At 41.4% G+C, this 64,568-nt stretch overlaps 1 protein-coding gene across 1 annotated transcript; it reads right to left on the bottom strand.

Moving 5' to 3' along the window:
* Window positions 1–9,292: 9,292 nt before the first annotated feature.
* rnaseh2b (ribonuclease H2, subunit B) lies at window positions 9,293–54,504 on the bottom strand. Its single transcript, XM_052014952.1, has 11 exons — window positions 54,376–54,504; window positions 48,306–48,377; window positions 37,649–37,756; window positions 35,353–35,429; window positions 34,561–34,678; window positions 33,454–33,518; window positions 31,588–31,693; window positions 24,658–24,739; window positions 21,158–21,206; window positions 19,018–19,095; window positions 9,293–15,161 (listed from the first exon to the last, which is right to left on the bottom strand). Exons 1-11 carry the CDS (start codon window positions 54,431–54,433, stop codon window positions 15,048–15,050), a joined length of 927 nt encoding a protein of 308 aa, XP_051870912.1. The 5' UTR covers window positions 54,434–54,504; the 3' UTR covers window positions 9,293–15,047.
* Window positions 54,505–64,568: the final 10,064 nt, after the last annotated feature.

Here is a 64,568-nt window from a genome sequence, read left to right as displayed (position 1 = left end):
ACAATGCTAAGTGTTAGGGAGCGGTGGTCACTGTCCCCCAAATGCTCACCCACCGAGAGATCTGTCACCTGACCCGGTTCATTACCTAATACTAGATCTAATATGGCATTCTCTCTAGTCGGCCTGTCAACATACTGTGACAGGAATCCGTTCTGGACACACTTAAACTCTGCCCCGTCTAAACTTTTGGTACTAAGCAGGTGCCAATCAATATTTGGAAAGTTGAAGTCTCCCATGATAACAACCTTGTTATTTTTGCACCTTTCCAAAATCTGCCTCCCGATCTGCTCCTCAGTATCCTTGCTGCTACCAGGGGGCCTATAGAATACTCCCAGTAGAGTAACTGCTCCTTTCTTGTTCCTAACTTCCACCCATACTGACTTGAGAGGATCCTTCTACATTATCCACCCTTTCTGCAGCTGTAATAGTATCCCCGACCAGTAATGCCACCCCTCCTCCTCTTCCCCCCCCCCCCTTCCCTATCCTTTTTAAAACACTGAAATCCGGGAATATTCAGTATCCATTCCTGCCCTTGTGACAGCCAAGTCTCTGCAAGAGCCACAATATCATAGTTCCATGTATTTATCCAAGCTCTCAGTTCATCACCCTTATTCCTGATACTTCTTGCATTTAAGTAAATGCACTTTAGCCCATCCACCTTACTACTTTTATACCCTATACTCTGCTTCTCCTTCCTCAAAGCCTCTATATGTTAGATCTGGCTTTACTCCATGCACTTCTTCCACTGACCTATCCCTCCGGTTCCCATCATCCTTGCAAACTAGTTTAAACCCTCCCAAACCACACTAGCAAACCTGCCTGCAAGGATATTGATCCCCCTCGAGTTCAGGTGTAACCCACTCAATCTGTACAGGTCCCACCTTCCCCAGAAGAGATCCTAATGATCCAAAAATCTAAAACCTTGCCCTCTGCACCTGAGATTGCTACCCTTGAAGCCTGTTCTTTAGTCTTCTACCTAGCTCCCTAAACTCACTTTTCAGGACCTCATCCCTCTTTGTAACTATGTCGTTGGTACCAACATGTACCACGACTTCTGGCTGCTTTCCCTCCCGCACAAGAATACTGTGGACCTGATCAGAGACATCCTGGACCCTGGCACCTGGGAGGCAACATACCATCTGGGATTCTCGCTCTTGTCCACAGAACCTCCTGTCTGTTCCCCTGAGTATTGAGTCCCCTATCACTATTGTCGTCCTCTCCTCCTCCCTTCCCTTCTGAGCAGCAGGACCAGTCCCAGTGCCAGAGACCTGGCTACTGCTGCTTGATCCCTGCAGGTCATCCCCTTCAACAGCATCCAAAGCGGAAAACCTGTTTTTGAGGGGAACAGCCTCCGGGGTCCTCTGCTCTGTCTGCCTGTTCCCTTTCTCTTTCTTTCCCCTGACAGTCACCCATCTTGTGGACCCTAGAAGTACCTGTTCTAAGGGGGGGGGATGACTGCCTCCCGATGCACAGCATCTACATAACCCTCTCCCTCGCTGATGCTTCACAGTGTTTGAAGCTGCGACTCCAGCTCATCAATTCTGAACCGAGGTTCCTCCAGCCTCAAGCACTTACTGCAGATGTGGTCACCGTGCACCACAGCAAGGTCCACTAGCTCCCACATCATGCAGCTGCAGCACATCGTCTTGCCCTCCATCTGAACTATTTTTTTCTTACCTACCTGTAGTCTACTTAAAAGTTATAACAATAACAGTAAACCTTACCTTTACTTACCAGCTACTCACCAGTGTTGTTGCAGGTGGCCTCCGCCTCTTGATGCCGAAGCCTGTTGTGCCAAAGCCACTCACTCTGACTCTGTCCGCTCCGCTCAAAATGGCCGCTCCGCTTGACACGACCTCCTTTTTATTGGGCCTTCTAAATTAGCCTGGACCTGTGAAGGACCTGCTGCTCCTTGATCTATCAGCTCCTGATTCACTCCTAAGTAAAAGGCCCGCAAAAACACGAACTTTTAAACACATCGTCTTGCCCTCCATCTGAACTATTTTTTTCTTACCTACCTGTAGTCTACTTAAAAGTTATAACAATAACAGTAAACCTTACCTTTACTTACCAGCTACTCACCAGTGTTGTTGCAGGTGGCCTCCGCCTCTTGATGCCGAAGCCTGTTGTGCCAAAGCCACTCACTCTGACTCTGTCCGCTCCGCTCAAAATGGCCGCTCCGCTTGACACGACCTCCTTTTTATTGGGCCTTCTAAATTAGCCTGGACCTGTGAGGGACCTGCTGCTCCTTGATCTCTCAGCTCCTGATTCACTCCTAAGTAAAAGGCCCGCAAAAACACGAACTTTTAAAAAGGTTTTAGACCCGACCTGTGAGGGACCCGCTGCTCCTTGGTCTCTCAGCTCCTGATTCACTCTGAAGTGGATCTTCAAAATGGATAGAGTAATTCAGTCGTACAGGACAGAAACAGGCACCGTTGTCCACTGACCCATTTCTACTCTAGGCCCATATTATTCCCTCCACATTCTCCTACACACCAGGGACAATATACAGTGGCCAATCAACCTACTAACCTGCACATCTTAGGGACGGTGGGAGGAAACCAGAGCTCCATGAAGAAACTCACACAGTCACAGGGAGAACGTGGAAATTTCACATAAACAGCACTGGAGGTCAAGATTGAACCTGGGTTGCTGGAGCGGTGAGGCAGCAGTTCCACTGGCTGTGCCAATGTGCTGCCCTTAGTTGGACAGTTGTTTTTTTTAAACTTGTGCACAGGTTGTGGGCAACATATGAAGTTTGCTGATATTTCAGCAAGTGACAAAATGCCTTAAAAACAATCATTTTAAGCTGCAATTTTCATTTGGATTGGAATCATTTTTAAAATGTTCAGTTTAGATCGCCAGTACCTGTGCAGGACTCCACCAGTGGCAGCAGTACTTTCAGTTGCCTGTGGTTCAAGCTCTGGAATTGCCTCCCTAAACTACTCGACCTTCCTGCCTTCTTTAAGATTTGCATTAAAATTCATCTATTTGGCCACCTGCCCTAATATAGGTGGCAAGGTGTTAAATCTGTCTGATCTGTTGCTTGTGAGGCTGCTGGGGATGTTTCACTATATCAAAGGTGCCTACAAATGCAAGTTGTCATTGCTGTTTGAAATTTGATTAGTATTGTTCCTAAAGCTACCTTTCAGTGAACTTTTGGCTTATTGTTCTGCTCCCATTCTAAATTCAATTCTACTGCTCACTTGGCCAACTCAATCAAATAAAAAGCTTTCCCCTGCTTTACTTCCTTTCTATAAACAAAGATCTTTATTTAATTTATTCTAATAGACTAATATTATGCAGCTGATAATTTAATTTTGAGAATTAAGTGCTCAATGATGCATGATAACTATGATAACTGTAGAATTCTCTACCATGAAAGCAGTTGAGGCCAAATCAATAAATATATTCAAGAAGGAGTAAAATGGTTTTAAAGGCTAAAGAGATTAAGAGATTGGGGGGGGTGGGTGGAAGCTGGAACTGGGCACTGAATTTGGATGATCAGTCATGATCATGAAAAGCAGAGCAGACTCAAAGGGCCAAATGGCCTACTCCTGCACCTATTTTCTTTGAATAATTCAGCACATGTAACATGAGCATTCGACTTACATTTTGAGTTACAAGGTGAGTGTAATAATATTTTTATATTCATTATGAAGGTGGAGAAGTCAGCAGATCCAAGAGTAACAAGAGCCCAGAGAATACAGCAGTCTCTAGAGGTGAGGATGGAGCAATGTCAGGACTGGACCTGAATAATGAGGAGCACCTCAATATGGAAAATGCAAAGTCAGAGTTTTGTGTCATGTTGTAAACAGATTACAGCCTGAAGCCAACTGGGGCACCACTTCAGTTTTGTTTTCATCGTAATTTGTGTTGTAAGTATAAAAATCAGGTAGAGTATAACATTTTCTGGAGCACTGAAGCACAAGATTAAGTTTCACCCAGAAATATTTCTATTGTTTTTCACCATAAAGTTATAAATAAGGTATAAATTTCTACATTGTTATATCCTACAAGGCTTTTACTCCCTCAAGTGTTTTGTGGAAAAGCAAAAATAATAAATATATTATACTGTTACAACCAATAAAATGCTGGAGGAACTCAGCAAGTCATGCAGTATCTGTGGAGGGAAATCAGTGGATAGTCAATGTTTCGGGTCAAGACCCTTCATCTGGACTAAATTGCAGTTTGCATTCTGAATTTATCCTAACTTTGACGATAGTGTAGTCTGTTTCATGTCGTTAGTCAAAGGCAGTTGCACAATTAATTAAGTGGCCAGCTAGAACTAATTATTTCCTTTATCATAGGCGGTCCATCAATTTAGAAAATGATTTGCTCCTACTCTGGTTCTCTGGGTTTGGGGTGCCTGATGAGGCCAATGTGGGAACTGCAGACTCTTCAACAGATGAGGCAGGTTTTGGACTTTCAACCAGTATAAATACAGACAGGGGACACAAGAGACTGCAGATGTTGGAAATTGAGAGCAACACAAAAGGCGTTGGAGGAACTCAGCAGGTCAGGCAGCATCTATGGAGGGAAATGGACAGTTGATGTTTCAAGTCAAGACCCTTCATCTGGAACGGAAAGGAAGGCAGAGATCGCTAGTAGAAGAAGGTGGAGGGAAGGGGTGGAGCAAGAGCTAGCAGGTGGTAGGTGGATCTATGTGAGGGGGGTGCTATGCAGATGAAGGCTGGAATGATGTCAAAAGCTGAGATGTGATACATAAAAAGTATATTATAAAGTATAAAATATAAACCATCCAGTATAAATACAGGGTGGTTTTGCTAACTTTTGCAATACAGGCAGTCCCCAGACTATGACAGGGTTCCATTCATGAGAACAGTTCATAACCAAACTGTTCATATGTAGGAGATGAACAAAAACAGTGTGTGGAAGAGGACCACAGTTACAGCTGCGAAGGGAGAGCGAGCAAGCGTGGGAAGAGCGGCCGCCAGCCGGCCTCACTGACTCTGCTCCCAGCTCTGCTCAGCTCAACCCAGCCCCTGAAACGTTGCTGTTCAGGGAGGGAGGGTTGCAGGAGGGGAGAGAAGACATGCGGAAATGCCCCATTCCCACCTGGCAGAAGATGCCGGCAGCAGTCGGCAAATCCATCCCCATCCATCCTGCTAGTCTTTCAAATGCTTGTTTATATGTATGGGGTTTCCGTAAGTCAGGCGTTTGTAATCCAGCGAGAACCTGTAAGTAGCATCGCATCTACTCCATAAAATAATGCTTCTGCTGGGTATGAAACTCAGGATTTCAGTGCAGTGAGGAGAAAAGGTGCTGTTATGTTTTGTGTGTACTTCAGACTTGTGGAATACATACACTGTGCCATGTTTGAATCACTGGGTCCTGAACAACCACAAATGCAGGAAGTGTCATCATCTGGAGGAGCTCGAGCTCTGAGTTTTGGAGCTTGAGCAACAGCTGATGTCTGGATGTTTATGGGTAGCACATTTCAAGAGGCTGTCACTCCATGGCTCTAGAACGGGGCTGGAAGATTGCAGGAATACTAATGTTATACTGTTGACTAAAAAGGAAGAAATGCATAAATCAGGTAATTACAGACCAGTTGGTTTAACATTGGTGGCAGACAAATTATTGGAATTCTATAGGATGATATAAACCTTCATTTCGATGGGCGCAGATTAATCGGGGACAGTTGGCATGGACTCGCTAAGGGATGTTATGTGTGACTAACTTGATCGAAGTATTTGAGGAGATAATAAAGAGGGTCAAAGAGGGCTGTGTGTTTGATGTAATCTATATGGACATAAGCAAGGCTCTGACCAGGTCTCATACAGCAGGTTAGTCAAATAAGTAAAAGCCCATGGGATCCAAGGGAGAGTGGAAAATTGGATCCAAGACTGGCTCAGTCGCAGGAAGCAAAAAGTAATGGTTGATGGGTGGTTTTGTGACTGGAGGGCTGTTACTGAGAGGAGGGGGGTTCCACAGGGCTCAGTACTAGGTCCTTTGCTTTATATAATACACCTTAATGATTTGGACTTAAATTCAGACAATGACATTTGTAGATGATACAACATTTGCCCATGTGGTTGATGGTGAAGTGGAAAGCATTAGACTTCAGGAAAATACAAATGGTCTAGTCAACTGGATAGAAAAGTGGAAAATGGAATTGAATCCAGAGAAGTGTGGGGAAATACATTTGGGGAGGCACAACAAAGCAAGGGAATATTCAAAAATATGGCAGAATTTTGAATGGTGTGGGGGTATAAAGGGACTTTGGTGACATGCACACCTTATTGTAATTGGAGACAAGCGAGTCATTATTTTGAAATAGAACTGAGAACAAATAAACTTCAAACATCTCCCCCTAAGTACCAAGTAAATTCAATCCAGACTTTTTAGATCTGAACCTGGCCCCTGGACAGTAAAAAAATTCCAAAACTTCCTTAGAGACCCTTTTGTAATGGGCAATCAGTCCTCGCTTGTTCCAATATTGTGCAGTATCTTCCCAGGAGACTTGCTCTATTTTGTTTTCTTTTCCATTTATTAGCCCTGTCTTGCTTTGTGCTAATAATCACCAGTAAGATGGGGAGCACAGCATGCATAACTGTAAACACAATTTGTGCAGCCAGGTCTACAACTGTGTAACAGGCAGCTCAGACACAACCTTCATCCCTCTCATTCCCCTCCATCCCTGATATTTCTCCACATGGAAGTGTTCTGTAGAATAATTAGACTAGACTTTTACATACATTCTAGAGAAGCTATTGGATCTGTTCTTCCATTCAGTCAGATTATGGTTGATCTGCATCTCAATTTCATGCATTTCTCAACTGATAGACTTTGCCAAACATCATCAATCTCGGCTCTGAAAATTTCAGCAGCACCCTGAATGGAATAGGTATGTGTGTGTGGTAGAGGATAGAATTCAATGATAACCCCCACTCACCCACATCCCTCACCCCCATTATTGACTAGCTCAGAGTACCCATGACCTGAAATTCCGTGAGCAGGTGAGAGCTTGTAAAGCCTGCAGAATAGTTGTTCACAGACATCAACGCTGAGAAATTAATTTTCTTTGTGGTTCTGAATACTGAAGCTCATTAAATTTCTCTCTGTTTAGATTCTGTACTCCAAAACCTCAGTGTATGTCAAAATAGTTGCTGGAAATTGAACAAATTTATTTCCATGTCAATGTAGGTTTATGGTCATGCTTTATCTGAACTCATTGCACTGTCAGAAACTAAGGTTGCTCTGTGCTGGAAGACATCCAGCAAATGTATCCATCCAAGCTTATGACAATGCTGTAAGGACAGCACATTGATGATCATCCAAGGTCGATAGGGAGCTAAATCAATTAGTGCTGGTAACCACACATTGGGATCCTGATGTGTGATTAACTCACCCTGGTTTGATCTGGCGCAGGTCACACACGATTTCTCTGCTGCCCGCTCATTATCTTTATCTGCTGATGAGCACTAACTGAGTCTCGCAACACAATCTAACTTTGTTAGAGGTTAGCACTGGTTAAAGATAGCTAGCGCTGATAAGGCCTGCCTGCACTTCTTCTGGAGACCTCAGTTGAGGCTAGAAGCAGTGGGGGAAATTATTTCAGAGATCTTTGCAGCCTGCTGGCAGAGCACAGGTGAGAGCAATCACACAGGTTTTCAGGTGCAGTTTTGGACACCTTGGTCACTGAAGTGCAGATGAGGAGAGAGCTTTCAGCCAAATGCCAAGTAGCAGTGGAGAAATAGACATTGAGGTTAATGGAAGAAGTGTTCTGGACCCAGTACCACTAAATGTTCAATGACCTCATGTGTGTTGTCAAGGTCAGTGAATTCAGCTTTAGAGAGCATATCCCACCAAATGCATCATGCTCCATGCATCATACAATCTCTATCAATCAGGACCAGGACATAACTGTACAGCCTACCACACCCTCACACACTACTATTCCACAGAGCACAAATCTGTTCCCTTCTCTCAGGAAACCAGCATTCACCCTCCCGCCCCTGTCCCTCTGCCATTACCCTATTATTGTCAGCCAGCCAGGAGGTCAGCAGACATCAGCTCTATTTAGATGGTGCAGTCCATAGTCAGGCTTTTTAGGCCCAGGGCTGTCTGAGGTACACCAAGGGGATCTGTGGCCTCCACCACAGAAAGCCAGCACCCTTCCACCAATCATGCTACAGCCATTTAGGTAGCTGAGTACATTTATGGTAAAGATTTTTAAATTTTTAGATATTAAGGGAATGATGGGGTAAGGAGTTATGCAGGAAAGTGACCCTGAGGTAATAGATCAACCATCACCTTACTGAATAAGAGCTGGCACAAATGGCTGAACAGCCCACTCCTATTACCATTTCATGTTCGTTATTAATATCCTCCAGTAGTGTTTCGCAGTCCTCCTCAGTGTTGACTATCTCCAATTTCTAATCTCAGCTGCTTAAAAGCAGATTATCTCCATCCTTTTCACCTTTACACCATAGTTATGTCCTTTTTAATTGATGCTGTTAGTTGAGTGTTAAACTCCAAAATGGCAGTCAGGGTTATGAACTAATGAGCCACGATCTGCAAACTTTCAGTCTGCTTTCAATACTCTTCTGCTAACACCATACCAGTACTGTATCCTTCATGATGTGTCTTAAGAACATAAAAAATAGGTGCAGGAGGGAATTGAATTTATACTCAGAAAGCATTCTGAGTGTTCCGGGGGGGGGGGGGGGGGGGGGGGGGGTGGTGGTGGTGGTGGTGGAAACTAATTGGCTAACTCCTTCAAAGGTGAAATAAAAACAGAAAATGCAAGAAACACTCAGCAGGTCAGGAAGCATCTGTGGAAAAGCAAACAGAGTTAACCCTCCAGGTTGAAGCCCCTTCGTCAGATGTTTTAAAATTTTATCAACAATAATTTTCAAAGTATCAGCAGTTGCACCAAGGGGTAAGTACAAATGATTCGTCTTATGCAAGAGTCTCTTATTCAGAGCCTTAGTGAGGTTTCCCTTGCTGAGAATGATCAAATATACCAAAGGTGAGTGATTATTTTTTGGATGCTACGAAAACCCTTTGAGATTGTATGCACACATACATTTAGCACTGAATGTAAACTTCCAGAATTGTCTAGCCTCGAGAGTTGTGGAGGCTGAATTACTGAATATATTCAAAGCTGAGCTGGACAATGTGCCAAGCATCTATACGAGGCTCAGATAGATGTTTGGACATAGTGGCTTCAACTCTACATTTGTGACGGTTTCCATTTCAGTTAGTGTATTCCAGATTGTAACATCTCAGTGCATGAAAGTATTTCTCATTTCTCCCCTTGGAATAAAACCTCAACAGTTTTTATTAAAGCAAGCATACAACAGGATTTACAAAAGATATGTTCTCTTAAAAAGACAGAGGGCATTCAGCCCATCTAACACCAGTAACATTTCCAGTCCCATTCATCTGTCCTTACATTGTCATGAATAGATATACTTTCAAACATCACATCAGTTTCTTATTAAAAGCTCTTCTGAATTCTGCTTCCATCAGTATTTCCAAAAAAGTTTCAGGCACAATAATACATATTAAAATTGCTTCAGCCACATTAGCATTATCAGTAAAGAAGAAAACCTTGGAAACATTGAAAAAGCAATGTGGTGTAGCAATGAGGAGGAGTGGTTAGCTGGATGAATAAAGATGTACCAAATATTTTCCTCATTCTTAATTATCTTGTAATAAAGCCCATAATCACATGATCTGCACCTAAGGAAATGACCGCTGTTGTCAGTGGGTCTAAGGGAACTTTTAGAGTCATAATTGTATTAAAATATTAAGGAGAAATTGAAACATACATATGGCAAAGATAATGACTTACTAATTAAGGCTAACAAGTCCAACATTAATCATTGGTACATGTTGGAGTGTATTGTGAGAAAGTTGTTGCCTGAAGTGTGGATGGGATTGGGGGAGATTGTGGGTGTGGTGAAGGAAGCAAAGGAGTCAACATTAGTAATGCCATTGAATGTCAAGATGATTGGGTGCTATCTTGTCTAAGACTGTCATTACTTCCCACTTTTGTGGCACAAGTGTTACTTGCCATTTATCAACTCAAGCCTGAATGACGTCTGGGTCTTGCTGTGTTTGGGCATGGACTACTGCACTACTTAAGAAAAAGGAATGAGCACTCTGCAATCATCACCAAACAAGCTCATTTCTGACCTTATGATGGAGGGATGGTTAACGATGAAATAGTTGAAGATGGTTGGGCTGAAGGATACTGCCCTGAAGAACCTCTGCAATGATATTCTGTGCCTGAGATGATTGAACTCTAAAAATCACAACTAACTTTCCTTGTACCAGGTGTGAGTCCAACCAGACAAGAGATCCTCTCCCAATTTCCAATAATTTCAATGTTATTAATGGTCCTTGATGCCACAGTTGTCCAAATACTGCTTTAACATCAAGGACAGTTACGTACATCTGGTGCCTAGAATTCAGCTATTTTGCCATGTGTAGTGAGGCTCTAGTGAGGTTGCGAAGTGAGTAATCCTGGCAAAATCCAATCAAAGCATTTGTGTGCAGGTTATTGATAAAGAAACACTTAATGGTGCTGTTGAAGGCACCTTCCACCACTTTGCAGATGATTTGGAATAGGCAGATATTGCAGCATATGATCAGAATAATATTTTCTGTGAAGAGGATATTCCTGGGTAATTTTCCACATTGTTGAGCAGATGCCATTGTTGTGGTTGTACTTGAAAAGCCTGGCTGATATCATGGTTAGTTATTGAGCACAAGTCTTTACCACTACAGCTGGGGTGTTGGTCCGTCCTATAGACTTTGCTAATTTTAGTGCTTCTAACAGTTTCTTGATATCACATTGACGTAAATCAAATCGGTTGACTCCTGTGATGGTGGGGATCTCAAGAACCACAATGGAACAACACTTCTGGTTGAGGTTGGTTGCAAACATTTCAGCATTGTCTTTTGCACTCACATGCCGGACTCTGCCATTTTGAGCGCAGGAGCTGTATCTATTCATAATTTGTATAATTGTCCACCATCATTTCATTATAGGATGTAGCAGGAATGCAGAATTATAATCTGATCCATAGGTTGTAATATTGCTTAGCTCTGTCTGTGGCATGCTGCTGCTGTATGTAGTATTGTGCTTGTGACCCATCACCAGGTTGGGGCTTCAATTTCAGGCTTACCTAGTGGTGTTCCCATCATGCGCTTCTATACATCTCAACTGAATCAAGGTTGACCCCCCAGATTTTTGATTATGGCAGAGTGAAGGATAAAATGGGACACAAGGTTACAGATTGCTGTGGAATACAGTTCTTATGCGGCTGTTCAGTGTCACATGGATGTCTGGTTTTGAGCTTCTAGATCTTTTTTAAATCTATCCCATTTAGCACTGCGGAATTACCACATAAAATGATGGAAACTGCCTTCAGTATGAAGGTGACTTTTCTTTCCACAAGGACAGTGAAGTAATCACTTCTACCAGTGCTATCAATGGGCAGATGCATCTACAACCATAGGCAGGTGAGGAGGCAGACAATTTGTTCTCAGTAGCTGTCACGTGCTGTGTCTAGCATAGAGAGATACAGCATGGAAACAGGCCCTTCAGCCCGCTGTCTGCTCTGACCATCAAGCAACCTTTTTGAAACACTAATCCTGCCCTAGCCCATTTTATTCTTCCCACGCTACTACCAAGGACCACCCTCCCCCCCCACCCAGATTCTACCACTCACCTACATACAGGGGCAATCTGTAGTGATCAATTAACCAACCAACTTGCACATTTTTGGGTTGTGGGAGGAAGCTGGAGCACTTAGTGGGGACCCACGTGATCAGAGAGAGAATGTGCGAATTCCACACAGACAGCAGCAGAGGTCAGCCTTGAACTCAGTCACTAGAGCTGTGAGGCACTGTGCCTTCAGGATTCGGTCAGATGAGCAGTCTTGGTGACGGATGCTGAGGAGTACATCTAGTGCTTCTTCCAACTGGTGTTCAAACTGGAGTACAAGTTCATCAACTGAGTGAGGATAACACATTGCAATTAGCAGGTTCCCTTGCCCAAACTGCCCTCTGGAGTTAATGCCATGTGTCTTCATGGGATCCAGAGTTGCTTTGAGGACACCCAGGGCCAATGCTTTCAGGCTGATTCCTTTGGTGTTACCACTTCCAGTTGGCTTGTCCAGCTCTTGGAACATAAAAGTTGTCATTGGTGCAATCCGGGATATTGGCTTTTAATTACAATGTGATGAATGTGGCTATGAGTGTGCGGGAGCTCTCTCTGTTTTCATGTGGCAACAGATGTAGGCGAGGTTGACTTTATGAAGATAGTTGGGCAAAGGGAATGCACAGATCAGCTAGATCTACTACAAGTGGGAGATATTTGAAGTAAATGGTTAAGGTAATAGTCAAAGTTCATACTCTCATTCATTTTGTCAATTAAGCAGGCTTTTTGGTAGTAAAACTGGGGAATTGACATTGGTTGGGAGATGTGTGCTCTGTATTTGGAGATATGGACTCATACATTCCTAGATAATTAGGGGATTACAGAGCCCTTTGAATGTGTGTCAGTGTTTGAAAAGAATAATTGTTGTTCTGTATTACCAAAGATAGTAATTTTCCATACTGCTGACATCACCCAAGGTCTCATTCGAAAGGTCAGAAAATGAAGTAGCTTCAGGAGTATAGCAACCAGAACGCAGCAGCCCACAGCCAAGGCTCGTAATGGCGAAGAAAATTAATTAAAGAGAAATGCAGAAATAAATCTGACAGCAGTTAGACCAAATTCCACACCTTCACTCACTGAATCGATACTTCAGGTCACCTTTGCACACTCGTTTTCTTTCGAGAGCGTTGCTGGACTGCTACCTGGAGGGTGACAGGTAACAAATTGGACAGAGATTACCAGGTGATCACTTACTTACTTTTATTTAACCAGTCAGAGAAATGACTCTGCCATGAAATTTTTATAGCAACCTTAAAAGTATGGGAACAATCCACATTGTGTTCAACATTGTAAAATGTTGCATGGTGCTTCACATGAGTGATTAATTACAAAGGCTCCCTTTTGCTTTCTGAATAAATGCCTTCATGAATTGGTGCAGTCCATGTGGTTATGGCACTGTCAAAAAGTAGTTAGGCAGAGAGTTCCTGATTTGACAGTTATGAAGGAATGCAGATACATCTCCAGTTGGGAAGGTAGGTTTCTTGGGAAACTTGGAGAAAATACTGTCTCAATTGTCTTACCAGCTTGCAGTACTTCCAAAGTACACTTCCAGATTACCAACTCTAGTCTTCCTAGGCTCACTGTCCTAAACTCAATGACCCTTAACATAAATGCTTCCAGGCATGTCTTCAGCTTGCATTTTACCACCCTGAGCTGATGCCACCTTAGCCAGCAGCCCTGGCCTATCAAGTAGTATGAATTCAAGTATATTTGCTCAATTGTTTTCACCACTTCCAATGCAGCAAATTTCACATTTGCTCAGTTGTGTTTCAAGGGAGAAAAGTCCATTTTCTCTTAATGCAACACATTCTTGGAGCAGCACCACTGTGGTGTACACTGGCACTGCCCCATTGTGTACAACCTCAGACAAGCTGCTGAGCTAGTGGAGGGCCTAGCAACACTACATTTCAATAACTGTTGAGTACACAATGGTGTTCAATCAATAATAGAGTGGATTCAAGTCCCACTTGAAAGACAAGCTTGAAATTATACCTGATGCACTGGTGCTGCACTGCTAGAAGCATTTGCCCACAAATAGGAATAAGCAATCACAAAACATCATTTGAAGGGCAGAGTTTTCTCTGGTGTGCAGGGCAAAAACTAACTCACCCAACATAGCTAACCAAAAAGTCCAGTATTAACACATTACTACATATGGAAGTTTGCTGTGAAAACTGGATTTTGTATTTCTTACAAGACCATGTACGTTGACTGCAAAGTGCACTGGTCATCTGGAGGTTATGAAAATTGATTTGTACACATGAAACCCTGTCTATCAGAATCCTTTTATGGGCACTAGGAACCTTGTTTGGTTCCTCTGGCTCAGTTAAAGTTCTGGCCTTCCATTAAAATGTACATGATTGCTTGAATACTTCTCAGAAACTTGTGCTCCTTCAACCAGAGCAACTCAAAAGGTAAACAAAAAATGGACTTGGAGCAAAAGGAAATTCCTGAGCCTTCCAATACTGTCAATGTTTTGTTTTTGCAGAAATGAGGAATTCTGAAAAGCATGCATTCTCTTTCCCACAAACAACCCAACCACGATATCTCCATGTTTATCTTAGCGGCACTTTTCTGTATAATCTTTGAACTGGATTGCAGGGCGGGAATAGGAAGGATGCCTGCACTTTGCATCCAAGGTAGCAGTGTACTATGCTTTTGTGAAGAACAGATTCATCAATCTGAAACATTAACTCCATTTTTCTTTCTACAAATGCTGTCTGACCTTCTGAGTATTTCTAACATTTTCTGTTTTCATGTAATTTTGAAGCCAAATTTACAAAGAATCCTTTTTAAAAAAAAAAGGAAGTTGCACATGGTAAATATCATTCTTACAGCAGAGCCTTACAAAATTCCCGATGATAAATATTTAACTAATGAAGCAAGAAACTGATGAGGTCAACAAAGATGCAAGAGCAAGAATTTTTCACTTAAAAGTTACTCAAGTGCATCCAGTGGATGGGAATGGGGAAGAAAAATGTCAGTGAGGGTTTTCTTGAAAATAGTAGTAAGAGCAATGACTGCTCCAGAAACTATGACTTGAAAGTTGAAACTGGATAAGCAAATACTGATAATAAGGCAACGACAGCTGACCGCAAAATGTTGGAGGTAGAGGCAAAGCCTGATTTATACACAAATGCTCTCAGACAACTTATAAAGAAACAAAATCATTTAATACTATTGAAACACGAACATCATGATTCTTGACCTATGACCTGCCTGTCAAGGAATACAATGAGATTTAGCAAAAGCAAATAAACCAGTTTTTTAATTTTAAACTGCAGTACTAATGAAACAGCAAAATATGCAACTCTGCATTTTTAAAAATAAAAAAATCCATCAAAAATTATGGAGTCTTGGTTGTTCCTTTGTTCTTTGATGTAAAAAAGGCAGATATATTTTTCATTCCACTTTTGTCAACTTTTGACAAGGATTTCTGTGCAGCTGTCATCTTGGTGGGCTAGAGAGAGAGAGAGAGAGAGAGAGAGAGAGAGAGAGAGCAGTGGTCAACATATATTTTTTCAGGCAAACTTGACTGGTTAAAGATTTCATAGCAACAGTTGTGTTTAATTGGCAATCAATTGATTTCATTAATGGACTGAATCAATTAAAGTGCTCTGAATAATGCAATTCTTGGAAATACCAGTCATTGAATTTACATTACAAAGCTGACTGTTTGCCATTCAACTTCATTTGCATTTTATATTCAAGCAATTAAACAACACTTCTCAATAACTACACTTTACCAACACTGTTTGCAAAAGGAAAATTCTTCTAGCTATTCCTGGTATCCACACCCCTTTGCTACTGTGTTACCAACCAATGGGGGAAACAAAATAACTACTTGGCTTCTTCCAATCTTTTATAAATCAGGTATAAAAAAACTGAGTTTTTTTGGAAGGATAAATCTATCCTTCCAAAACACCCTATGATTGTGCAACTTTCCAATGAATTCATTTGAAACCTAATTTACAGTTTCAAATACCTCCCCACAACCAGGGTGACACTCAAAAAGGTCTGCAACTTGAAGATTTGTCCCTTTGAAAACAAAGGGTCACTTTTCAACCTGTATGACGTTAGCTAGTTTGAATGAGTTTTGAAAGATCAGTTTGGTGATTGGAACTTATGGCTCTGAAGTATTTTCATATATTACCATTGGCCGCGTGGATAAAGGACAAAATATAGAAATAAAGAATGATACAGCACATGAGAAGAATAAGTGACTGATAATATCAACAGAAGATCTTTGACAGGTCTGCCCAAATAGGACCATTCCCCTGACTCTTCGCCACTGATCTGCAGTTTATCCAATTCACCATTGATAGTTACTACCGAATCTGTTTCCATCACCCTTTTGGGCAGTGGATTCCAAAATACAACTCCACGTGTACAATCTTGCTTTCCACATTGTAACTCCTTATTTTTTTTTAAATCTTGTTTTCTGGTTGCAGATTTTATCACTGGAAAAAGTTTATTCTTACTTTATCAAAATAGTTCACGATTTCTCCAAGAAAACTGCCTTGATATTTCTGAATAACCCTCACTTTCAACCACTTTCATAAATCTCTTCTTTCATCCTCTCTTACAACAGTGTGGTGCCCAGAATTGAACACAATATCCCACTTGACACCAGACTTGAGCTTCAAGGTTTACCATAACTTTTGATTTTGTACTTAACACAAATATTAATAAAGCCAAGAATCCCATGTGTTTTTAACCAGCCTTTTTAATTGTCCTGTCACCCTCAGAGAATGGTTAATACAAGGAAAAGGAGCAGCAGCAGCAGATAGCCTCTCAAGCCTGTTCTGCCATTACTGATCTTGGCCTTATCTCCACTTTCCAGGGAGTTTCCCATAATGATCAATTCCTTATAGGAAAATTTATTTGGCATTTAACATATTCAATGACTCAGACTCCACATCTCTCCAACATGCAGAATTCCAAAAATTCACATGCTCTCAGAAAAAATTCTCAAGACTTCTCTTATTTTATACTCCATCTCTTTCACAATAAAGGTCAACATTCCACTTACCTTCCTAATTACTTATTTCACCTGCATGCTAACACTGTTTAATTTACAAGGACAGCCAGATCTGGCCCGTGAAAATTGGAGTCAAAGTTTGGCTGGCAAAACTGGAGGAGGATGATGGAAGATATTTAAGGTGTAGATGTTTCAGCTATAGTCTGTACTTTCCCATGTGGGAGAAGGGGAGGAAAATTAAAGTCAGAATTTCATGGATGACCAAGAGAGAGCAAAACTGAACTTTTAAAAAAAAGGTTAGACAGTAACAGATGTTAGGTTGCTAACACAAGGGAGAAACAAGCTAATTACAGAAAGTTCAGAGAGGAAGTGAAAAAGTAAATAGAAGTAAACATAGAACAATACAGCACAATACAGGCCCTTCGGCCCACCATGTTGTGCTGACCTTTAAACCACACCTAAGACTATCTAACCCCTTCCTCCCACATATCCCCCTATTTTAAATTCCTCCATATGCTTATCTAACAATCTCTTTAACTTGACCAACATACCTGCCTCCACCACTGCCCCAGGCAGCACATTCCATGCACCTACCACTCTCTGGGTTAAAAAACCTCCCTCTGATATCTCCCTTGAACTTCCCACCCATTACTTTAAAGCCATGCCCTCTTGTATTGAGCATTGGTGCCCTGGGAAAAAGGCACTGGCTGTCTACTCTATCTATTCCTCTTAATATTTTGTATACCTCTTATCATGTCTCCCCTTATCCTCCTCCTCTCCAAAGAGTAAAGCCCTAGCTCCCTTAGTCTCTCCTCAATCCATACTCTCCAAACCAGGCAGCATCCTGGTAAATCTCCTTTGCACCCTTTCCAACGCTTCCACATCCTTCCTCAAATGAGGCAACCAGAACATGACTGGAAACAGAGCATGAGAAATGACTGGTGGGCAACATAAAAAGGGAATCCAAAATACTCTATGAGCATATGAACAGGAAATGGATCATATGCGATGTGAGAGTGATTAGATGCCAATAAGGAACTCTATTCAAGGAGAAGATGGACTTGACTGAGGTACATAACGAGTACCATACAAAAAAAAAGGTCTTTACCAAGTAAGATGCTGCTGGAGTCTCAGCAAAAGAAAATGCAGTTGAGATTTTGGATGGCTAAAACTGAAAAAGTCAGCACTAGAAAGGCCAACTGCATTAAAAGTGGATAAATCAACTGGTCCAGAAGGGATGCTAAATGGGCTGCTGAGGGAAACAAGGGAGAGAATTGCAGGCGGACATGGCCATAATATTCCAAATGTCTACAGATTCAGGGTGGAAAACTGCAGATGTTCAGAAACAAAAGCATAGGAACCAGAGAGGGTTGGGAGGAGACAGAAAGCCAGAATAGATTTGTTACAGGCAAAATGCATCCACCTAACTTGATGGGATTTTTATGAAAGTTGATGAAAAAAAATGTAGTTGATATAGTATATAGACTTCCAAAAGGCATTTGATAAAGTGCCACATAATAGGCTTATCATCATGACTGAAGCCCTATGAATAAATGGGATTATTGCAGTATGGAGAGAAAATTGGTGTAGTAACATTAAACAGGTTTTTGAAATACACTGCCTGGAAAGCTTATGGTAGCAGATTTAACAGTAGCTTTCAAAATTGAATTGGATATATTAGAAATCTGTGGGGATAGGACAGAGGAGTGGTCCTATTTGTGCAGACTTGTCAAAGGTTCATCATTGGTATTGCCAGGCAATGATTCAAACCCTTTTTTAATTCACATGGAGTTCCCCAGGGGATGGTACTTGGACCACTGCTTTTCACACACATATATATATATATATATATATATATATATATATATATATATATATATATATATATATATATATATATATATACACACATACATACACACACACACTTATATAAAATTGATGTGGGCCTAGACTGCTGCGATTTTGGCTTCCATGCTGTAATTTAGCAACAGGAGCTAACAAAACTGCTGTATGAATTTTTCTAAGAGGTTCCACAAGATTTGAGGAGATTCAATGTTGAAACTGATCACTTGCCACAGTCTTCTTAACTCTGATGCACTGAAGCCAGCTGTATGTTGATTGAGATCAACTAGCTTGAGACTGAGATAGCTCAGCACAGATTTGGAAAGGAACCTGGGATCTTTCTACCTGTGCAGCTAAGTGCTGAACATCAAGTTCTCAAAGAATATGCAATACTTTCTGAATAAAGAGAATTTGGATCCTCTACAGATCCTAGTCTTAAATGGGTTTCTGGACAGTAACACCAGTGGGAAAGTTAAGTGAGAAGGCTTACCTTTTTCTCTTTTGAATCAGAGTTAAACTTGGTGTAATCCTCTTCAGCCTCCACTGGTTTATCAGACAATTTCCTTTTCTGTAATGGCAGTTTTGTTGAATAAAATTGTACGGTGTTGACAGGTTGTATGCTTTTTGCAGAAATTGAAAAAACCCTCTACAATGTGATGTACTGTTTCAATCAACTGCTGATTTGAAATAAGTTAAACATGCAACCAGTGTCATGCACACATTCATGCAAAGGTTTCACTGAGCATTCTTGTACACAGGGTCAGTAATAGATCATCATAATGCACCATCTTTTCATGCTGTGGAAATTACTTTTGCCCTCCAAACAACTCCTGTCTGTATTTTACACTTGAAGAAATTCTTCATTCCTGAATAATCAGTATAAAATTAGTATTTCATCCTATGTTCACCAAGACTTAAAGCAACATTTACATCAGAATCTAGATGAAAACAAAGTACTGCAGATGTTGGAAATCTAAAACAGGAAAAAAAAAGGTAATGCTGGAAATGCTCAGGTTGGGCAACATTGGTGGAAGACTAATATTTCTGATAGACAGTCATCAATGCAAAAAGTTAAATGGTTTTCTCTCAGCAGATGCTCCCTGATCTTTTGAGTAGTTCTAGTGTTTTCCAGGTTATTTCAGTATCCAGGGCCCCTATATTATTGCATGTGATTACAAGTACTATAATGAAGGATTTCTGGTGAAGTTTTTCAGTAATGTTTGTGAAAAGAGTAGGCACAGCAGAGGAACAATCCTACATATACTTGAAGTGAACAACAGGAAACAGATCTTGTAACAGGATTTTCACAAGCAAATCAGCTCCAATAATAAAACATACTACTTTATGGCTCTGTTCTACTAATCTGGCTTCATTTCAAAAAGCAAGATAGATTCAAAGGGATAACTGAGGGTTTACTGGCTCAGAAGTCGCAGTGGTAGCCAGAAAATAATGTGTGCAGCATGTGCTTACAGAGTTTGTTACGATCAGCCAGAACATCTCTAATGTTAGGTAATACCAGAAATTAAAAAGCCTTTACAGGTGGACTCAGACAGCAGACCTGCCTACAAAGGCTGCTGACTAAATCCATCTAGCTTTGCTGCCATCACTCAGAATGGGGAGGATAGGACAAACACCATCGCCATGGAACTTTGTATATCATCTTGGGACTCAAAGTGATTGGAACATTTCTCTTCTGGTGTGTGCAATGTTACCGATATACCATTTGATTATTCTTTGTTGCCCAACCACTTAGCCTGCAGAGTCTCCTTGTGCACATTTCCATCCCTGTACGACATCAACAGCCCGTTTGGGTTTGAGCACAGTCCAACAGCTCCATAGCAACTTGCCTGGTACGTCCGCAAATGAGCAGATTTTAATTAATTCAACTGCATGATTTGTACCAATGAGTGTAAGGGCATGCAAGAACATTCCATCTAACTCTTATAAAAGAGAAGATTGTGCATGGGACCTGTATACAAATTAAATTGTGCGCTTTGGTGACATTAGCCAAGGGAAAGTTAGCCACGACGCCAGATCAATACAGACTGGCTCCATGTTATCGAGTCAGAGGCACACAGCATATACAGGTCCTTTGGGTCCCACCGTGACTATGCTAACCATAAAGCACCTATCTATACTAATTCCATTTACCAGCACTCAGTCTGTATACCCTGGTGATTCTGGTGCTCATCCAGATATTTCCAAAACCTTCCATCCAGAAGACGACTATTTCATTAGTGCAACACTCTTTCAGTAATGGTCCTCCAAATGAACCCCACCCCAGCAAGACTGCACTCCCTCAATACTGCACTATAGGCATAGCTGAGATTAAATACCAAGATCTTGAAGTGGGGATAAATCCTGTGAAAATATGAAGCATTTACAATCATCCTGACTAGAATCTCAGATTTACTCAAATTATTAAGCACCTGCATTCTCCTTCTAGAATTTCTTTGCCACAAAGTTTAAGCAGATTGCAATATTCATCTTTTAAACAGAAAAATGTATTTGCTCCATTCAAACCTGTTATAAATTTTAGCTTAAAATAACTCAGTTAAATATTTCATGCCAAAACTTTTACTGGGCATCTATAATAGCACAAAACAAAAATGATCAATGCAGAAACAAACCTTAGATGGTGGTTCATTTAATGTTGCGTTGGTTGAAATAGCTGGTAACCTAACAAACAGAAATATAAATAATTCCGATTAGGGAGGTGGTTTTAAGATAATTGAATAATATTATTGAACAAGACTTCTCCCAGTACTGCACTGGAGTGTCAGCTTAAGTTCAGTCTGCTATAGGGCTTGAACCAAGGACCTTGATTCCCAGATACCAACTGGGCCATGGCTGACCTTGGAAGCATTCCCATTTCCATGGTTGACTGAGGTGCAAGATCACAATTCTCGTCCAAAATTATAAGAGAGATTATTGGGATATGCAAGGCATTCTACTGCAATCCAAGAAAATCCAATCAATGTGGCACTGCTCCAATGTTGGAGCAAGGGTCAGGAAAGGCCCCAATCTTACTCACTAAGTAGATCATACTCCAACAGGACACAAGGCACCTGTTTAAGTGAATCAATCGCCACTGGTTTTAATAAACTCCTTTTGTAACATCTTCAGCCTTTCATCTGACCGCTGTAGGACTAATGCCAGGTCTCAACCAAGACCACATGGTGGACTGTTGGGTGGAAGTACTGGGGTGGTTGAAAGTGTCCAGCATGACCACCCTTTCACTAGAGGGTGGGAAGGGTTAAATGGGGCCTAGGTTCTCCAAAGGTCTGCAGATGGGAAATGTGGAATATCAGAAGGATCAGATTCCTGTCCTGAAGAAAGGTGGGAGGGGTACAATAAGCATCAAGCTTGCACTGCTCTGCTAAAGTTCTGATTGGACTCTCGAACATGCCAAGTTTTAACATCCCAAAATGGCAATTTAAATTCTGATATGAATGGCAGGTTAGTACAGCCAAGTATGTACAAGTTTGGAACTGACAATTTGAGAAAGCTAAACTCCCTTTGTTTAGCACTTTTCAAATTTTCAATATCTCAAAGCTTTAGCATTGCATTTTATATCATTCTGAAGGAATATTTCAAAGACATTCAGAAAACTGAACAAAAAAACATAAAACAGTACAGGCCCTTTGACCCATGATGTTATGCCGACCTACATAAACCTTATCTACATTCAACCTATCCACCTCTCAGAACCCTTTATTTTTCTTTCATCCATGTGCCTATCCAAGAGTCTCTATCCAATGATCCTATCGTATCAACCCCTACCACCACCACCCCTGGCAGTGCATTCCAGGCACCCATCACTGTGTAAAAAAAAACCTACCTCTGACATCTCACCTGAACTTAAACAGGTGACTTCTAGTATTGGCCATTACTGACCTGGGGAAAAGGTGCTGGCTGTCCACTCTACCTATGCCTCTCATAATCTTATATACCTCTATCAAGTCACTTCTCATCTTGTTTCTCCACAGAGAAAAGCCCTAACTTGCTGAACCTCTCCTCATTAAGAGATGTTCTCCAATCCAAGCAGCATCCTTGTAAATCCCTTCTGTACCTTCTCCAAAGCTTCCACATCCTTCCTATAATGTGGTGACCAGAACTGAACACAATATTCCAAGTGTGGCCTAACCAGAGTCTTGTAGAGCAGCAAATTATCTCTCGGCTCTTGAACTCAATTGCCTGGCTAATGAAGGCCAGCACACCATAAGCCTTCTTAACCACCCTATCAACTTGTGTGGCAACTTTGAGGGATCTATGTACTTGGTCCCCAAGATCTCTCTGTTCCTCCATACTGCTAAGAATCCTGCCATTAACCATGTACTCTACCTTCAAGTTCGATCTTCCAAAGTGTATCACTTCATACTTCTCCAGATTGGACTCCATCTGCCACTTCTCTGCCCAGCTCTGCATCCTATCTATATCCCATTGCAACCTACAACAACCTTCTGCACTACCTACAATACCACCAACCTTCGTGTCATCTGCAAACTTACCAACCCACCCTTCCACTTCTTCATCCAAGTCATTTATAAAAATCACAGCAGGGGTCCCAGAACAGATCCCTGTGGAACACCACTAGTCACCGACCTCCAGGTCAAATACGCCCCTTCTGCAACCACCCTCTACCTTTTGTAGGCAAGCCAATTCCGAATCCACACAGCCAATTTTCCATGAATCCCATACCTCATGACTTTCTGGATGAGCCTACCATGGGGAACCTTGTCAAACGTCTTGCTAAAATTCATATATACCACATTCACCACACCACCTTCATCAACTTGTCTTGTCACTTCCTCGAAAAACCCTATTAGGCTTGTGAGACACAACCTGCCCTTCACAAAGCCATGTTGACTATCCCTAATAAGATGATGATTCTCCAAATGTTCATAAATCCTGTCCCTAAGAATCCTCTCCAATAATTTGCCCACCACTGACGCAAGACTCACTTGTCTATAATTCCCGGGATTATCCCTTTCACCTTTCTTGAACAATGTTTGCCATACTCCAGTACCACTCCTGTGGCCAGGGAGATGCAAAGATCATCGTTAATGTTCCAGCAATCTCTTCCCTCGCTTCCCATAGTAACCTAGGGTATATCCGATCCATCCCCAGGGACTCATCTATCCTAATGCTTTTTAGAAGCTCCAACACTGCTTCTTTCTTAACCTCGACATGCTCCAACACATTCGCCTGTTCTATGGTGACTTCACATTTGTCCAAGTCCTAAATGAAATTAGTTATTTCTGCAGTGCTATTTCACTTTGGGTGACATTCTCTTTACATTATCCCTTTGCACAAATTCACACCCAACTAACCTAGACCTTTATGTCCTGATCTGTTCATTCAAATTCCTATCAATACCATATTTAAAAAAAGTCACACTGACGACCTTCATAGATGTGATCATGGTAAACAATTCCTCCTTGACCCATCTACAACCTTTGGTCAACTACACCATCTTCCTCCAAACCCTCTCCATTATCCAGCTGGTGAATCAACACACATCTGACTTCATTCTTATTCATCCAGTTGTAGCCAGAAAGATGTCTGTGCCAAAATCCTCATCCTTACCTTTATTATCTCATGACTTGACCATTGTAATGCTTTTCTGGCAGATCTCTACATACGTTTGAGGGGTTCCAAAACATTGCTGCCTGCAAGCTGTCCTAGATTGGCCCCAAATTTTAAGAACATCACCTTATTTTTTTCAAAACCATCCCTAGTAACACCCCTCCCTCACTAATTTCCTCAGGACCTGTACCCTCACAAACCACTCCAGTTCTTCAACACTGGCCTTCTTTACAAGATTCGACAACTGACTGTGCTTTTTGTGTATCACCTTGGCAAGTTTTACTATGTTTAGGTCCTATATAAATGCAAACCATTGATAACACACTGAAGTTCACAAAATTGTTGGTGATCTTAATATGCAATTACGATCTGTAATTTACATTTCTATCAACAACCAATTGTCACCAAAGTGGATGGGACAGTACTTTATTATTACACTAACTGAACCAAAAGCTTCATTTTGTAAAGTGACAGAATATCACACAGGTAATTTACAATGAATACCATTTCTGCAATTAACTCTTTACACTCAGATACTCACTCCAAGAATTTGAAGAGTTCCACACTTAGACCCATGGGAATATAATCTGACAGCAAACCATGAGCATATCGTAGGTAATCCTCTGGAAAAAAACAATATTCACAAAGAAAAATCAAAATATTATACTTCATTGCAATAGTGAGAATAAATTATTTGGTTCATTGGTCAGTTAGTGCTAAGTTAGTGAAAGCATTTGGATTTTTGCTTGCAATTTAAGTATTGGTCAATATTCTGTTTGAATGATGGTTATTATTTTTTAACCCAAGTTTCAAGCTTTGCTCAGATAAACAGCCTCAAAATAAAATAAAATAAAAATGTAGGCAAATGTAGGCAGACAAGGCTCATTGCATATTCTGGGTGTAGGGCAACTCCAGAATATTCTGTATGGAAAAAATCATATATGCAGGATGTGCCAGCATCAAGTAGACAAGTCAGAGTTTCTGAGCTTCAGGGGAGATTAGAAGCACTATTATGTATTTGGAAGCTGAGAGTTTTGTGGATAACATGTTTTAGCAGGTTATCATCTTGAAGTTCCAGATGGAGAGGGAACCTAATCCTAATTTACAGACAGAACAGAGGAAACTGGGTATTCTGTGGGAAACTAAGCTGGACTACAGGGAAAGGGCAGTGAAATGGGACCTGGAGAGCTAGCATTGGCTTGAAGGGCTGAATGACCTTCTTTATACTGTTACCTTTCTACTGTTCTACATTTACTATTTTAAAATGAGGACAAACCAAGGCTATTGTGCAATGTAAAATAACTCTGGATAGTTAGAGCAAAATGTGAATTTTTTTAAAACTAGACTGGACAACCCCTTTCAAAGACAGACTGTGAAATAGGTAAACACAAAGTAGCACGTATTCTGAAAGTCCCACCATAAGCACCATGGGTCTCCTTTTGTTTCCACAAAAATAAAATTCTATGATCATAAAAATTTTTAACCTTCATTAGTAGATCACTTCGTCAATTTTTATATCAGCAATTTCTTTACCTGAACTTGGCTCATTTCTGAAAAAGATAGATTCACATTCAAAACTAATTCTTGTGAAACACCAGCCTGGAAGTTGCCCCCTAGTCCAAGAAACTTTCATTCAGCACAGATAAAGAAGTAGAGTGTGCACACCAGGGTAGGTGCAAGGTAGAGTAAAATCTGAGTAAGATTCAGGTCACAGAAGTGTTGTCTATATGAAGGTCTCCACCAAAAGTGCTGTTTAAACATCTCCCTCTCTCTTCTGATCTCAGTTTTAATCTTTTCTGTTTATTTCCTATACCACTCTTCCTGCCAAATTGGTTTAAACCCTCCCTAACGACACTACTTAACCTCTCAGCATGAACATCATTCCTGGGATGAGGGGAGTTACCACTAATATAACCAAGCTGTTTTTAGCACAGCAAGTCATTTGCTTCAGCAGTTGAGTGCTAAATTTCAAGTACCTCAGCAGAGTTTCATTTAATGCCACCAAATTTTTTCTGCAACATAGCTCAAACTAGAATCAAGTACAAAGGGACACTGCACCAGAAGTTTCTCAAAGGCAAAATCATTCTACAAGGGACATCTTCCAGTTCTCTTCAGCATTGTCCTCCCTGTGGTCAGGTGATGCTGAAAACTTTTACAATTTCTGAAAACACTGCCTGGGTCATCAGGTCCACAGGGATAGCTGCAGAGTTTAGAGATTGGCTGGCACCAGGTAGAAGATGAGTTGGCTCAATATCCATGATCTTACCCCATTACTGCCACAGGTGCTCTGACAGGTGTTTGCTAGAGGGATGACAGTCATAATGCAGCATTTTCATTATAACAACCAGTTACTGGCTTAGCTAGAATCCAGAATTAGATACATTCACATCTCCATAACGGGGAATGTAATTTCAAAATGATTTTCATGGCATGCCTCCCATGTGAGTTGTAACCTTTCTATGTATCTGTTGTAAAGTAAGAAGAAAAAAGGGAATTTCTAAGTGTTCTTTTGTTCCTCGAGTAAGTTTTACTTCTTTGGACAGTGGTACATGTTTCTTATAAAATATCTTTAGTACTTTCACCTGTACGTTGCTTTCAGGCAACAAAACATCTGCCATTGGCAAGCTTGTTCACACTTTATACCTGGCAGCAAGAAAGTACCAATTTTAACACTACTATTGGACCTCCTCAAAAGCCACCTGGACAATAGAAACTCATACACATGGCTCCAATAATCACATGGAACTTGTGGATCATCTGGCAAATAAAGCTGGCAATACACACACTGCATCTGTAACTGGAAAGTAACCACGAATTACACGCCACTATCTGCATTGATACTTTGCATTAACTCCAATCTTTGCAGATGCAAAGATTTCTTGGAGTGACAGTGTTGCCTCACTTAATTCCTCATTCTAAGCATTCTTCAGATTTCCTACCCAATGTGTTCTGTTTCTTCATTTACCTCAGCTTTCCAAAAAACAGATGGTCCTAGCCCTTTCAATTAGAGAGAGTGAAGAGCTGAACGTGTGTATCTGCAAGTAACATACAATCCTAAAGCAGCATGTCTACTACAACATCCTGGTGTGCTGGGATTCACCTACAGCAATATAGATGCTGTAGAGACGAATAATATTTATGGATAAGATCAGTAATTTTCTGCAACATTTTCTGAGTTCAGAGGTAAGAATAAAAAATTCCACTGTGCATATGCGATGTTCTAATGTCCATTCTGAAATTTAATATAATGTTCAGCAACCAAGTAAAATAAAATAGCTGCCCACACGGGTACTCTTCAAAACGACCAATATTTTCTTCAGTGTAGCACATAGGAAACGTTGGGGAGGATTTGACATTCTAATTATTTTCATTGAAAATCATTCTGAATATAAACCCAATATTTGGAGAAAGTCCAAGTGTTTACTTGACTTTTGCAGATACACTTGAGCAAGTCAGTATTATCAGAGGCTCTATTGAGGATTATTGTAAAATAAAAGGGGCAAGTTGCAGAATAACTAATTATCGTGATGCGTAAATATTAAGTGGATTCAAGTCTTCGTTTGAAAGCAGACATTACCACACAAATTTCAATTGGAAAAACAAATAGCTGGAAGACTCAAGTTATTCAGTTGCCTAGGCACTGATGACAGGAATGTAGAAATCAGGATTTTGTTGAGAGCCCAGAAAAGGGTGGTTTGGTATCTTTAGCAAGGAGTTAAAAATAAGCCTGAGAATGATTATGTTAAAATATATTTCAACATTTTCTCACAGATGTTTTTTTACTTCACCCTTTCCCATCAGAGTCTGAAGGTGAACTGTTCAAGCTGCACTCCAAACAGATCATCTTTCTAATACTGGTTAGTATCAAGTAACCCAGTCACATGAGGAGAAATGACAACTGGTTCAGTGAATAGTTTTCCCAGTGGTGTTGGGTTTGCACATACTGTAGATAGGTGCTGTCTGTGAACTGCAGCTCAGTGACCAAGGTTGAAGTGATCTAGGTTCCAAAAGCAATGGAGATTGAACAGTTTCCCAGTCGCTCTGTAGATTAGTTCCTCTCAAGCTGGAAGCCTGATGGATGGGAGGTGCAATAGTGCAATGAGAAAAATCGAGATGATGGTGCAGTCTTGCCAGGCCTCAGTCTGCACCATCATGGCTTGTGAGACATCATATGGCAGATGATAATCACGACCAATGATTCAATGGCAACTAAGGATGGGTAACAATCATTAGCCTTGTTGGGAAACCACAAAGTGCGAATAAATGAGGAAAAGCAGGCATTGGACATTGACCTAAAAAGCTGGATTGGTCTCAAGTTATCTGGAGCTCTGTGCATAATCAAAGAGGATACCACAATCAAAGTCTCAATACAAAATACAGTAATTTGCTATTTGGTCTTATTTCCAATAATAAGACCTCTAGACTAGGCAGATCCACATCAGTAAACATTTTAGTTTTGTTTCACATGTGTCCATAAATAGACAGCAAGCACTGGACTGGCTTGGGTACAGAAATGCTTTTACACTATAAATTAAATTTGACATATGAAAAAGGCAGACAAAATGCAAGAAAGGATCAGAAACAGATGTTTTTGTGTTCTTATTTTATCTACGCCCCTTTGAAAAGAATTTTAATTTCTACTGAGTCTTTTAGCACCTTGAGAGCATCCTTAAGCATTCAACAGTTAATGAATTACACAGCAGTTAAAACGTGGAAACAGCTGTTAGGCACATCAAGTCTATCGCCATGTTTACCCTCTGAATGAGCAAATGTTCTCATCATTTTTATCCTCCAGGTTCTTTTCCCACCATTTATCTAATTTAATCTTGATAACTGATGTACTATCTAAACCACTAATCTGGTTGTATGTTCCATCTAATAAGGCCTGAAATGCAACTTCTTGTGCCTCTGCTGATACCTTATCATCTTTTAGGAGTCCAGAATCTTATCAGGCTCTGTGGCTTCCTTCATCCAAACCAATGTAACTAAATTTTATTTTATTGCATCATGATATCACGAAGCATGTCACACCGAACCATATTCATCACTTTAGTGAAGATTAGCACAAGCCCTTGTTAAATGTCTCTGCTACTTCTTAATTGTCACTTAACTCTCCCTTTATTTATAACAATTAAATAGTGGTCATTATAGTCAGCCAATGTCTAAAGAGCGAGGTTCCAAGAGACAGTGATATCTAACCAGATAGTGTTTGAAATGATGCTCGTTAATTGTGGCCAGGATATTGGGGAAAATGTACTGATCTTTGCACAGTGGACTATTTTCCCACATTCTCCTGAGCAGGCAGATAATGCCTATGCAATAGAAGAGAGTGAGTGTACCTTTAAAGAACAGTGTTCACCATATTCACTCTTGGTACATTGTTATATCAACCACGTTGTTGAAAGCTGTCAGAATGTGGTCAGGCAGCATCCGTGGACAAAAGCAGATGTCAATGTTTCGGGTCAGGACCCTTCTTCAGGACTGAAGATAGGAAAAGGGGAAGCCCAATATATTGGGAGGAAAACAGAGCAGTGATAGGTGGACAAAAGAGGGGTGGTGGGGTGGGCACAAGGTGGTGATAGGTAGATGCAAGTAAGAGATAGTGATAGGCAGGTGTGGGCGAGGTGGGGAGAGCAGATCCAGCAGAGGATGGGTCAAAGGTATGGAGGCAGGCACCACATGGGGGCAGGGGAGGAGAGGAGAAAATAGGTGATGAGAAAAAAAAGAGATAGGCTAGGAAAGGGAAGAAAAGAAGAGGCATGGTGGGGGGTAGGGGAAAGGTTCGGTTTACTTCAAATGGGAGAATTCGATGTTCATGTCATTAGGCTGTAAGGTCCCAAGACATAAAATGAGATGCTGTTCCTCCAGTTTGCGTTTGGACTTCTCCTGGCAGTGGAGGAGGCTGAGGACTGACATATCAGCGATGGAGTGGGAGGGGGAGTTGAAGTGACTGGCAATGGGGAGATGCAGACCGTGGTTACGGACAGAGTGCAGGTGTTCTATGAAATGACCACCTAGTCAGCATTTGGTCTCGCCAATGTATAGGAGATCACTCTTGGAGCACCAAATGAAGTAGATGATGTTAGGGGAGATGCAGGTAAATCTGTCTCACCTGAAAGGACTGTTTGGGTCCCTGGATGGAGGTAATGTACGGGCAGGTGTTGCACCTCTGGTGGGGGCAGTGAAAAGTCCCCAGGGTGGGAACAGGATGAGTGAGGAGGGAGGAGTGAACTCAGGAGTCACAAAGAGAGTGGTCCCTGCAAAAGGCAGAAAGGGGTGGGGAGAGGAAGATATGCTTGGTGGTGGGGTCCCACTGGAGATGGCGGAAGTGGTAGAGAATGATGTGCTGGATACATAGGCTGGTGGGATAAAGTGTGAGGACAAGGGGGACCCCTATCCCTGTTGGGTCTGGGAGGGGTGGGGGTGAGAGCAGAGGTAAGGGAAATGGTAGAGATGTGAGTGTGAGCTCTCTCTGCCACAGTAGGGGGTAAGCCACGGTTACTAAAGAAGTTTCACATCTCAGATGTCCTGGAGTGGAAAGCCTCATCATGGGAGCAGATGCGGTGGAGGCAGAGAAATTGAGAGAAAGGGATAGCGTCCTTGCAAGAGACAGGATGAGAGGAGCTGTAATCAAGGTAGCTGTGGACATCAGTGGGTTTGTAGAAGATGTCAGTGCATTGATAGAATGGGTCTGAGACTGGGCTGAATGGCTTCCCATGATGTGATAATTTGAAACTTAGTCCAACAGAGATTACTAACTGGACACTTGCACTTGAGCCATATTCATTTAGGTTGGTAGAAAACCTAAATGAATGTGGCTAAAGCAATTCCTGTACATATTTACTTCAATATCCACCATCAGGTAGTCTCTTTCTTTTGTCAAAGTTCAGAATTTTAGCATATCTTTACCAGACAGCACAGTGCAGCAGCTGATGTTTCATTGTGCAGTTGGAGAGGGTACTTTGACTTCAGAACTGCTGTTGAGAACATCATTGATCTCCATCCAGACTTGCCCCGCTCTCCATACACAATGTGATTGGACACTGCTGGTCCTTTGCTCTACTGGAGCCTGTCATTCTTGGAATAGTTAATTGGCTAGGATGACCACAATGAAAGCTCCTCTCTTTATACAATAATGCTGACACTGCCATGGCCAAGTCCTATATTTCTACCCAAGTCGTGCATCATCTTAGCAGATAAAAGTAAAAACCAAGGAAGTAAATCACAACAATCAAAGAACACCAATACTCCACATTTTGTCTGACCAATTTATCAACAAATGCATAAGATTAACATTCACAAAAATACAAAGAGCAAGATCACATGCCCAATTATGTATTCACTTCTCAAAAAGATATTTACTGAGATCCGGATTCCAAATTTGCCAATGCACTTTTTCCTATCTCATTCCAACCCAAGAAAATAACCTGCAAAATAAAGGCCTAAATAGATTATGGAAATGAGTACTAACCTTCCGTTGCTTCTGTGACTTGTTTACTTCTGATCAACATACTGGACTGAATACCTGCACCGACAGAGAGACCAGTGCTCTTTAGTGCTTTAACAGTCTGTTCAACCTATTTAAAGCAGGAAACACAACCAATGACAAAAATATCTTGTTGATCCACAAAAAGTTATGCTACTTAGTACAAAATCCAAAAGATTGAAAACGCTTCAACAAGCTCTCCATTCCCAATGATTCAAACAATCTCAGCTATTCACAAAGAGCTTTAAAACCAACGATTTACTTTAAAAACATCAATTGGATAAGTCTAAACTTAAGGGAATACCTCAGGTCAAGAATGATTTGGTCTACTCCATTCCTGAGGACGGAAAGTTGTCTGTGCATGACTTCTTTTAACATTGCAAACCAGCTACCACATAGTCTTGACAGAACGAGGTCTTGGACCCAATGGCAAGGGGATCCAAGACAATGACAATGAGACTGGGGATAATGTACTAAGTGTAACAATCATGACATGGTCACCTGTAGCACAGCTCACTCACCACCGAGTCTGAAGGCTGAAATTTTGGTCCCGACCCAGAAACGAGCACTAAAGGGACACTGACCTGAAACGTTAACTCCGTTTCTTTCTCCACAGACACTGCCCAACCTGCTGAGCATCCCCAGCTCTTCAGCATCTGCAGCTTTTTGCTTTCCAAGCGCAAAACATGAGCTGGACATGGAAGTGCAGCACTGAGGAAGTGCCACAGCAAATAGAGGCCCTGTCAGATGTTTTAGCTGGATACAAAACATCCAAAACACTACTTTGAAAAACAAGAGGGAAATTATCCCCAACATCCTGGCTAATACTTAATCTCTCAATCAAATTACCAAACTGATCATCTGGTTATTATAACATTGCTATTTGTGGGATAATGCTGTCTGCAAACTGATTGCCAGGTTTTCTACATTACCACTGTGCCTACACTTCCAAAGTTCTTCATTAGCCGTAAAATGCTTTGGAACTTCCTGAGACATATTAAAAAAAATGTAAGACCATCTCTGTCTTTAATCTGTTCAGAGGAGTCCAGAAAGAGCAAGTAGTTAGATGGCCAGACAATACTAGCACCCAGGAGAACTATCTGGCACTAGTTCAGAATATAGGTTTGGGATCTTTTACGATCACCTAAGGAAGATGAGACCTTTACTCATTTGAGGTTGCACCTCCGACAGTGCAGTACTTCCTTACCACTGCACTAATGTGGAGTCCAGATTATGTACTCAAGTCTCTTGATTAAGACTTGAGCCATAATGTTCTGACGGATGCAAGAATGCTACTATTCAGCTGATATTTGTTTAATTAAAAGTCAGAATTATTGAAATTAAAAATCAGCACACTGAAATACTTATGAGTAATAAACTCAATGCATGTACTGTCAAAATGATTCACTTTCTGTATAACAGAATGTTAATGGAAACAAGTCAGAGCAGATTCAGTCCAACATGGGTAAAAAAAAACAAATTCATTCCTCAGTTCGTTCATTTAAGTCTTTATTCTTTGATGCAGAAGAGGACTAAAAAGTGATCAACTGCAAGGTTTGAGGGGTCACGGGGGGGGGGGGCAGGGGGCAAACTGGGAGTCCAATTGGACATCGAAATTAAAACAGAACTTTGCAAACAAATGAATTCCTAAAGTCAGGTGATTTTCAGAGTTGCCTGTGATTTCTGCAAGTGCTAACAAATAACCAGATTTCTCATTGCTGGTCACATACTCAGAGAATCACCACCAAAGTTTTGGGCATGGACTTTAGTTTTAACAGAGGATGTGTGGAGCATAGTCCTCCTGGAAGTCTACTCCTTTCATAGAAAATAAAATGTAATCAAATATATCACCTTCTTTTTTAGCCACACAAGGGTTTTCTCTCTGTTATACTTATAAAACTTTCGATCACCCATTTCTGAGGGGAAAAAAAGACAAAACAAGACTAAATTAAATTATGAGCCCATGTCAGGGATAACAGAAGAAACAAATATACAAAGGTATACTGGTAAACAAAGTCATTCGCACAGAGAGGTGATGTTTAAGGGTTCCTTCATTCACTCCAGCACGTAACTTTAGCATGTATCCATTTGTCTCCGGCACACACAGTATTGTTGGCACAGTGAGTAACTGGCCTTCAACAGGTAGTTCCTTCTAATATGTTGGCATTCAGATCTACCCCCCCCCCCCCCCCCCCCCACCTTTCAAAGTACCACAGATATTAACAGGAGGCTGGGCTGTCCCAATGTCCTTCATAGATTGGTTCCACATGGACTTGCTGCAAGGAATTTGTTTACAACATAATCCCACTCAAACAATGTGATCAAGTCCAGACAATCTTTCAAAATAATTTGGTGGGAGGAAATAAATATTGGCCACTCAAATAGGAAGAACTTCCATGTACTTCTTCAAAATAGTGTTGAGAGATATCCTGCAGGCTCCTGAAAGGGCAGATAGGGCCACATTTACTGTCTCACTGGGAAAACAGATCCTCTGACAGTATAGTAGTCTCTTAGTGTTGGACTACACCTTAAGTTACGTACTCAAGTCCCTGGTATGGGGCTTGAACCGACAACTTCTGATTCAGAGGCGAGAGCACTACTATTCAGTCAAGGCCGATACCATGCACGAGTTCCCATCACAGTCTCCCCACTAAAATCATCACACCAATCACAAAAATTAAACCCAAAGCCAGTCATGCTTTGTGAGGCTGCAATACCTTGACAATGTTGACCAGAAGACAGATCTTTAATTTATGCAGTCAAGAAATTTTCAATCTTTTCAAAACCAGGAACCAACAGTTACAATTACAGAAAATGACCAAGCCCAGAGACACATGGGGCTAAATGTGCACCATTGGAACCGGGAAAGAGCAATGAAGATAAATGAAGTTCTGACAGTGCAGTCAAAGGGGAGGGGTTTAAGAATTTACAGCGAGTTCTTGGTTTCCAGTGTTCTACCTTTCTCATCAGTGATATGATGGAGTGATTGCAAAGTTCTTGGACATTTCAGTACACTGGCACATCTAGGGAACTCTTCATCCTTTATTACTTGATCAGCTGGCTCAAATTTTCCTTGCTGGGGAAAAAATGAAGGCATTTTTTATTAATATGTTGGAGGATAAAAACTGCTAATTATATCAATAATTTTGGAAAGAAATTAATAATTGTTGGCTATGAATTTCTACCAAATGTGGAACAGTATAAACATTCTGCAAGCATTTGCTGAAATTAGAAATTTCACCATCACCATTTTAGATCCTCATGGTTCCTACCAAATTTTGGAATATTCACAGCGTTGAGAGTTTGAGCTGCATAGCCCCTCAGTTGGCCAACCTGACTAATTCTAGTTCAGAGACCCTATCTCTGGTAACATACATTCTCCCTCAGATCTACCAGTACTTCTAATGACAATTGTCAATTTGATCCACTCCATGTCTCAGTCGTTCTCGTTGCAACAGATTTTCAGGTGCTTCTAGGCAAATGCACCTAGTAAAAATTCCCAAGTGGTGTGATTTGATAACTCTGGACAAGTCTCTCCATGCCATAACTGGCTTTTTAAAATAACCTTGGTGTTGATGGTAACATTTTATTAATAAAATGGGCACCAGAGATAGATACAGTATCTAAAATTGGAGGCAACCTGATTGTAAGGAATTAATGCAATACTAAACCCAAGTTAATTTTCTTCATTTTAGTATTTCATAATCAAATGTCAGCAAAGTAGTCATCCAGTAGAGGAAAACAACTCACCTTTTCACTGGCATTAATAAGGTAGGGCAGTACCAGAAACAGTGGATCCAGAGGAGTAACAAACAGAAGCCTTCCATCTTGAAAGAAAAAGAATGGGAATTAAGGCAAGCTTACTCACCATTGCTCGTCATGCAATTACTCCAATCTGGAAACAGATGCACTTCTAACGAACATACAGAGCACTTGAGTTGATACTACATAGTTCCTTTGAGCCTAAGAGTTGGGGAGAGCAACAGCAACTGAGCCAAAGTTATACAACATGGAAGCAGGCCCTTCAGCCTAAATGGACCATGCCGACCAAGGTGCCCCATCCAGGCTAGTCCCATTTGCCAGCATTTGGCCCATAACCTTCTGAATCTTTCCAATCCATGTACCTGTCCAACTGTCTTTTAAAAGTTGTTATTATACTTACTTCAACCACTTCCTCTGACAGCTCATTCCACATGGATACCACCCTTTGTGTAAAAAAGTTGCTCCTCAAGTTCCTATTAAATCCTTCCCCTCTCACCTTAAACCTTTGCCCTCTAGTTCTTGATTCCCCAACCCTGGGAAAAAAGACTGTGTGCATTCATCTTATGACCCTCATGATTTTATACACCTCTATAATATCACCTCTCATTTTCCTACACTAAGGAATAAAGACCTAGCCTGTCCAACCTCTCCCTATAACTCAGTCCCTCAAGTCCTGACAACATCCTTGTAAATCTTTTCTGAACTCTTTCCAGTTTAAATAACATCTTTCCTATGACAGGGTGGCCAAAACTAAACACAATACTCCAAGTGCAGCCTCACCAGCATCTTGTACAACTGCACCATGACCTCCCAACCTTTATACTCAATGCCCTGACTTATGAAGCCCCTTTACATCACCCACGCTACCTGCAAGAAGAAATGACACACCACTTTGCAACCCCCTATTTTTATAAAATACCAACAGCTGCAAATACAAGCTTACATTCCAAAAACTAGCACACAAATCAGCGCAGCAGTGAGTGACTCAATGACCGTCAGAGGTCTTGGTTTTTGGATGAGATAACAGAGACCAGTAACCCAACTAACATTTATCTAATTGCTGCATGTGCTGTACATGTTAAAAAGCATTCCATGGATGTCTGCATCACTGCCATTTATTGCCCTACCACACCTGTTTTACGAACAGAGTATCCTGATGGGTCACTGCAGAGGGAGGTTACCGGCTCGAGTGGGATTGGAATCACATACAAGTTGGACAAGATAAGGGCAGTAAGTATTCTTTTGGAAAAGCCATTTGAAAAGCAGATAGGATTTTAATGATGCCCCAACAATCTTGTGATCACTTTTTATATACTACTGGCTTTTGTTTTTAATTTCTGGACTTTATTCTGTGCAAACTTACAATAACTGCAAAACCAATTGAATAGCTACAAAATGCTTTGGAACCAAGGGATATGAAAGGAGCTTTCTTTCTAATTCTTTGCAAGGAGTGTGCAGTTACACAAAACAAACAAAAATATCCTGCAGGTTACAGTGCCAGGACATTTATTGAAACCAGGCCCAAGGTTCTATAATTCCTTAATAGCCCTCACTGGCTCTTCCTTCCATTAAGGTTCTCCTTAAAACCCATATTAATATCACCTTATGTGGCTCAGCATCAGATTTTTTTCAGTAATGCTCTCGTATGCACTTTGGGATGTCTTATAACATGAGAAGACACCATATAAATGCATTTTATTGTTGCTGGCGTCTTCTACATTTAGCGTGTGAAACCTTCTCACTCTATACCAGAGCTGCATCAAGCCCAGATCAGATCAACAGCAGACTCCTGCCTCTCTGCAACTGCACTCTAAAGAATGCAGAAATGTCCAAAATTAGCTGGTCTTGGAGAAACAAGTGGGACTGCTGTAATCCTGCGCTGTGCCCAGGAGAATCCAGAGTCCATCTGAAGTGTGGTCACATATAACAAAGTTCAACTTGACATCAAAATTCCTTGATGCAATTAAATTATCACAAATACATATTTCCAAGTCATCACGGACATTTGGTTTTGGGAAAGAAATGTCTACTACTATAATAGGAAATATACAATCACTGATCTAGATGTTCTGCTATCATGAACTCTCAACATGCCTTCAGAGTGACTACGCGTTCTGTGCACCAAATACATTGGAAAGTCGAGTTAATCGTAATACTGCATTACAGAAAGAAAACTTACTGCCTAAATTAGTGTAGATATTTTTACAAATGTATCAACACATCACTGTAATCAGAATAACAAATGAAGAGTCATCAACAATACTTAAGGAACAGGAATACTCACCACGCTGAACAGACTGACCGATAAACCAAGAATGATAATCTTCATCAAAAGCTTTCACTTCATAAACCTGATTGCAATCACTACTAAAAAGGTACAAGGCAGCGCTTCCTAAAAAAGATATAGATAAATTAAGTACATTCACAACTCTTTTCAATCAATGTTTTCAACAGTGGAAGAAACTGGAAGACTCAATCAAATGCGATGACATTCAATCCACATACAGATCAGCAGCAAAACCAATACACTGCAGATAGAAATCAGACATTAAGAAAATAATACTGGAAGCACACAAGATCAGGCAGCATTAGTGGAGATAGAAACAGAACTGAGTTTTCAAGTCAATGAACAAATTTAAGATAATGATCAAAAGAACCAGAAGGAGAAGTTTTAGGCAAAGCATAGAATCATGATGTGTCATGTATTGAGTGTCAGGAGAAAAATCAACAGTAATGTGCAGGGGAGAAAGTGAAAATGCACTGTTGGAAGGAATGTGTGGTGAAGTGGGGACAAAATGAACAACTTTGCAGTTGAAGCATTGAGGTAAGGATTGCAGAGATCAGACTGCATCAGTTCGGTTGTCAAAAAGTGTATGGGATTAGAGGAAGGTCCTTAGCACTTACCCCAGCAGAATACCACTGTCTACCATATCCCAGTCCAACCATTTAACACAACTTACTAGTTACTGTCCTTAAGCCAATTGTTTATCCAGGATTCTACAGTATCAAATAAGAGCATCAAATAATTAGGGCTGTATATAAAGCTTGGGAGGATTCAGGGGAAGTGAAATTATGTCAAAGAGAATAAAAACAGAATAGAAGTGATAACCAATGTATGTTAGAAAAGGTACAGAGTATACAAACATAAGAGTATACCTCCAACTAGAGCCAGGGAAAAAAAAGCAGAGACAACATTTATAACAAGATAGATGAATTGAAGGCACAAATAAAAATAAATGGGTGCAATCTTGTAGCCCTTATAGAGATGACCCAGGCCTTGAATTCAAAATTCTACAATATCTAACTTATACAGGAGATAGACAAGATGGAGGAGTAGAGTGGTACCCCTAATAATGTGGAATGGAATAAAAGCAGTAGGGAGAAAGGATCTTAGCTCAGAGAACCAAGTGGAATTAGATAGGATGGAGTCAAGAAATAACATGAGGCAGGAAACATTGATGGAAGTTGTCTATAGGCCCCCCAAAGTGTAACAATAATGTATTATAATAATCAAATGAACATGTACAACAGTAATACAATAATCATGAGGGAACTCCTGCAGTCGATATGTCAGTCAAAGTCAGATTAGTAACAACTGTGTGAAGGACAAATTTATCCAAGTGTACACAAGATGGCTTTCTAGATCAGTACTGAGGAACCAATGAGAGAACAGGCCGTCTTAAAACTGGTATTGTTCAATGAGAGAGCGTTAATGAATAATCTTGTAATTGAAGGGCCTTTAGGGACGAGTGACCATAATAAGATAGTAGTTTTATTTTAATAAGCAGTGATTTAATTCAATCCAAATTAAGGTCTCAAATTTAAACAAAGCAAACTACAAGTTACGAGTCATGTGTAATCTTTTGATATATTGGAAAATAATATTAAAATATATGAAGTACAATATTAAAATATATGATAGTAAACATGCAATGGCTAACATTCAAAGAATTAATAGTTTACAACATGTACATTTAACTAAGGCATAAAAATCCAACAAGCAAAGTGGCCTAAGCATGGCTAGCAAAAGAAGTTAAAGAGAGTGGCAACTTGTACAGGAAAATGACGCCGAGGTAAAAGATCAGCCATAACCTAACTAAAGGGGGGGAACTGGCATGAGAGGCCAAATGGTCTTCTGCTTCCATTTCTTACACTCATGTTCTTCCCACCATCCTACATTCGCAGGTCAGAACTGGCCCTACTTTTAAAATTCATTTTTATACTTCTGCGTACTGTTGATTTTGGCACTGGCATCTCTGGATCTCACCAATGCTTGATGTCAAATGTAGCTGACCCATGCCATAAGAAACTGGCATAGCAGCTAGTTTGAGTCTGCAGCAAAACAACAAATTTCACATCATCTAAATCAGTGACAATAAATCTGATTCTGTCAGTGGATTGAACACAAACTGCTGAGAGGGGGAAAGAAACCCAGAGAGGCATTTGAAAAAGATGAGAATTTTAATATTTAGGTATTGTTTAAATTAGAAGCTGGTAGGTCAGCAAGCACAGGGTGATCATTGAATCATTATAGAACAGAAGTGGGCCTACATTCCCCAATTCCATCCAGTCTGTGCCAGCACCCAGAGCCCAAAGTAACTTATTAACTGGAGAACATGACTCATGCAATACAGTTTACAAAGTTGTTATGAAAAGCAGAAACTGGGAGGTCAGCCAGGAGTCCACTGGAATAGTCAAGCCTAGAAATAACGTTGTTATGGATGTGGGTTTTAACAGGTAAGCTGAAGCAGATGAAGTGTCAGGAGTGTTACGTAGTGGAAATGGACGGTCTTAGTAACAGCACATATTACATGGTCCAATCAAAGAGCACAAAACTGCAGGCGCTGTAACTGCGAAATAAAAACAAAAACTGGAAATACTCAGCAGATGGGGCAGCATCTGTGGAGAAAGAAACAAAGTTAACCTGCTGAGAGGTCACTGGCCTGAAATGTTAATTCTACTTACTTCTCCACAGATGCTACCCTAATGTAGTGACTATTTCTAAATATTTTTCAGGACCTGGGCATCATTAGTAAGACCAAAAATTTCTCGTCCCCAAGTGCCTTTGAGAAGGTGGTCATAAGCCACCTTTATTAACCTGCAGTCTTTCTGGTGAAGGTAATCCCACAGTGCTGTTGAGGAGTTTTGTCAGTGCAGAGTGTTCAATATTTTGAAATCAGCATTGTGTGCAGTTTGCAGGGGAATGTTGGCTTTCATCAGTCAGGGCATTGAGTATAGAAGTTGGGACGTTATGTTGCAGTTGTACAAGTCGTTGATGAGGCCACACTTGGGAGTAGTGTGTACAGTTTTGGTCACCCTGTATAGGAAAGACATGGTTAAACTGGAAAGTGCAGAAAGGATTTACAAGGATGTTGCCAGGACTAGAGGGCCTGAGTTAGAGGGAGAGGTTGGCCAGGCTAGGTCTTTATTCCTTGGAGCAAAGGAGAACAAGGGGTGACCTTGATGTTTAAAATTATGAAAGGCATAGATAAGATGGATGGTAACAGTCTTTTCTCCAGGGTAGGAGTGTCCAAAACTAGAGGGCATAAGTTTAGGGTGAGAGGGGAAAGAATTAAAAGGGACCTGAGGGGCAACTTTTTCCACGCAGAGGGTGGTGAGTGGATGGAATGAGCTGCCAGATGAAGTGGTTGAGGCAGGTACAATGGTATCATTTAAGAGGCACTTGGATAGGTACAGGAAGGGCAGGGCTTAGAGGGATATGGGCTGAATGCAGGAAATTGGGACTAGCTGGGCGGGTACCATGGTCGGCATGGACTCATTGGGCCGAAGGGCCTGGATCCATGCTATTTTGCTCTATCTGCAAGTGACTATATTCCCAATTGCCAGCGGTCTCTGCCCTTCTTTGCTGTAGAGGTCATAGGTTTGGGAGCTGCTGTCAGTGTAGACTATGCAAGTAACTTCAATGCATTTTGCAAATGGTACACCCTGTAACATTGTGCACTGTGGTCGAGGGAACGTGTGTGAAATAAACAAAGGTAACGGCTTCAACCTTCCAATTCTGGAGGATAAAACAGTTGGAGACAACACAGTGATGGAGAGGAGCCCTGACTGTAATCAGCAAAGTGGAAACTGATGCTGTGTTTTTGGATGACATTACTGAGGGCCAGCAAGTGGAAGAGAAACAAGGCAGCTAAGAACAGATCCTCATGGGAAGTCAGAGGCAAATATGCAAGTCCAGGAAGAGAAGCCACTGCAGGCAATTCTCTGGCTATGATTGGCTGGATGGGAATTAGAACGGGGGGAGTGCAGGTCCAGCTGGATGATGATTGGGGGGGGGGGGGGGGGGGGGATGTCAGAGGAGAATGTTATAATTAACCAAGTCAAATGCTGTTTGGGAGGGACAGTCACACAAGAGGTTATTTATGACTTTGATAATAACCATTTTGGTATTAAGGTAGGGTTGGAACTTGGTCCTGATGCAGAGTTTCGACCCAAAACGTTGACAATTCCTTTCCTCCCACAGATACTGCTCGACCCGCTGAGTTCCTCCAGCGGATCGTTTGTTGCTCCAGATTCCAGCACCTGCAGTCTCTTGAGTCTCCACTGGAAACTTGGTTAGGATTCAAACAAGAACTACTTCAAGGATAGGCAGAATTTTGAAGGTGACAATAGGTTAAGAACTTTGAACACGAAAGGGAGCATGGAGCTGGCACAGTAATTTGCTAGAATATGGGGTTTAAAGGTTGTTTTGGGGAGGCAGGGGGTGAGGGGGATGCTGACACTAGTTATGTAGAAGGGGGAAAGAACACCATCAATGTCATCTAGCTTGGGAGCCAAGGGAGAGTGCTGCACCATCAGCAGTGGGAATAATATCAAGGAAGCAGGAGATGGGCCTCTAGTGGAAGGTGAACAGACAGAGCATGGAAATCAGATAGTAGAGAGACCCAATTAGCGAATCATCACTATCTGAACATGTAGTGATTCATTAAAGTAAAAGGGGCTCAGAGGATTAAGCAGCTTTCCTGGACAAAATTGCTAGAAATGGCTTCAATGTCAACAGGACAGATTCAAGTGTGCACGAGTTAATGAGAGCATATAAAAAATGATGGAATCGTACCATTTCAAAATGCAACTCCTGTGGTCTGACAAACCATTCATGATGCAAGAACAATCAAATAAATATCATCAGCTTTCAAAGTCTGAAGATATTCTTGTTCCATAAATTTCAGTTAAGTTTAACATTCTGAAGTTTCAGTTCCTCTGTTAAGCAGACCAATGTAAGAAACAAGAAGTTGTAATAGTAGGGGATTTTAACTTTCCACATATTGACTGGGACTCCCACACTGTGAAAGGGCTGGATGGCTTGGAATTTGTCAAATGTGTTCAGGAAAGTTTTCTAAATAAATATATAGAGGTACCAATGACAGAGAATGCAATACTTGATCTCCTATTAGGGAACCAGACAGGTCAGGTGACAGAAGTATGTGTAGGTGAGCATTTTGGGTCCAGTGACCATAATGTCATTAGTTTCAAGTTAATTATGGATAAGGATAGGTCTGGTCCTCAAGTTGGGGTTCTGAATTGGAGAAAGGCCAATTTTGTGGAAATGAGAAAGGATCTGGCAAGAGTGGATTGGGATAAGTTGTTTTCTGGCAAGGATGTGTTCGGTAAGTGGAAGGCCTTCAAAGGCGAAATTTTGAGAGTGCAGAGTTTGCATGTTCCTGCCAGGATTAAAGGCAATTTAACAAGCATAGGGAACCTTGGTTTTCAAGGGATATTAGTGCTCTGGTTAAGAAAAAGGGAGGAGGTGTATAGCAGGTACAGGCAACTAGGAACAAATGAGGTACTTGAAGAGTATAGAAAATGTAAGAAAATACTAAAAAGGAAATCAGGAAGGCAAAAAGACATGAGGTTGCTTTGGCATATAATGTGAAGGTAAACCCAAAGGGTTTCTACAAGTATATTACGAGTAAAAGGATAGTAAGGGACAAAATTGGTCCCCTAGAAGATTAGAGTGGTCATCTATGTGTGAAGCCTCAGGAGATGGGGGAGATCTTAAGCAGTTTTTTTGCATCAGTATTTACTTGGGAAACTGGCATAGTGGATATGGAAGGAAGGGAAACAAGCAGTAGTGTCATGGAACATATAGAGATTAAAGAGGAGGTGGTGCTTGCTGCTTTACATCAAATAAAGGTAGATAAATCCCCCAGGCCCGACAAGATATTTCCTTGGACCTTGAGAGACACTGGTGTAGAAATTGCAGGGGCCCTGGCAGATATATTTAAAATGTCCTTAGCCACGGGTGTGGTGCCGGAGGACTGGAGGGTAGCTCATGTTGTTCCGTTGTTTAAAAAAGGCTCTAAAAGTAAACCAGGTAATTACAGGCTGGTGAGCCTGACATCAGTAGTAGGTAAGTTATTGGAAGGTGTTCTGAGAGATCAGATATACAAGTATTTGGACAGCCAAGGGCTGATTAAGGATAGTCAGCATGGCTTTGTGCATGGTAAATCACGTTTAGCGGATCTTGTAGAGTTTTTTTTGAGGAGGTTACCAAGAAAGTAGATGAAGGAAAGGCTGTGGATGTTGTCTATGTGGATTTTAGTAAGGCCTTTGACAAGGTCCCACATGGGAGGTTAGTTCAGAAGGTTCAGTCACTAGGTATCCATGGAAAGGTTGTAAACTGGATTCGAAATTGGCTGTGTGGGAGAAGACAGAGTGGTAGTGGATGATTGTTTCTCAGACTGGAGGCCTGTGACTAGTGGTGTGCCTCAGGGATCTGTGTTGGGGCCATTGTTGTTTGTTGTCTATGTCAATGATCTAGATGATAATGTGGTAAATTGGATCAGCAAGTTTGCTGATGACACTAAGATTGGAGGCGTAGTGGACAGCGAGGAAGGCTTTCAAAGCTTGCAGAGGGATCTGAACCAACTGGAAAAATGGGCCAGAAAATGGCAGATGGAATTTAATGCAGACAAATCAAGGTGGACATACACAGTAAATGGTAGGGCACTGAGGAGTGCGGAGGAACAAAGGGATCTGGGAGTTCAGATACATAATTCCCTGAAAGTGGCATCACAGGTAGACAGGGTTGTTAAAAAAAGGCTTTTGGCATCCTGGCATTCATAAATCAAAGTATTGAGTATAGGAGTTGGGATGTTATGGTGAGGTTGTACAGGTCATTGGTGAGGCCAAATTTGGAGTATTGTGTGCAGTTCTGGTCACCTAACTATAGGAAGGATATCAGTAAGATTGAAAGAGTGCAGAGGAGATTTACTAGAATGTTGCCATGTCTTCAGGAGTTGAGTTACAGGGAAAGATTGAACAGGTTAGGACTTTATTCCTTGGAGTGTAGAAGAATGAGGGGAGATTTTATAGAGGTTTATAAAATTATGAGGGGCATAGACAGAGTTAATGCGAGTAGGCTCCTTCCACCTAGATTAGGAGAGATAAGTACGAGAGGACATGGCTTTAGGGTGAAAGGGGAGAGGTTTAGGGGGAACTTCTTCACTCAAAGAGTGGTGAAAGTGTGGAACAGGCTGCTATCTGATGTAGTAAATGCAGGCTCACTCCTAAGTTTTAAGAATAAATTGGATAGATACATGGACGGGAGAGGTCTGGAGGGTTTATGGACTGGGTACAGGTAAATGGGACTAGCGGAATAACGTTTCGGCACAGACTAGAACGGCCAGATGGCCTGTTTTCTGTGCTGTAGTGTTCTATGGTTCTATTGTTATTCTGTGTTACTTCTACTTTATCTATATTTTAACAGATAGTTACATAGAGAAGTTAGATGAGCACGTAATGAACAAAGGACTAGAATCACAGAAAATTTGCACCACAGAAGAAGACTCCTTCAACAAGGAATTCCAGCATTTGGTCCATAGTCTAGCAGGTCACGGCTTTTCAAGTACACATCCTAGTTCCTGTGAGGAGGGTTTATGCCTCCACTCTGTCAGGCAGCGAGTTCCAAACCCCAACCACCCTCTGGATAAAGATTGTTCATCCACCTTCTAATCCTTCTACAATTAATTTAAACCTCTGCCTGCTGTGTTTTGATTAATTAGCTACAGAAATTAGGACCTTTTTTATTTCAAACACAGCCCCCATATGTGACATAGTCTCTGTTCAGCCTCCACTGTTCCAAAGAAAACATATCACCAAGATTTCACCTTAAATTTTCCAATCTTTGCAAATCCCTTATAAATCTTCTCTGCACTTTCTCCAGCACAATCGCATTTTTTCTGTAATGTGGTGACCAGAATGTATGCAACACAAGCTGGTGCCCTAACAAGTTCAATAAGCAATTCTACCATAACCTCTTTGCTTTTATATTCCATGCCTCAGCTAATAAATGAAAGCACCTAACTCCTTTTTAAACATCTTATCCACCTGCCCTGCTGCCTTGTGAACATAGACTTCCTCTACATTTTCTAGTATCCTTCCATTGACTATACATTCCCATGCCTTATTGCTTCTCCCCAAATGCATCACCACAAACTTCTCCACATTAAATTCTATTTGTCACTTTTCTGCTGAACTGACCAAACTCTATGCATCCTTCAGAAATCAAAAGCTTTCCTCTTACCTGACAACTACACAGCCAATTTTTATATTATTGACAAACTTCTTTATCATGCCCCATACATTTGGGTCTAACTCATGAGTACATACTACAGAATAAAAGGGACCAAGTACTGTTCCCCATGGAACAACACTGGTCACAACCTTCCAATCACAAAGACCTGTCAATCCTTACCTTTGCTTTCTGCCACTGAGCTAGATTTGGACCATTTTGACACTCTCCCTCAGATCCCATGTGTCTTTACATTTTTTTTAGAAACCACCCTGCCACACAGAATCTTGTCAAAAGCTCTGCTGAAATCCATGGAAACTACATTAAATATACTGCCCTCAACAATCTTCCTTGTTATCTTTACAAGAAGTTTGATCAAAGTGCTCAGATGTCTTTCCCTTAATAAATCCATTCTGGCAAAGCTTGTTTAATCTAATCTTTCTAAAGAAGGTCAATGTTATCCTTCATAAATTGCCCAATACTGAAGATAAACTAACTAGCCGACTTAACTGGTCTGTCCCTTCCTACCTTTTTAAAAACGAAGTTAAATCAGCAGTCCTCCAACCCTGCAGCTTAACTCCTGTAATCAGGTGTGATCAAAAAATTATGGTCAGAGCTTCTCCCTTGTTTCTTCTACCAGCCTAGGGCATGTTTCATCTGATCCTGGTGACTTATCCATTTTCAAAGTGTTAAACCTCTTAATAATTCAAAAATTCAAGGCAGCAGCTCACCACCATCTTCTCAAGAGGAATGAGGGATGGGCAATAAATACTGGACTAGTCAACAATATCCAAATCCCCCTAAAAGTGAATAGTTAAAACAAAACTTCCACTTTTATTATGCTCATCCCATCCATTATTTCATATACTTGCTCCTTAATTTCAGCATTTCTCAATTTGGTAAAGAGTGCTGCAAAATATTTATTAATAACTGTACCTACATCTCCCACATTTGTTACTCTTTTGATCCTGAATAAGCTCTGTTCTTTTCTTAATTAACCTCTTGCTATTGATAAAATTTACTTGGATTTTCTTTGATTCTACCTGCCAGTACTTTTTCCATGCCCTCCCTTTGCTTTCGTAATTTCCCTTTCAATTCTGTCCCAACAGCTATATTCTTCTAGACCTTCTGCAGCATTAAGTTCCCAGTGTCCGCCATAAGCTTTCCTTTTTTTTTGATTATTCTCACTTCTACAGACTTGGTCATCTAGGGGACTCAAAACTGGATAGCCCTGCCCTTTTCTTATAAGCACTTATACCCCGAACCTCCTGGATCTCTCATAAATGCCTCCCATTGATCAGAGACTGATTTACCATCAAGTAGCTCATTCCAACTGAGTTTTGCAAAATCAGCCTTACTCTAATTTAGAACTTTTATCCCCATTTTAACATTGTCTTTTTCCATAATTGAGCTAAATTTAACTTAATTATGATCACAACCACAACAGTTCCCCCACTGGTAGTTCATTGCCTTAAATCAAAGTCATAATTCTGCCCCTTCCCCTGCATTTGTCAGGCTTGCTACACATGGTAAAATATTCTCCTGAATGTAATTTTGGAATTTGTGCCCTCTATTCCTTTTACGTTAGCTGTATCCCAGTTAGTATTTGTGTTACTAAGATCCTTCAATATTATTATTGCCCTTCTGATTTTACACTAGTCAGAAATGTGTTCTACAATTTCCCTCAGACTGTGTGGAGGTCAAATGTCATTGCCTTTGCTCCTTTCTGTTCTTTACTTCAGCCCATATAGTCTAATTTGGTCACCCATCTAACTTATTCCTTGTCACAATTGCAATTGCTTCTTGAACCAACATTGCCATCCACTGTTTTTTTAAATTCCCCTCTCGATTCCATCTGAAAACTCTAACAGGGAATGTTAAACTATAATTCTGGATCCCTTTATGCCACATCCCTATAACAGCAATAACATCATACATGAGGATATGCTGACAGGGTTCGCTGAAAAGAGGTGAAAAAAAACTTGTATAGAACACAAGCAATGGCATAGACCCATTGGGCACAGTGGGCTGTTAATTCTATTATTTCTATATAATAAAAGAATACTCATTTTGATCAGCACTCATCTGCAAATCAACTGAACTTATTGGTTCTATGCTCCTTAATAACCTAATTTAACTATAAATCTGTCAATTTGTTCCACCACACAACGGATACATTCACTCCACAAAAGGCTAAGTATTTTCCAAATGTAGTTATTGTTGCTATGTAGGGTACTATTAACATCAATGATGCACTGGCTATTGTACTACAACATCAGTGCTGCAGTTATTGTATTGATACATTTCTTTAACCATTGAAATTAACTTACTATTCATCTGCACCTGCCTTTCATACTTAGAAACTTAGTGCAGGTTACGCAAACATTAATTACACTCTGATACTTACCTGTTTTAGGATTGCGAAGTTTGGTAAAAACAGGACCAGAGTCAATCTTCTCTGGTGCATCGATAGCAGACTCTGAAACAGGAAATGAAAAACAAATTTTTAATAAACTGCAAATGCTGGAAATTTAAATAGAAAACAAAATGCTGGAGACACCCAGCAGGTCAGGCAACATTTGTGGAAAGAGAACCAGAGATAACATTTCATGTCGAAGATCCTTTATTAGACTCTCTTCAACCTTAAATGTTAATTCTGTTTCTCTTTCCACAGATGTTACCTGCTCTGCGGAATATTTTCAGCATTTTTTGATTTTATTCTAAAACTGGAAAGCTAGAGGAACAAAATCAAACATAAATCTACAAGCTGCATCAAGAAACAATTTAAGCTTTCCATACAGAACACATTTTGCTGTTGTGCTCATCTTAGAGGAAATTGACCAGCATAATCGTTAAACTGGTCATGTGCTCAAATTGTCATTTTTGACATGTGCAGAAAAAGCAATCTGCTACCTGCCCTTGTGCAAGGCTGCAATTTGCTGTATGTGCTGATACAGAATGGTTTGGTATGTACCTCAGTACAAAAGGAACTGTTGTAGTTCAGATACTATTTAGTATATGAAAGCTCTGCTTCATAATGTTTGAGCTCACGAAATTATCGTATAAAACTAGTACTACTATTTTCATTTAATGTAATAAAATAGTCCAAAGTGCTTCAAAGGAAACAGTTATAAACAAAATACGATGCTAAGCTATATTAGGGATACTTAGACGGGGAGCCAAAGGCTTGGTAAACAAGGGGCAAGAGAAACAGAATGGAAGAGAAATTTGAAGGGCAAAGTCAAGGAATTAAAGCCCAGGCTTATGTCTAAAACAAAGCAGAGGGAAGAGGCTATTAATGTACAAGAGTTCTAGCTGGAATACTGCGTGAAGTTCTGGTCACCACACTAGAGGAAAGACATGATAGCACTGGAGTGGGTGATTCACTGGGACATTGTCTGGGATGAAGCATTTCAGTTATGAAGAGATTGGAAAGTCTGGGTCTGGTTTCCCTGGAGCAGTGGAGGTCAAGAGGGGACATAATTGAGATATATAATACGATGATGGGTATAGATAGGGCTGACTTGGGAATTCTTGTGAATGCTGCTTATTTGATGCTATGTGCCTGTGATGCTGTTGCAAGTAAGTTTTTCATTGCACCTGTGCATACTACAATAAACTCAACTTTGACTGCAGGAAACTTTTCCCCCCACATCAGAGGTAGATAAAACTAGAGGCACAGGTTTAGGGTAAAGGGGGCAATAGATTTAAGGGCATCTGAGGGGGAATCTTTTACACCCAGTGATTGATTAGTACCTAGAATACACTACCTGAGAGAGTGGTGGAAGCAGAGTCACTGACAGCATTTAAGAAGTGTCCAGATGAGCATTTGAATTGCCTTGGCATTGGAGGTTGCGGGCCAAGTGCTGGAAGATGGGATTAATACAATGGGTGCCCACTGGTCAGCGTGGACATTGTGGGCTGAATGGCCTGTTTCCATGCTGTATGACTCTTTTTATATATTAAAAAAAAAATCACCAAATGATTGAACAGAAGCCACTAGGGAGTAAATCACCATTAGAAGAAAGCATCACTCTTTGTTCTGCAAGTTCTGACCCCTGTACACGATGGTTCAGAGATTTATTAGAATGTTACCAGGAATGAGGGACCAGTTATGTGGAGAAACTAGAGAAGCTCATGAGGGCTTGAAAAACTTAGAGGTTAAAAGTTGATGTTTCAACAGACATGTCCACTGGCAGGAGGGCCAAATATTTCATCTGAAATATTTGGCCCTCATAGAGGTGGGGAAGGGAGCAAACTATTAAGGCCTAGAAGGCATTATCTGAAAGGTTGATGAAAGCCCATTCAACACTAATTTTTTTTTTTAATTGAATTAAATATTTTCCAGAAAAAAAAGGGAATGAGTTTGCTTTCTGCTTCCAAGGGCGGTTACCTTAGGACCAACAGAAAATCACCTAAATCTTTGAGAGGCCCCAAAAGAAACTTGGAGGGGAGAAAATTAGAGCAACACAAATTGTGTTTACCATTAAGCACCTATGTGGGAGACTTAACTCCCAAAGAGCAAGACATATTGCATACCCAGATAAACAATGATAGTTTTTTTTTCTCTGGATCACTGTCAGAGGACAAATGAAGCAGAGACATTTTTAATATGTTTTTTTAAATTGAACACACCATACTTTTAGCAGCTGACCAAGAAAATAATTCAGCAAATTGACTGATGTTGTTACCCAGCTTGTTAAAAAGAAACCCCTGCACTTTGCCTCTATGGAAGGAATGGAGAAAAGTTGCCCTTTGCTAGTTTGCTTTTTCTCAACCCTCATCAGAATAAATTAAACTGGGAAGGCTGGAGATGCTTGTTTGTAATGGTCATTTTCCTGCAAATAGAATTTTCAAACCTGGTCAACTACTTTTCCTGGTAAAATAGAATTTCAAGAGAAAATTAAGTTGGGTTATACTTCGGCAATGTCAATATGAAGATCAGGAGCTGTGAAGAACTCAAAGAAAATGAACAGAGATAAAAATCAGAAAGTGTACACAGAAAGTTGTTTATGTCATCAGCTTCACCTGGTCTCCCTTGGATCCTGATTATACTGCGTCATTTGTTTCACTACTTTTCAAAACCTCAAAGATAGCACATCTGGAATTGGAGAGGAGTTGTGAATTCTACCAAAATGAAAAACTGTTTACAACACATGGGCTATCTGTTGGTTATCGCTGGGTGCTGGCACTGAGGACAGCATTTCAGATCAGTTGGCAAATCTCAAGTCATAGGAAAAAAAACCTCAAAGTTGCTGATTAAAGTTGATGAACTGTGTCTGGATCATACTGTATTTACTGCTTGTAAACATGTTGTCCACCACTTCCAACTAATCACATGCTTTTTTCAAGATCTGACCATTCCCCAAATGACAGTTTCATTTCTTACAGCATATTTCAAGAATTTTCTCATGAGCTTCATGAAACCAAATTTGCTTCCAATGATAAATGATGTAGCTAAAGGAAACTGTTCCAGTTACTGAGGAAAACAAAACCTAGTCCCAGTCATTGGTTTTGCAGCAAAACAGTACATCATTTCACCGAGATGTCAACCAGTTTGACACAAATGTGATAAATTTTAATGTTATTTTCAGATGATGCTATTTCACCAGCCAATTTTCAAAGAAATATTTCAGATTACTGATGCCCCTAAAAATAAAATCATCTTCATCCCTTAGGCCTTAACATGTTTCCAAAGCAGCTGAAAAGATAGGTCAGCTAGTTCAAGAATTTACTAATTATCAAACCTACGATACTGTGAATGCAGAAAAAAGGAATATAACAAATCACAAGAAAACCTCAAATTTTCAATTTCTCTCACCACCTTGCTCTGTTGCAGAACTTTTCACGCTGTAATACTGACAGAGTATTTCCTTAGTAAAGGAAATGAAACTGTAAAGTAGAGCTCCTATTTTGTGAAACCACCTTGGCATCTACAAGGTGAACCTAGAATCACAAATGTACAGCACAAAAACAGACCCTATCGGCCCACCTCATCCATGTTGACCATGATGTTTGAAATTAATAGATATCACTCTATTCAATTTGAAATTAACCGTGCATGCTGGGCAAAAAGCCTAAATTGCTAGGACAAGCCTTTCTGTAGCAATGTTAAGTGCATAAGATGTAAAGGATGAAGATACAGTCACAACTCCACTTTCTACACTACGGCACACTAGTAATGATATAAATACCACAATTCTTCCAGCACATTTCCCCAAAAACTTTCCGAAACAATGAAAACACTGCAGAACATTCAGGAGGTGTTAAGTTTTAGTACGTCAAGTCTGGTTCATCAAAAAAAAAGCAAGAATCCCAAATATGCCCACTACTTTCAAGGCCAAGTATTGATAAATGGAAAAAAATGCCAGCAATGCTGTGTGCCAAGAATAAATTAAGTAAAATAACCATTCATTCCAAGTCTCATTCAAAATCTCTCCTGGCATAATCTCTATGCCTTATTATCCTGGTTGAAGCCTGTCTGTATGGGACAGAAGCAGCCCCATTTGTTGTTACGTTGCAACTTTATAAAGCTCGAATTAGGCTGCATCTGGAGTACTGCATTCAATTTTGGTTGCCCCATTACGGGAAGGATATGAAGGCTTTGGAGAGGTTGCAGAAGAGGTTTACTAGGATGCTGCCTGGATTAGAGGGCATGTGCTATCAGGAGAGGTTGGACAAACTTGGGTTGTTTTCTCTGGAGCAGCAGAAGCTGAGGGGAGACCTGATAGAAGTTTATAAGATTATGAGATGCATAGATAGACTGCCGGTATATTTTTCCAAGGGTCGAAATGTTTAATACTAGAGGGCATGCATTTAGGGTGAAGGGGGGGGGGGTAAATTCAAAGGAGATGTGTGGGGCAAGATCCAACCCCCCCCAGAGTGGTGGTGCCTGGAATGCAGGTGTTTAAGAGACTCTTAGATAGGCATATGAATATGCAGAGAACTGACATTGTGTAGGCAGAAGGGATTAGTTTAGTTAGGCGTTTAATTAGTTCAGCACATTAGGCCTGTTCCTGTGCTGTACTGTTCCACATTCTATTTAGTTTCCCTGATTGGGTCACTGAGCCTGAAAGTTGAAAATTCATGTCGTAGAACAGATACTTCCCTTCAACCATTCAGTTCTTGAACCAACCGGCACAACCCTAATCACTAGAGTTTAGCAACACTATGACCACTTTGCACTAAAATGGACTTTGTTTTTTTAATGTTCTAATTGTGTTCTCTCTTGCAAAAATTGTTTATCATTTTCTTGTGAATGTTTCTTATATGATGTTATGTGCCTGTGATGCTGCTGCAAGTAAGTTTTTCATTACACCCCTGCATACATCTACTTGTGCATATGACAATAAGCTTGACTTTATAAAACATAAGTTAGGCCACATTTGGAGTATGGTGCGTAGTTCTGGTTTCCACACTACAGGAAGGACACAAGGCTTTGAAAGGGTGCAGAAGAGGTTCACCAGGATGTTGCCTGGATTGGAGTGTATTCACTAAGGCAAGACAAACTTGGATTGTTTACTCTGAAGTGTCAAAGACTGAGGGATGACCTGATAGATGTATATAAATTTATGAGAGGCATAGTTAGGTTAGATACTCAGTCTTTCCCCCCTCCCCCCAACCAGAGTGGAAAATGTCAAATACTAGAGGGCATAAGTTTTAATGCAAAAGGGGAAGTTTAAAGATGTGCAAGGTAAGGTTCTTAAAAAAAAGTGGTGGGTACCAGGGGAGGCAGCAGAAGCAGATACAATAGCACTGTTTAAAAGGTATTTAGGCAGACACATGAACAGGAAAAAACAATAATACACCAATACCAATCCTGCCAGCACAGATATGGTGGGTTGAAGGACCTACTCCTGTGCTGTACTGTTCGATTATTCTATGGCACAGAAGGGACACTGACAGCAAGTTGTCTAAGTGACTGACATTAGAGTCATGGAAGGGGATGGGAGAAGCTTGGCGGTAGAGAGTGGGCAAATGAAATGGAGCAGGGAAAGAGATGATATTGGGAAAGGTAGTTGGACAGATAAAGGGGCAGAGTGCAACAGATGATCCGGGAGAGAGGGATGGGTGGGTACCGGGCTAACGATGGGGTCAGGCAGGTAACTAGATACGGCCATTACTGGGGAGTGGGTACAGGCGACTCACAGCGAAAGAGACACGGCATCATCCTCTGCGATTGGAAAGTGGGCAACAGGTCCGGGGCCGGGGCCTGGGCCTGAAAAGGGCGAGCAGGCACCTCGGCCTCGCTCCGCCTCCCGGGTGCCGGCGCGGAACAAGTTCCGTCCAATAACCCCCACCCCCACGGTGACCACGGCGCGGACGTCTAGCGTTACGGCGCATGCTCACTCCCGGCCGCGGACCGCCGGCTCTCGACCCCCTCTGGGAACAGACCTCAGGGTCTGGAACAAGCTGGGGCAGCTGTAGGGGCCGGTCGTCCCGTCCCGTCTCCGCCCCCGGCGCCATTCACTCCTTACCTGGAGCAAGCAGCACCCACTGGTCAGAGTTGCGCACACGGCTCTTCTTGCCGGGCATCTCGCCTAACGCCCTCCCCAATGTGCCCGGTCCGCCAATGACGCCGCCCTGCTCAGCTCACCGCGTAGGCGGGGAGGGGGGTGGGGAAAGAACTGGACCACAGCCACTTAAAGCAGTAGAAAGTTCCTCCACCCCCCCCCTCCCGAGAGGCACGGGAAGGTCAACCAAATAATGTATTGGGCTTTTAAGCGTGTGGATGGAATTGAAGGGAACAGTCGCCCTCTCTGCTTTACCGGCATAATAAAAAGGCCAACCTTCAACCTTCCCCTGTCTATTTGGTGCAGTCCTCCTTAAAGGGACACCATTTCCCCCCCCCCCCCCGGCGCGCCAAGGGCTGACTGTAGGGCAGGCTGGCAGGCAGCCCGGAGAAAGAGCAGCAAGTGGATCAAAATATAAAGAATGGTAATTCGGGAAGCAGTAAGACAACAAGGTCGTAACTTCGCCTTTAAGCTCGGCTCCATTTTCCGGCACTATCCCCATATTCCTTGACTTCCCTTCATATCCAGAACTCCAACAGTCTTCGTTTTGACTCGGCTTAATGACTGAACCTAGGCAGACTTCTGAGGTAGAAAATTCCAAACGTTCACCTCTCTCAAAGTGAATGAATGTCTCATTTTGGTCCTAAAATGACCTACATCTTGTTCTGAAAATGCCGGAAATACACTGCGGGTTAGGTACCAGTAATGGGAAAAGAAACCGTTGACGTTTCAGGGCAATGACTTTTCGTCAGAACTCTTCGGCTCTCTTCTCAATTTCTGATCCACCCACCACTCAATCCCTTCTGTTTCAGCTACCTCCCTTTCATACACTTCCTGTCCATCAACAGCAGCACTACCTGCTTTTATTTCATGTAAAAATGCTTGTCTCCTCAGTTTACTAAATCCTTAGTTTAGTACATAAATACTTTTTTTTACTTTAAATAAAAATGTAAGAAATTAATTAGATGCATGGACATATTGGGGGCAAAGAGGGAGATAAATGCAAGCTGGTACCTGTGTTAACTTTTCTCAGGACCATCGACCGTGAAAAAACATTCCGTTTGAGAAGTAAAATTTAAAAGGTGAAGGCGAAGTACAGAAGTGTTACAAAAACTTAGCGAAGCTTGTGAGTTTCATACAATATAGAGTCATACAGAGCAGAAATAGCCCCCTAGGTCCATCAAATGCATGCTTTGCCCATCTATGCCAATCCCAATTGCTCACATTAACTCCATATCCTTCTGTGTCTTGCCTATTTCAAGTGCCTTTCTAAATTGATTTGTGAAACTAAACTGACCTTGGAGAAAGCTTGAGATTTGTTATGTAGTAGAAAGCACTTAATTAGTGAATCAACAGGACAGAATGTAAGAGCAGCACATAAACCTGAGGAAATCTCAAGCAATGAGAGAAGAATTGCAATGTTAGGCTTTAGGAACCGCAAGGACACAAGAACATTAGAACAGTGGCAGGAAACATGAATTCCACAGGTTTTTCAAATAGATTCCAGCATCTGCAGTCCTTTGTTTCTCTAGTATTACTGCTCCACTGCAAAGTCTCTTCATGGATGCCCACCTTGAAGAAATTTTCTTCCCCTCTTCAAAGGCAGTTTCGTGAGTCCCTCTCTCACTGCTCCCCCTCTGTGATCTCTTCTGCTTTCCGGCTCCTCGACCCTGTGCTCACTTAGACTCGGTTCCACACCCATGTGACCTTCTCGCTCTGTGTCTACGCCACCATCTTGTTCCATCTAGGGGACCTTGCAGCCTAACGGCATGAACATTGAATTCTCCCACTTTAAGTAATTCCCACAACCCCCCACACCCACCCCAACCATGCCTCTTCTTCCCTTTCCTAGCCTATCTTTTTTCTACCTTTTTTTCCTCCTTACCTTTGACCCATCCCCCGATGGATCTGCTCTCCCCTCCTCCCCTGCACCTGCCTATCAGTATCTCTTACCTGCATCAACCTATCACCACCTTGTACCCAACCCGCCTCCCCTCTTTTGTCCACCTAGCGCTGCTCTGCTTTTCCCTCCTATATATTAGGTTTCCCCTTTTCCTGTCTTCAGTCCTGAAGAAGGGTCCTGACCCAAAACATTGACCGCCTGCTTTTCTGCACGGATGCTGCCTGGCCTGTTGAGTTCCTCCAGCATCATAGTGTTTTTCATCTGGATTCCAGCATCTGCAGTCCTTTGTTTCTCAAGGAAACAATTGTGTCCTGCTTTTTGTAAAATACTTCACAATGCGGAAAGATGAATAATTGGGAAAAGAAATGCCATGAAAAAGAATCAGGTACATAAACAGCCAGTGAGAACAATTGATAAGGCACCAAGAATAACAGATTTTGTTGTCAATGAAGTCATTGCTTTTGGTTTGGATGATGAAGAGTGTGTCACTTTTTGAGTCAGATAATTACCTAAGATTTCAAAGAGCAAAAGGAACCCAAGGTAAAATAATTTTACTTCATTTATAAAAGGAAACAACCAATGGTGAAGTCACATGAATCTGCAGTTATAACTTATGATGGGTCTCATCTTCTTGTTAGTGTACAGATATGACCGTTGGTTCAGAATGCTAATTATAAATGTGAGTTTGGCTGTAATTTGGTGGATGTCATAACTACAAGACCTCTGCTGGGCAGAGAGGCATATTTGAGCATGTATAACAATAATGATGCAATAGCCCAGACAGTCTGACTAATTAATGAGACTAGGAAGGCAAATTTGGTACCAGGTGCTGGGATTCTTCACATTCCTATTCAGTAGCAAAAGGAAACTGTAGTCCCTGAGAGGATGAGACTGGGAAATAGAGAAATGGTAGGGCTTCTAATAATTACTTTGGATCAGTCTTCATGGTAAAAAAAACAATAAGACCATCCCAATAATAATAGAGGTGAGAGATACTGAAAACAACCTATCACTAGAAAAAGAGTACCAGGCAAACTTATGGGGTTATAGGCCAACATGTCCCCTACATCTGATGGACAGTGTTCCAGGGTCTTAAAGAAAGTGATTGCAAAGATATTGGATGCAATGGTTGTAATCCACCCAAACTCCCTGGATTCTGTAGAGGTCCCAGACAATGAAAGACCACAAACGTAACATCATTATTTCAGAAATGAGGGAGACAGAAAGCAGGAAACTATAGACCAGTTAGCCTAACACCTACAGTTAAGGTCTTAAGTTGGGGGAGGGTTGTCTTCAATAGTATAAGACAAAAGTGGATTCAGAGCAGCTACTAAAGGAAAAACAACATCCAATAAATGGGAGGCATTTGAAAGTGAAATGGTAAGAGTTCAGAGTCAGTATGTCCCTGTAAAGGTAAAAAGCAAAGACAGTAAGATTGGAAGGAGTGCAGAAGAGATTCACCAGGATGTTACCTGGAATGGAGGGCTTTAGTTATGAGGAGAGATTGGATAGGCTGGGATAATTCTCACTAGAGCGCAAGAGGCTTAGGGGTGACCTTATAGAGGTTTATAAAAATTATGAGAGACATAGATAGGGTAGATAGTCACAGTTTTTTTCCAAGGGTAGGGGCATCTAAACTAGACGATAAAGGTTTAAAGTGAGAGAGGAAGTATTCTAAGGAGGTTGGAGAGGCACGTTTTTCACACACAGGGTGGTGGGTGTATGGAACAAGTTTGCCAGAGGAGGTGGTACAAGCAGGTACAACCACAGCATTTAAAAAGCATTTTGGCAGGTTAGGATAGGAAGGCAATTGAGGGATATGGGCCAAATGCAGGAGAATGAGATTGGCATAGATAGGCATCTCGGTTGATATGGACAAGTTGGGCCAAAGGGCCTGTTTCTGTACTGTGCAACTCTATGACCTGTCACTGGGAAAATGCTGGAATCCATTATCAAGAAGGTAATAGCAGGACATAAGACAATCAAGCAGGAGATACAAGTGACTGCAGATGTTGGAATCTGGAGCAAAAAACAAACCGCTGGAGGAACTCAGCAGGGCAAGCAGCTTCTGTATGGGTCGACATCTCAGATCGAGACCCTGCATGAGGACAGTCAAGCTGAATCACTGTGGTTTATTGAAAGGGAAATCATATTTGACAAATTTGCTGGGGTTCTTTGAGGATTTAACAAACAGGATGGATAAGGGGGAACCAGCAGATGTTGTGCATTTGGATTTCCAGACGGCATTTGATTATGTGTCACATCAAAGTTATTGCACAAGGGTGTATGCTTAACAGAGAGTTGGGATAAATGAGTCACTTTCAGATTGGCAATCAGTAACTAGTGAGGTGCCACAGGGGTCAATGCTGAGCCTCAACTGTTTACAATTTACATAGATAACTTGAATAAAGACACTAAGTATGCTATAGCAAAATTCACTGCTGATAGATGGATTAGCGGGTTGTGAGGAGGACATCCAGAGTTTGCCAAGGAATATAGGCAGGTTGTGAATGGGCCTGAAATTGACAAATGGATTATATGTGGAAAATGTAACTAGGAAGACTAATGGAACATTGATCTTTACTGTAAGACACTTGAAGTATAAAAGGATTTTTTGAAGCAACTTTATAGCACACTGGTGGGACAACACTTGCACCCAGTTGGAGCTGCCGCTTCACAGTTCCAACAACCTGCGTTCAATCCTTACCTCCAGTGCTGTTCAGCGCAGTTTGGTCATTCTCCCTGTGACAGCATAGATTTCCTCCAGGTGCTCTGGTTTCCTCCCACAACCTAAAGACATGCTGATGGATTAATTGGCTGCTGTAAATTACCCCTGGTGTGTAGATATATGTAAAATCTGGAGGGAATTGGCCAAACTTAAGGAATGTACAGAATCAGGCTCAATGAAACAGATAGTGTGGTCAGACAAGATATACTGGTTCCAGTCACAACACTGACTGCTTAGACCAGTTTGGCAGCATCAATATCTAAGAAGAATGGACCACTTTGTATATGTTCAGCTCCTAAAGACCCAAATTGAGCTATCAGAAGATGATAGGGGTGGGGCTGCATGCTTACATGGTGGATAAGTTTTTTTACGGTTCTAGAGATGCTGAATAGGTTATGGCATATGAGTTTAGCTCAACAAGTCATCATACTTAACTACTTTCCATACATTTTGGGAGATACTGATAGGAATGTCTGCCATTTGGGATATGTGCTTGAGGTTTTACAAAGGAAAATGTAAGGGTTTGTTGAAGGATCCCAGACCCAGAAGTCAGAGGTGAGAATATGCCCTTATCATCAAGAAGCATTCCACTGAGTGCAACATTAAGGAGTTCTGGTAAAACTGAAATCAGTCAGCATCAAGCTCTAACTCCACTGGTTGGAGTCATACTTCACTGTAAGGAAGGTTGTTGGAGGTCTATCATACCAATCCTAAGATATGATTGTAGAAGATCCTTAGCACAGTGTCCCAGGCCCAATCATCTTCAGTGCTTCAGAAATGATCTTCCTTCCATCATTAAATCAAGAGGTGGGGATGTTCACTGATGATTGCACAATGTTCAATTCCATTCACAACTCCTCAGTAAATTAACCAGTCTATGCCCGCATGCAGCAAGACCTATACTGAGGAATGAGCTAATAAGTAGCAAATAACATTCACCCCACCACCAGCGCACAATGTCTACAGTGTGTACCATCTACAAAATGCACTGTAGTTATTCACTCAGGCTACTCCAACAGCACCTCCCATACCTGCGATATCTACTACCAAGAAGACCAAAGTCAACAGGTTCACGGGAGTGCCTCCACTGGCAGGTTTCCCTCCAAGTCACAAATTATCCTGCATTTTAAATATATTGCCTGTTCCTTATCATCATTGAGTTGAATTCCTGGAAGTCGCTACTCAATAGCACTGTAAGTACTTCACCAGAAGGACTGAAGCATTTCAAGGTGGCTTACCACCACCTTCTCAAAGCCACCATGGGATGGGCAATAAATGTCAGGATTGTGTGCTCTTGGGTGCCAGGTTGTAGAAGGTCTTGACAGTGCTGAAGAATCCACACATGTAGCAGTTATCAGCGAATTGCTGGATCTCCTGCTCTCTTACCACCCACTGTCTGTTCTTTTGGGCACTTTTATGTAACTTAGCCTTGACCCAGCTATAAAGAGGGAGCATTAGTCAGAATCCCAGGTCCTGATCACTATCTAATCTTCTTATCATATTGATGTTTTGGAGCCAGGTTATGTGTGGCAGTGTAAACGTCTGCCATGTTCCCTGGAAAAGATGAGAAGGTCAGTCTTTGCTAATATATTCCATTGTTTCACTTATAAAACACAACTTGATTTGAGTTTCCCTTGGTGTAAAAAATGTTCTCACCTTCCTTGACTAGCTGGGATTGGTTCAGGACTGTTTATTTATTACATGGAAGGTCTAGTCCAGGAAATTATTTGGTAGGATCAATGATTGGGCCTATATTTGCTATATCATTGTTCTTCCATTGTGACTGTCATTACTATTAAATGAGGAAAATGGCTTGAGTCTTTCCCACAGTGGGTTCCCTGATTTCAGATGTGAAAATAAACATATTGATAAAATTTTTTTTTAGGTTTATATATAAAAATATATTTTCACTATTTTTCATGTTCCGTTCACTGACTGTGTGCCTAACCCGGGGATTATTAAATCTATTCCTTGGGTATCTCCAACCATCCAGGTTTTATTCCAACCACAAAATAATTATTTTTTGTTAAAAATCCACAGATTTGCATTTCATCCCAAATTCTCACATTCCCTAGATTCTGGTATGAATTCGGACACAAGCTGATAAATGTTGATTGGATTGTTGATGTCACCACAGAACACTCTGATAACTCGAGTGGTAGGTAGTTTGACATAACAGACCACCTGAGATTTCTCACTCATTGGCTTTAAACCTCATTCTGAAAGACAGCCAAATCTTGGCAACTCTGTAAATAGAAATAGCAGAATCATTGTCTGAAATTATTAACTCATTTTCAAGTCTGGAAGGCAGTAATGTGACAAATTGAAGGATGAAGGTTTCTCATGCTTCCATTTGGTTTCATTGAAACAGTTTAAGGGGCCAAGGGCAAAGAGGTCGGAATGGGAGTGAAAGTCATGCTTGACTGGAAACCAGGGACATGTAACCTTTGCAAACTGAACAAATGCATCCTTGAAAATGGTCACTCAGTCTGCATTCAGTCTTCATATTGTGAGCAACAAATATAGTAAACTAAAGCACTATATCACTGTTTCACTGGAATGGAGCCCTGGATAGTGATGAGGAGCTACATTGATTGAATGGGTGGGTGCTGTAGGAAAGGGGTGTAGGTGTTGGTAAAAATGAAGGAGTGAACCAAGGGTCTTTCAGCCTGTTTCTCTCTATGTAAATGCTGCCTGAGCATTTTTTGTGTTTATTTCATACTTTCACCTGCCTAATATAGAGGTGATGGATCAGTATTAACTTAAAAACAAACACATTTTAAAATTTTATTTCCAAAGAAATGCCCTGCATCCAAGCCCAAACTAAATATTTCTAACAAACATATATGAAAGTACACATATTTCTGTGGCAACTCAGGGTGTCCCGTACAACATGTGGGACTTGCAGTAGCCAATTTAAACAGCAAGGTCTCTCAGACAAGAAAAATAAGATCCATCTCTTTTGCTATGTATGATGAAGGATAAATAATGGTCAGGACACTTGGGGAAACTCTCCAGGGTAGGAATTCCCCCTTTGTTTTATTCTATAAGATATGCATGTAAGGTATTTTATTAGAATCTTAAAATAAGAGGCAGCTGAGAGAAATGCTGTGAAAAGAGGCTACGACATTGAAGCTAAGTTGGAAATGCTGAGACATTTGAATTGCAGACCCATGGAGATGTGCAGATCCATGGCAACTAACAGATAAGGATATGTTTTAACAGATGGGCAGGAAGCAGCAGAGAGTATCACTGCAGAAATAGGATGAAATTATTGACAAAGTGGTCTGGTGGATCTGAAGGGAAAAATGTACTTTTCACATCATTTAGCATTATTTCAGGGTAAAATTTTTATTTAAATTTTCTGCTAGAAAGACAGACCCCAACAGCTGAGAATGAAGCAGCACCCCGAGGCTTCCACGAGGGATAGGTGCAGGCTGGGTCCTGACCTCTTCACAGTAAAAGATCAGTATGAGCTGGAACCTTTTCTCTCATGTCTCATGGCAAAGACATGATTACCAGCCAAGTTATAGTCACAGAATCGAGCAGCAGGGAAAAGGCCATTCGGCCCACCATGTCCACGCAGACCAATGGGCAGCCATCAGTATTAATCCCATCTTCCAGCACTTGGTCTGTGGCCTTCCACGCCCAGGCAATTTGAGTGCACATCTTGTTAAATGCTGTCAGTGACTCTGCTTCCATCTCTCTCTCTGGCAGTGCATTCCAGGTACTCACCACTCTGGGTGAAAAAGGTCATCCTCAGATCCCTATGTTCCATGGCAAACACCAAGGAGTTGGCAGAATTGCAGTTTTAGTGAATTTAAGCAAATTCATTAAGTACACTCTGGATACTTTCTAGTTTGCATGAAACATTGTCGTAGCCAGCCTAATATATATTTACAGAACTCATTCCTGACAAAGGCTGTTGACTCTGCTCTCCAGCCAGCATTGGATTGGGTAATGGGAGCAGAATTCTGCAGAAACTGAAATCTGAACCAAAAGCAGAAAAAGCTGGAAGCACCCAGAAGGTCAGTCAGCATTGTGGAGAAAGAAACAGAGTTAATGCCCCAGTTTAATGACCCTGCATCAGAACTCATTGGGATAGGTAATCTGGGCTAGTGCAGTAAATTTTAGTCTTCAGTGGCTCTCACTTTAATACTGAGATTAACTTTGCGTGGGCAAATAAAACTAATTGTTCTTAGCTGCATTGGTGTCAGTGTGAATCACTGACCCCCATATATGGTCAAATCTTACAACGCTCGAAATGCGCTCTGCACTAACCCTTGAACTCAGCTTCTGTGACTGCACAGAACTGAGCTCAGAAGCAAGTTTAATGTGCCAGCTAGCAGGTGGAACACGAGGCAAATCTCTCCCTCACTATCTCAGCCCAGAATAATGCTGGGAACACCTCCAGCCGAATTTTGATACATTTCTGATGATGCAGCCCATTTTAAGTGTGTCTAGAATATATATGCAAATCTCTGCAGCCGAAACCTTCTTATTTGCAGTGCGATTCGGAGAGCAGTGTTGCAACTGAATCAAGACTGACAGACCCGCAAGCACAATAATTGTGCTTATAGTCAGAGTCATGCAGCAGGTAAACAGGCTATTCGGCCCAGCACGTCCACGCCGAACAGTGGGCGCCCTTGAGTTTAAGGAGACACAAGAGACTGCAGATGCTGGAATCTGGAGCAACACACAAAAAGCTGCAGGATCTTAGCGGGTCAAACAGCATCTATGGAGGGAAATGGTGAGTCGAAGTTTCGGGTCGAGACCCTTCATTTGGACAGCTTTTTTGAGTGTTACCCTTCAGTCTTCCAACACTTGATCCATAGCTTCTGCCTAGACGATTTTAACGCTGTCAGCGAGTCTGCTTCCACCTCTCTCTCTCTCTCCGACAGTATATTCCAGGTGCTCACCACTCTCTGGGTGAAAGATCCTCAGATCCCTATGTTCCATGGCAAACTTGCAGTTGGCTGAATTGCAGTTTTAGCGAATTTATGCAAATTTATTAAGTACACTCTAGATACGCTAGTTTGCATGAAACATTGTAGGACCCAGCCTCATTGGGTACCAACGATCTCGAGAGCAAGAGGCGGAGCAAAGAGATGGCAAACTGGCCCACCCTGTGCAGCGCCCCCGCACTGGAGCCAGCTCCCTCCGTGGAGGGCGAACGGCGGGAATCCGGAGGATGCAGCGACCAATCTCTCTGCAAGCGTGCATCGCTCACCAGCAGTCGGCTCTCGCCATCCTTCGCCAGTACCTCGAGGATCAGCGGCACCTCGGGGTCGATCAGCCCCGCACCGGTCCAGCCGAGAACGGCCCCAGTGTAAACCTGCCCGCATCCAGCTCCCGGCAATCAGCCTCCTCCGCGGCTCCTTCAAACAGGCGAAGAACAATCTTGCAGGTGGCGAGAGAGAGCAAATTAAACCGTCTAATAGGCTTAACATCGGATTTAATCAACCTGGAACAAAATTCCTTGCTTCAGTTACGAGGCATACACTTCCAAGTGGAGTGTAAGGTAAG

Source organism: Pristis pectinata, chromosome 4 (genome assembly GCF_009764475.1).
Source record: "Pristis pectinata isolate sPriPec2 chromosome 4, sPriPec2.1.pri, whole genome shotgun sequence".
NCBI classification, from domain to species: domain Eukaryota; kingdom Metazoa; phylum Chordata; class Chondrichthyes; order Rhinopristiformes; family Pristidae; genus Pristis; species Pristis pectinata.
Note: the sequence above shows the minus strand (reverse complement) of the source record. Positions and strands in the feature narration are given on the sequence as shown.

Coding starts and splice junctions, on each gene's coding strand:
- rnaseh2b (XM_052014952.1), bottom strand. CDS start 54,433: ATGCCCGGCAAGAAGAGCCGTGTGCGCAACTCTGACCAGTGGGTGCTG. Junction 34,679..35,352: donor TTATTAATGCCAGTGAAAAG/GTGAGTTGTTTT, acceptor TTTTTTCCCCAG/CAAGGAAAATTTGAGCCAGC. Junction 21,207..24,657: donor GAACTCTTCAAATTCTTGGA/GTGAGTATCTGA, acceptor TCTGTTTGTTAG/GTTACCAGCTATTTCAACCA.